This window comes from Tinamus guttatus, unplaced genomic scaffold (genome assembly GCF_059628265.1).
Source record: "Tinamus guttatus ecotype Peru unplaced genomic scaffold, ASM5962826v1 Tinamus_guttatus_pri_ptg000115l, whole genome shotgun sequence".
NCBI lineage: Eukaryota > Metazoa > Chordata > Aves > Tinamiformes > Tinamidae > Tinamus > Tinamus guttatus.
This window is the reverse complement of record NW_028288649.1, coordinates 4,593,259-4,663,437: the sequence shown is the minus strand read 5'-3', so window position 1 is coordinate 4,663,437 and position 70,179 is coordinate 4,593,259. Positions and strand designations below refer to the sequence as shown.

At 47.4% G+C, this 70,179-nt stretch overlaps 3 protein-coding genes and 1 non-coding gene across 4 annotated transcripts; 1 reads left to right on the top strand and 3 right to left on the bottom strand.

Annotated features, from left to right (window-relative positions):
- Window positions 1-2,003: 2,003 nt before the first annotated feature.
- On the bottom strand, window positions 2,004-11,020 carry GASK1A (golgi associated kinase 1A). Its single transcript, XM_010214316.2, has 4 exons — window positions 10,478-11,020; window positions 3,424-3,546; window positions 2,792-2,895; window positions 2,004-2,217 (listed from the first exon to the last, which is right to left on the bottom strand). Exons 1-4 carry the CDS (start codon window positions 10,970-10,972, stop codon window positions 2,004-2,006), a joined length of 936 nt encoding a protein of 311 aa, XP_010212618.2. The 5' UTR covers window positions 10,973-11,020.
- A 19,970-nt stretch (window positions 11,021-30,990) lies between these two features.
- Window positions 30,991-33,966, bottom strand: RPL14 (ribosomal protein L14). The gene is made up of 6 exons (XM_088521133.1): window positions 33,869-33,966; window positions 33,525-33,626; window positions 32,819-32,913; window positions 32,050-32,149; window positions 31,635-31,688; window positions 30,991-31,102 (listed from the first exon to the last, which is right to left on the bottom strand). The coding sequence occupies exons 1-6, from the start codon at window positions 33,869-33,871 to the stop codon at window positions 31,016-31,018; spliced, it is 441 nt and encodes a 146-aa protein (XP_088377259.1). The 5' UTR covers window positions 33,872-33,966; the 3' UTR covers window positions 30,991-31,015.
- Window positions 33,967-39,320: 5,354 nt separating this feature from the next.
- On the bottom strand, window positions 39,321-53,562 carry ENTPD3 (ectonucleoside triphosphate diphosphohydrolase 3). The gene is made up of 9 exons (XM_088521052.1): window positions 53,434-53,562; window positions 49,093-49,210; window positions 47,325-47,475; window positions 46,376-46,535; window positions 43,839-44,069; window positions 43,154-43,426; window positions 42,957-43,067; window positions 40,017-40,154; window positions 39,321-39,584 (listed from the first exon to the last, which is right to left on the bottom strand). Exons 1-9 carry the CDS (start codon window positions 53,551-53,553, stop codon window positions 39,339-39,341), a joined length of 1,548 nt encoding a protein of 515 aa, XP_088377178.1. The 5' UTR covers window positions 53,554-53,562; the 3' UTR covers window positions 39,321-39,338.
- An 8,998-nt stretch (window positions 53,563-62,560) lies between these two features.
- TRNAK-UUU (transfer RNA lysine (anticodon UUU)) lies at window positions 62,561-62,633 on the top strand. Its single transcript has one exon. It is a non-coding gene; the product is annotated as a tRNA-Lys (tRNA).
- Window positions 62,634-70,179: the final 7,546 nt, after the last annotated feature.

Genomic DNA, 70,179 nt, shown 5'->3' with positions numbered 1-70,179 from the left:
GGATTTTCTTCTTTCTTTCATGGCATAAATATTTAAACAAGTACCAAAAGCATAAATAAATTGCTTTCTAAATGCCAGATTATCCTCCTATCCAGCGATTTAGCAATAAATGTGGATTTACTTGCTAGCTCTTGTACTTTGGATGGTAGTTGGCCCTTTTGGCCTTTCACCCCAGCGTATCTCCATACATGACTCCTCGTTAATTCAACAGCGATTTTTTTATTATTTAAGTGCATAAATGTTCACAGATGTTCCCACATGTGTGTTCAGCCAGCAAACTCACAAGGTACAAATAAGAAAATGCACAAACAAATTCAGCGAGCTCCCCAGCGCGAGGAGCGTGCAACGTCGGGGCCGAGCGGATGCCGGCGGCGGCAGCGCCCGGGCTGCACGCGGAGGCTGTGCCCCGAGCTGTGCCCCGGCGCCTGGAGCTGCAGGATGGTCTGGAGTGCCCCCGTGCAGGCTCCAAGCCCGAGGAGATGCTGAGAGGGACGGAGCTGGGAATCACTGCCTTGCTGCCTGCACGGATGCCCGTGTCCCCGGAGCCAAGGCCACGGGTCCCCTCGGGCTCCTCAGGACGTTCACAGGTGACGAGTGACTCCAGGTGGCTCCAGGCTCTCCCAGCCAGTCCTTGGGGAGACGAAGGGCTGCTCTCAGGTGGAGAAGCTGGTGCAGACACAGCATCGCCCTGCAGTCAAGCACCAGTGGGCCCAGCTCTCCGGCTGGGGTGACTCTGCCCGTCCCGGCTCCAGCACGCGGCTGCTGAGCAGGGACACGGCTCCCGGCAGAGACCCGCAGCCCACCGAGGGCCGCTCCTGGGACCAAGTGTTGACTGCATGGGCAAAACGCTGGAGAGGGACAGAGACGTCCTGAACTAGCCAAGCCCTCTTATCTTTCTCTCCTGTTGGCTTTGCGTCTGAGGTTTCTTTCAGCCTTGCACTTCGAGAACATATTTAGCGGGGACTTGTCGGTGCCCTATCACAGCGGCTCTCGCTGCCTGAGCTGCTGGGCAGAACGTAGCGAGATGACAAGGACAGGCTGGGTTTTGCCAGAGATGTCAGCCTGCTCTGGAAGCATTTTGCACTTGAGATTGTCTCCTTTTGTTGGAGTATTTTTGCATTTTCCTTAAAAGATATTTCTGCAAGCTGTAGAAGAAGTTTCATGCAGACAAGCCTAGGAGAGCAGTCAGAGGCATTTATAGCAGAAAGCAGGGCTTGGCATTGGCTTGTGTTCTAATCCTCTCACAGCTTAAAAAAAAAGAGAGAGAGAGAGAAAAAGATTTAAACTTTGAAATCCCACATTCAAAAATAAAATGCACCTTGGCGGCAGACCAGGCTACCAGGCTTGTCTAATTTGGGGAGCGCGGGCCAGCTCTGCAGGGCTGCTGCTGCCGGGTGCGCGGCACCCACTTGCCCAAGGACGACAGAGCTCGGCCCATGTCGCTTGTCCTCGCTGAAGTCACCTCGGAAGCACCTCTCTGGCAAGCCCCATGGCAAGCCAACGTCTCTGCTTTGCTTGTTTTGGAAACTGGAGAAATTATTAAAAAAAAAAAAAAAAAAAAAGGAAAAACTTGTAGTGACTTCCCTGAGCCCTGACCAATGCCGCTTGGTCAATCTCTCCTCAGGTTCTCCGGCACCTTCCCAGGAACTGTTCAAGCCCACAGGCTTCAAAGCTGATGGGGGAAAAATGCATCCAAAATCTCACTGAAATGCAGCTCCTTTGCAAATTCCATGTGGAGACTGTTGTTTAACGAATACTGGTTAACGTTTTGGCCAACCACTGGTGGGGTATTTCAGGAGCAGTGTCCGCCTCCTCTTTCCTACCTCCTGGGCTCCCTTGTCTAGGGTGCCCTGGAAAAGGGCATCCTACCAAAGGGGGAGGAAAAAAATTCTGAAGAAGCAATGCTCCAATGCTCCCATGCTCCATTTCAGATCATAAAAACCGAGGGGTGCGAGGTATATCCGTGGCTGCAAGGTGTACGTTCGCCTCGGGGCGAGGGTGGTTTAGAGTGATGATGTCTCCCTGAACACGGTCAGCTTGTGCTCCTGGATGTGGCGCAGTAAGATCTGCCCGCGCCTCTCCAGCGTTTGCAGCCAAGGTCGCAGGCCTTCGGAGCCGCCCTGGCTCTCCCAGAACTCCCGATCCACGTACAGAGACTTCAGGAGCGCCTTCTGCAAACAGCCCGACCTGAGCATGGCCACGGCCGTCTCTGGGAAGCTGGAAGAGAAAATGAGGAAAGAGAGAAAGAGAAGGGTGAAGTCTGGCAGGGAGGAGAGCATTGCCCTTTCCCCATGTTCGGGCTTGGGTTCCTTTCCTCTCTGCATGGTATGGGAATCGTGCTGCAAATGGGCATTTTGCTTGGACATGCAGGTGTGAGGAGCAATATGCAAAGCTGTCTGGTGCCCAAGCAAAGTGCCTCACGCACCAACCCCACTTGCAGCACGGCCGCAGGACAGATTAATTAGAAATGGATCCAAACGAGCACCAAGTCAATGGGCCGATAATGCATCAAATACGCGCCAGGCAAGAAATGGTGCAAGAAATGCCAAAATGTCTGATTATTTGTTGTTTTTGCACAGCTGCCAATGAGCAGGAACAAAACCAGGTGCGGGGCCTTGGAGCGCGCTGGCCGCCGGGCTGGTGCACGGCAGGCACATCCACTGGCAGCACACACGAGCACGCACAGCCTCACTCCTCCCTTGTCCCAATTTTTTCCACACTAGGACCTCCGTTTGCTCCGTCCTCGCCGCAGTGTCAGCCCCGGTCTGTGGGACGCAGCAGCTCCGCTCACCTATCGATGCCTTGCAGCAGCCTGAAGTTGAGCTTCGCCTCCGGGTGCTGCGGGCGGCCCGCGTTGTCGATGAACACCAGGCGCGACGGCGAGCTCCTCCGCACCTGGAGCCGAGGGGACGAAACGTCCTCATATCACAGGTGCCTTTTCAGGAGATTGGTGGGTTGTTTTTTGGGGTTTTTTGGGGGGCACACAGGAGTGTTCTGAGCGCGCCTGGGGCTTGGCATCGCCGTTTGGAAGGGCAGGCAGTGGCCTCCCAGTGGGGGAGCACCAGCATCCCGCAGTGCCGGCGCTTAGGCCCGTAAGCCAATGGCCACATTACCCTCCATGCAGGCCTCCACGCCACGTGCCCGGTTACTGCATATAGCGCTCAGCTTTGCACCTCTGTGACTCAGCTGCCACACACCTTTCCCCTCGTGTTCCCCATTTTATGGGGTTTGTTGCTGTCTAGGGACAACACTCCCTGGCAGCCCCCCGCTCGCTCTCGCAGTAGGAGAAAGCTCCCACCGCTGGGGTGAGGAGCTGGTGCTCCTCACAGCACGATGCCGTAGGCGCAGCGGCTCCAGCTGGCCCCTCCGTCACACGCAACCCCTGGGACGTCACCCGAGGGAGACAGGGAAGGGGCGCCCTACCAGGATGTGGACCAAGGCGAGCTCCGCGGGGTTCCGGCACTTGGCGTGGAGCATCTCCTCCACGCAGGGCTCCCCCGGCTCCGGCTGAAAGCCGCAGCAGTAGCGGTCCAGGCGGTCGTGCACCTGCGGGAGACACGCGGGCTCCTTAGCGGGCGAGGGGCTCCCGTCGCCTTTTGTGCGTTTCAGCGGCGTTTCTGCACTCGGTACTGGTGCAGATGGAGCCTGCTTCCAGCTGACACCAAGGGGAGAGGTACACAGCAGGGAATGAAAACGAACAAATAAATAAAATCAAAAGGAGGATCTAATATTTGAAACCAGAAAAAGAGATTTTCTTCCTCAGGCTGAGTCTTGCTTCACCAGGTGATGGTTTCAGCTGGCTCCCTTTTCATGTATGCAGTTTAATCCATCCTTACCAGTAACCTAACAGCTCTCAGTGAACAGAAGAGGAATGGAAAAGGATCAGTAACAGAAAAAGCAATTTATGCTTTACACAGAGCATGCATGGTGCCTAAGTTAGGCCATGAAAACTTGCATTAACTATATTTGCATTTAATTTTTTGCAGGCACTGTTAAACCTCCCTGTCGCTGAGGCTGTCAAGCAAAATGCAAGCGCCTGCCTGTCCCTGCTCCTTCCCTTACGGCAGCCGGCAGCCGTCACCAGCAACTCTTTCATTTGCAAATCTCTGAATTTACTGACTGAAAGGCTGTGATGTGTTTAGACTCAGAGTTATCGACATCCCTGCTAGCAACAACCCTGAACCAGCAAAACAGGCATTCACCGCTGGAAGGAACATGAGGCAGAGACATCTGGCAGTAATTAAATTATTGGACATTGATATCCAAAGCCAAAGGGCTGCCTCCCCTCTGAGGAGACCTGTAGAAGAAGTTCGGCCCTGAGATTGCTATGGATTTCCAGCCCCTTGCACAGCACTTCCACCCGTGCCCTTGGGGGAAAGGAGGGGAGCCCACCTTAAAACAAGGCTCATCCAGCTTTAATGATCCTGCCTTGATAGCCATTTAGCTTTGTTAGTTTAATAGCTCTGATGGCCTATAAAAATAGGTATCTATATATGTGCATATATATTACATTATGTTGTATTTATTATATGTATAGTAATATATATATGCATGTATTATATGTGTATTATATGCATGCATCCATACATATATTTGTGTGCGCGTATGTCCTGCAGACACACGACACTTCCCTGCACAAGTCCGGGAGGGAGAAGGGGGCAACTCGGGCTGTTCGGGGTGAGGGCGCCGAAGGGCCCGGCTGCGGTGCCGAGGCCTGCGGCCTACTCGCTTCCTTGGGCTCTTCCTGCTCCGCCGGGAAGGGCTGGGGCTCGTCCCAGGCAAGCCTGGGGTCATCGGTCCACAGGTGACAAATGGCCGCAGCCAAGAGGCCCATGGAAGGGGCCTGTGTTCTTCTCAGCCTGGTAATGAGCAGGATTTGGCAATTACAGCAGGGCTGCGCTTTGCGCGGGTTCAGCCTTGGTCCCCAGCATTGAGCAGGCACTGGGGAAGGGGTGCGTGAAGCACAAAGTTTGATTTCCCTGCCTGTTGTGTTCATAACTCTTTTGGAAGTGAGATTAGTCCCCTGCCAGAATTCCTTAACAACTCCCTGTATTTCCTGACATATAATGAAGCACTCAGGGTTAATATTTCTCCTCCGGTAGACTCACCAGTTAAAGCACTACCGTCTTTTGACAGGAAAAAACATTGAAATGAAAGAAAACACAACATTTCTTCTCTGCATTTCCTTTGCTTTGGTACTGGAAAGCACAGCACACCAATTTCTCTCACCTACCATGTTGTTTTCCATCATAGAAGAATTACTAGACTGTACAGAGCATAAAGAAAATCTGAGATGATTTATGGAGACCTCATATGTGCTCACGCAGCAGAAAGATGGAAACTCTGTGTATTCATGGACGGAATGTGCAGAAAGCTGTTATGGGATGTTGTTATGGGATGTCTCCACCTTTTGGCACTGATAGCCACATGTGCTGCAAAAACGATGCCCTGCTTCCCTTACTATACATTAACATAACCACACGCATGGGCTGCTTTTTTTTCGGCCCTTTCTCTTCTTTTCTGAAGGTGGAACTCCACTTTGACCATGTGTCCGTCAAAAACCAACCACCCTGCCCGGCTGGTTCTTGTGTGCCCAGCTGGATACGCAATGCCGCTCCTTCCCACGCGCTGGGATGTGGGTGTTTTCCCACTGCTGGGGGCTCTTTGAGGAAACCAAGGGAAGCGCCTGTCAGACCAGCACAGGTATGAGCTGGAGGCTGAATCCAGCTTGGACGTGTCCAAGACGTGTCCCCAGAAGATGGACTATCTAATTGTTGAGATGTTGAGAGCATCTCTGATGTGGTGACTGACTCATTGACTCTCCTTGTGTCACTTATACTCATTCACACTCATCAGAGCCAAAATGGCCTTAATGAGTGGCACAATAGATCCTCCTGGCATAAAACAAAGATATGTGGAAGTCATTTTCCAACCAATGAGTTCAAAGCCCATTATAAGCACCGCCTATTTAGGCCCTTCCTTATGCAGTGAAATAGGGCAATATCCTACAGATAGGGAACTCAAAGACCTGAGACAAGGTCCCGGAGCATAGCCAGGACTAGAACCAGTTCTCCAAGTGCTGACAACTACTTCTCCCAACTTCCTGCTTGAAAGGAAACACTGGAAATCACAATACAAAACCACATTAAAGTATTTTGCCATACTCAGGATGCAGTTGGATCCGCCGGGACCATTAAATCCTGAAGACTGAGGACTGAAAGTAGTTAAGGAGTCAAAAAGGTAATGAAACTCCAGACATTTGTTTTGGTCTTTCTGCCAGACATAAAGAGAAAGACAGGAAGGATGAGGCTTGTACTTGCGCAGGGCTGACAAGAAAGGGTATCATTCTTCATTACTGAAGTTCCCAAACAAGACACCAAAGTGTGTGTCTAACTCTTGCATCACTGAAAAGATGTGGGAGCTGGGGAGAAAGCCATGCAAGCCCAGGCTGGGTGGCGAGACGCCAAGTATCGGAGAGCAAGACTGAACTGTGGGAGACAGGGCTCATCCAGGAGCCAGAAGGGCAGAAAATCCTATAGCCATTAAATCAGGCTTTGGATCGTCTTCTGCATTCCTTGTCTGTCAGCAAAGAGCTCTGAAAGGCACTGGAAGGAAGAGAAGGGCTTGTATATTCATCCTATGGGAAAGCAGAGAAAATAATTATGTGACTATTGAATTAAAGGCTTCATCACAATGCACAGCAGCAGGTTTCCTGAGCAGCCTCTGTTTGGGGATTTGGATCCTCCTGGGGCCTCAGTTCAGGCTACTTTCAGGGCAAGGATGCTTGGAAGAAAAGCGCTGAGAGGACACCAGGCTCCGGCCTGAATCGCGCTTGGCTCTGCGAAACCATGCAGCAAACTTTGGGTCAAAAAGCTTTTAGTCTCCAAGGCAGGATCTGAAGGACAGGAGAGTCACACGAGCAGGTCACAGTGGGGAGAGGATGGCAGCGCTATCAGAACCCGCACGAAGCTCTGCCTGGCTGGGAGCCTCCAAGCACTCACTTGGCCTGGGGCAGTTTTCACAAGGAAAACTTTGCTTCCATGGGATGCAGGAGGGAAGTTATGGGAAGAGTGGCGAACCAGACAAGGCATCTTCATACTCCCTCTTCACTTGGCTAGGACAGGCTTTGCCGGGCCGCCTTGAAAGGCATTTTGGAAGCTTTCTGCTTATTCTTTGCCTGTATCTGTTGAAGGATGGCAAGTCAAGGGTGTCTGTGTGGTGGGAGGACAGGGTTCTGCGCTTTCTTTTAGTATTGGATTAGTCCTTTATTTTGTCCGGATGGTTTTCACAGGCAATTAGTTTTGTGGCTGATTCTCATTTCTACTGAAGAAATGGAATTTCCACTGTGAAGACCCTGCACAGCCGTCTGGAAAGAGGCTGTAATGTAAAGGGTGTCCCAGAAGAGGACATAACACTGCTGAAGGACTTCAGAGTCAACATGCCAATATTTTTGGTCCTTTTTAGAGACAAAATCAGCAGCTGCTTCTTTTTGACAGGCTGCTTCTGAGTTTTTCCTGTGGTAAAGCCTTGTAATGAGAGGTTTGCCTCTATAGACAAACTCAGACATGCCAGATTCAGTCTTGGCTGGACATAAATCAGCTGCCCTGCAACGTAATGGGAATTTTGCGCTCAGCAACAGTAGGAGCAGGACTGGGACCAAATTATTTTAACCTCTTATGTTTTAATGGGATTCCAGCACATTTACCACAGATTCAGGCTGGGCTCCCGGCCAGCAGAGCAAGGAAAAGAACAAGCAAGAGCATGTTGTCAAGCCAAATCAAAGGCAGCAGCGCTGTTCAAAACCACTGACCGACCCAAAGTTAAGATCAGTACCAAGCAGGCAAATGCCACCACCGCTGCCCGACAGGAGCTAAGCCACATTTTCGGGTCCTGCTGAGCGAATAGCCATACCCATAGTGAGCCATGTGCTCTTTCTGAGAAATTATTCTTGGCAGCATTTTTTTCTGCCTGTGCTGAAGGGCTGAGTTTAAGACAAGAGGAGCCAAATTTGTGTCAAGGGGATGGAGGGTCACAGTCTGTGCCATTGGCAGGCACAGGGAAGGGAAGGCATCTGCACCCCTGTGTGCTCAGGAACCTACCAATAATGGGGGTATTTCCTATGGAAAAGGCTGTGAGAAATTAGTAAAAAACAAGCCAAAATTGAGGGGCCTTTAGTAGAAAACAATAAAGATTTCAATGCCTCGCTCTGAGCTATGCAGGAGAGTTCAAAATTCACAGCTGCTCATTCTCCACTAAGTACTGTGGGATGCTAAAGCTATTTCGGAAAGATGGCATTTCATTTCTAAAATAACCTGCTGACTTTGTGCCTTTTTACCTTTATGTGACTTTTCCACATGGGAAGAATCCCACTGGAGTTACTGCGAAATCCCGCGGACTGCTCTTTCATTTATCATTTCACTGTTTCAACACTCTGGAGAAAAAAAAAGCCTCATAAAACCCATTTTTTTTCCCTGGGGACTCAGTCTTTCTGTCGCACTCGATGGGATTTTGCCTGGGGGAGGAGAGAAAGGGGTGGTTAATCTGATTTGCTAGTTGGTGCTGAGCTGCTGCTTGGCCAAGCTGCGTCAGCACAACAGTCTCATGCTCCATGTAGCACTAAGGGAGAACAAAACCTCCATCTCCACAACCAAGGCAGCAATTATTAAACCCGAAGCCTCCAGAAAATTAGCATCTAGGAGTGGGAAATGGAAGATATTTTCGTTTCGAGACAACCTACTTCAGAAAAAAAAATGGACTTGTGCCTTCTTGTGCTGTGCTGAGAGATAGAGGAAAGCGTTCAAATGGTAACGCTTTTATTATTATTATAATAATAATAATAATTATTATTATTATTATTATTATTATTATAAAGATTTTGCCTGTGCTTGAAGCCTGGAGAACTTGTGAAACGGTGACATCCCGCAGGCTGGGATAGCAGAGCCGAAAAATGGCATTGCTCCAAGCCACCCTTCTCTGCCGTGTTTTTGTCTAGCAGAGAGCGGACAAGGGAGGCACAAGCCCCTGCCTGCCGGCCCATGGCGCTGAGACCTGGCGGGTCCCGCTCCAGGCTCCCTGGTGCTCCTCACCTTCTCCTGGCGTGGAGGACTGGCTGTTGAATCAGCTGCCTAAAACGCTGCTGGAAACGCAGCAGTGGGGCACACCGGTGTAAATATCTACCCGAGGTGCATGGCGAGGCACCCTTGCCCTGCCTGCTTTCCACAGTGAACCCAAGCAGCACTTCGGAGAAGGACTTTCCAGTTCTGTCTGTTCTGCTGGATCCCTGGAGAGAGGCCAGCGTGCCATGGAGAAATGCGTTGTACAAACACAAGCTTCCCTGGGGCGACACACCTGGAGAGGCTCCGGATAGCACGCGGGCCAGGGTGCCGCGCGGGGTGGTGCGTGCAGATTTCCTGGACCCCCTGCCCAGGTGTGCCGAGGGCTTTTGTGGTGGTGCCACTGGGTGAAGGTGGCGGTGGTGAGGAGAAGAAACCAAACCGCTCCCCAGCATCCGCTGCCAGCGATTCCTGAGGATGCATTGCAGGCTCCCAGTGCCTCTGGCAGACCAGAGGTTGCTTGTTTTCTGGTCACCAACTGTGGATTGACTAGTCAAAAAACAGAATTAAGGAACCTGTCAGGCTGAAAAGCCAACAAGATCGGCAGGAGCCCCAGCCTGCGGGCACGCTCAGCTTTCCCGGGAAATTGAATTATCCGGAGGGCTTTCACTAATGATCTTGGCAGGTAGCGGGATGGACATTAGGCTGGCATAAATCACAGCGGTGCCTTTGGCTTTGATGGATCACCGCTGCTTAGACGAAGGATCTGGCACTGAAATCTGCTTTTTGCTGCCCTGCGGGGCCTCACTGCAGCAGGAGCTTGGAGCCCCAGAGAGAAGGTGCAACCGCCCACCAAAACCAGCAACCTCCAAATCCTGCTCTGGCGCAGGGTTGCTGAGGGTTGCTCTCACTGCAGGTAGCACCAATACCCCTGCGAGGGGCAAGCCTGTTCTGGCCCCCATCAGCAGCACGTCGGCCTCCACGAACGCCTCAGGGAGCCAGCTAAAATGCGAGCATGGCTCTGACCGCAGAAGTGGGTGATTCTCCCCGAGTCCTGCCATGGAGCAGGGCTCCCCAGGCAAACACAGCTCAAGCAATGCTGCTGTGTCCGTGCTTGGGGCCACCCGCTGCCTGGGCCCCCACTGGGACCTGCTGGGAGGCCTCTGGGCTGTGGTTGACGTGGGGTAGGGAGCTCATCAGCATTAAGCTCCCATGAGCTAGGGAAAGGGAGGGGATCAGGTAAAGAGAGAAGGACCCAAAGGCAGGAAGCCTAGAGTGAAAGCACTTATGAGGGACACCTTGTTGGACGTCCTCTCAAGACACCTTGGTGCAACTCGCTCATGGAGCGAGTTGCCGCCAGCCCCGGCCTCTCCGGGGGAGCATGGGCAGGCAGTGAGGCCGAGCCCTTGCCACAGGGGCCCTACCTGCAGGAGGAAGTCGAAGAGCGCCAGGCGGCTCCACTCGGCGTGCGCGACGCCGACGCATGGCGCTCGCCCCGGCGCCATGGGGGAGCCGTCGGCGCCGCAGCGCTGCCGCAGCAGCGCCTGGTACTGCAGCCAGCCCAGGGCGAAGGAGTTCTGGTCGTTGTCGGCGTCCTCCAGGTGCCGCACGTCCGGCGCCCACCACACGACGGGCCGCGGCGCGCCGTCCGTGTAGCGGTAGGGCAGGAGGCGGCTGCCGAGGCGGCGCGCCACGGCGGGCAGGCTCCTGTTGAGCCCCAGCACCCTGTCCAGGTGGAACGCCAGCACTTCGTAGAGGTCGCTGGGACGCTTGATGAGGCCGCAGAGCCCCGCGAGGCAGTCTCCGTCCGGGCCGGCCCCGGCAGCGCCTGGGGCTGCCCGAAAGCCCACGCGCAGCACTTGGCCGTGCGCGGGGATGCGGGCTTTGGACACCACCTCGCCGTCCGCCAGCAGCCTCATCTTCTGCACGTCGTCGGCAGAAAACCAAGGCGGGATCTCCTCGCCGAACCGCAGGCTGCCTTCCTGCGGGGCATCGGGGACGTGGCCCAGTGTTTCTGGACACCTCCCCGTGGCCACTGACCCTCTTCCCACACGCAGTTCCATAGGATGCAGCGAGGTAGCATCGTTGCCTGCCCCCAGGAGCAGTGCTCCAGGCTCATGTGAAGGAGGCCGCCCAGGCTGGACGCCAGGTCTGCAGGGTGCAGAAGCGTTGGAAAGGGGCCCGCTGACCACCCCTGAGCATCCCTCCTTCCTGGGAAGCCGCCTGGAAGAGGAAGGGGCCGCCAGCGGCTGCTGGAGCCCGTGGAGGCGACCACCGTCCTCTGTGTCCCGCCGGCGGACATGGCCACGATGCTCCTCTCCCATCTCAGCGCGGAGCAGGATGTTCCCGTGCCGCCTCCTCCTGCGGGGCGGCCGCTGGCTCGGCCCACGCCGGCTGCTCAGCTCCTCCGCATTACCATGGGGCCAGGGGAGCTGCCGGCCCATGGCGAAGCCCCCTGGATGCGGGGCCGCCGCATCCCGACGGAGCCGAGGCCGCGGCGATGTCCCCTCCGGGGAGGCGGCCTGGCTGCCGCTGCTGGGAGGCCGTGGGGGCAAGCGGGCGAGCGCCAGCAGGGCCAGGGCCAGCAGGAGGGCGAGCGCTGCTGCCGGCGGGTGTTTGAGTCCCGTCCTCCGCCACGGTCGCTGGGCCTGCGGGGCAAGAGAGGCAAAGCTTCACCGCGGCGTACGGACACACCGGCTCGATCCCCACCTTCCCCGTGCCTGCAGCTGCAGCCACGCTCGCCCCACGTGTCCTGCCCCACGCCGCTCCGGCCAGAGCTCCACCGCGAGCCCACGGACGGGTGTGCAGCCAGCTCGGAGCCCAGTGCTGCTAAATGCCTGGCACGGCTGGGGCTGGACAGAGCAGCACGGCTCAGCAACCCGGCATCCAAAGCACCTCCTGCCAAAAGCAACCTTGCTCTGCCGCCAAACGCGGAGGATTCCTCCTCAAAGTAGCGCCACGGGTGCTCTCCACCCTGCAACCCCCTCCTGCACCCATGGCAGAGCCCCCAGCAGCTCTCACTTCATCCCCGCTGGCACCGCGTTGTCACCATGGCCAGTCCCAAATATAGTCTCCTTGTGGGCACTGCTTATCAGAGCGCCTTGAATGTTTTTACGTTCAAACATTTTGCTTTAAAAACATAAAGAGTTTGCTTGGGAGAGCAATAACACCACTCAAAATCAAAACGCACAGAACCAGAAACGGAAAATACTCTGGTTTTATCGCACTGGAAAAAAATAAAAATAAAGAGAGAAAACAGTCCCTCTGCTCTTTCTTTTGCCATGGGCTCTGGTTTGCTACATGCTTTACCAAACCAGCCAGCTCTGCAGCATCTGCCCATTCCCATCCTCAGATGTGGGAGGGAAATCTAAGGGTCTCTTATGGCACTGTTGTGGTGCAAATCCATTTCTGCCACTCAGTGGGAATGAGGGAAGGAAATCTACCCAAATTGGTGCACCTGCTGGAAGCTACTCTACAGATCTACTGCTCAAGCCCTATAAACAAGCCTGGGGCTGAACTAAAGTGCTGCCTTCCACTTCTCCTGCAACAGGATCCTCGTTAGGCTGGGGATTTATAGAGCTGAATAAGCTTTAAGGAAATAAGGAAACAGAAACGGGGAGCAAGGTGAATCACAATTTCAGATTTTTTTCACATGGAGGCATGGCACAGGGCACATTTACACTCTGTCTTCAGCAGAAATAGAGCAAAACGAGCCAAATCCCTGGGTGTGAGTGCCCTCCAGCTCTGAGAGGGGTTTATCCGCAGGCCCAGACCCACGCGTGGCGGTGATCCCTGTCGGCTGCAGACGCAGCTATCCACCCCATCCCGCACCGTCACACCCGGACAAAGCCCGAAGGAGGCCGAGATGCGGCTGGGGGAGGTCAGCCTGTCGCCACTCCAGCTGCCAGTACTGTTATGAACGCAGATTTAAATCCATTTTTTACCCCTCTGCATCCTTTTGGCCTTATTTTCTGCTCTAAAGGGACTTCTAAAAGCAGTAGTCTGGAAACACAGCTATGACCAAATCCTGCACAAGCTTCCCTGCGTTGCTCAGCCGACGTATCTCGGCTTTGGCCGGCAGTGATCCCTTGCCTTGCAGCGCCGTCACGAGCTGGGCTTTGGGGTGCAGCATCAGGAAGGACCACGAGGGACTCACTCTGGCCACAGCTACGCAGGCCCTGGGGCTGCTTTTCCTCATCACTAACAGCCGATGCATCTCATAAGCCTCTGCCTTCATTTATCCCGGAGCCTCTGCCCTCTCGGCGAAGGCAGGTCTCACTGCCATGTGTTGGAAAGCAGCCTGTGTGTAGCACGGGGAGCAGAGCTTCCCGCTAAACTGCAGCCCCCAAGCACAAGTGACACAGGGGGAAGCCGAGGAGATCCCTCTGGTGCACCCTAAAGCCCGGAGCTGCTTCACCAATTGCACGTTTGTTTCGAGAAAGGGCTGGAGCACCGGCCCAGGCTCAGCCGCTCTCCTGCTCAGCCAAGGCCTGAGTTTCACGTGATCTGGGCTATGACCACGGGCAGAGAAAACACAAACCGCGAGGGTTTGCACGGGCACCAGGGAAAACTGAGCTGCAAGGAGAGGAGGTGAGTCCAAACGGGCTCACGTGGTGCCTGCGAGACCCTCCATGAAACGCGGCGTTCACAGAGAAACGTGGATCCCTACTGCCACAACACTGAGTAGCCACAGCAGCGGGCAAGGAGCAGCCCCCAGGAATGCAGCATCCAAGGCACTCGCTCCTCCCGTCCTGCAGGTAGAGAGGGCGCTGAGCAGGGGAAGGAGGGGAGGGAGCTCACGGCAAGGAACACGCTTGCCACATAGCAAACAGCAAGGGGGGGCCAGTTCCTCTTTGCTTTGCAGTTATTTATTTTGGAAGCACAAACAGATCCAAGGCAGACATATAGTATGAAAGAAAGGATAAGAAATTGTTTATAAGAGGAAAAACTTGGAAATAATAGTAATAAAAAAAGCTCTGGTTGTGAAAGCCAGCAGCCAGAGTCGCTTCCAGAAGACTCCTCTGCATGAAGAAACATTTCCATTAAAGGGGTTTTTGAAGCAGAAGTGTCCTACCAGCTCCAGGGAAACACCACAGGCAACACAGGCCCCTAAGGCTGGGTGACCCCGGCGTATGAACTGATTTAAGGCACTTGATAAGAGCGGGCATGGCGCGCCTTTGGAGGGCGATTATGGGCAGGACTGCTAAAGCTGGGTGTTAATTGCCCATAGCACCACGGCCACAGGGCTTAATTATTGCCTTAGGCACACATGCAAGGAGCAGAGCTGAAAAAAGATATGCGTGCAAGAGTCGTGGAAGGATGGAAAAATGGCAGGAAAATCCCTCTTGAGCCACAGAGTGGACGGCAACGCCAGCCATGGAGAGCCAAATGGGCGCAATGATTGCCATTTCTTTTAATGTCAAGTCTGTTTACAGAGCAAGTGGCTGAAGCATCACGAGTGTCCAAGAGCACTTTGTCTCTCTGTCAGCGCGCTCTGCTCTGGGCACCAGGAGTCCCAGGCATTTCTTTCCCACACCGAGCTGAAAACCACATGCTGTGGAGCTGGGCGAGAGCCCTTCCAGCCTCCCCTCCTCAGCGTTTTTTTTCAAGCAATCGAGTTTTCCCTGCCACATCGACAATAAAAAGAAAAAAAAAAAACAAGTGCAAGTGCAATCGTTATGTTATTCCTGGCACCCAATCGTGCAAGTTTAATAACAATCTAGGTGATATAACGTTGCAGAAGTAGTGTTGTATTTACATGCCCAGGGTAAATACTCTTCCAGAGAGATTTTCTTTGAGCCCATGCTGTAAAAAATGCCCCGGTTTAAGCTATGGCTTCAATTCAGCCTGAAATGAAAGCCGTACGTACCGCTCGGCTTTGCCAGTTTGACAGCCTGACAGTACAGCATGTCTTCTCTGGAAATTAGGTACATTTCCCAGCAGGCAAGCTACGAGCCAAGCCCATAGCGCACTTTGAGAGAGGCATTGCTTTTTTTTTCCCAAACTGCCAATGAGTGAGCAATATTCCTTCTCACTGGATGGAAATACGGCAGAGCCCGGCTCCCGGAGGCAGCGTGAGGAGCCCGTGCAGCCCGGCCGCTCGGGGATAAAGCTTCCCAAGTGCAGTTCGGGGCATGTGTTCCTTGACATTTTGTTACCGAGGAGCTCGAAACTTGGCAGAATTTGCAGCAGAGAAGTCTGGCTGCAATTTCTTCCCAAAGCGCACCAAACTGGCTGGGTTGATCTTGAAGGAGAGAAAAAAAAAACCCAATTATTCAGAAGTGTAAGGAACAACCTTAAAGCTAAAGGGCTATGATGGAAACAAGCAGGACCCGTCTCCCCTGGCCAGCGAGGGTGCAGGAAGGAGGTTAAAAGCAGATGCTGCACGAGGCAGCACTGGCCTCCTGGGCTTCGTGTCGGTTGCTCCGTTGAACGCACACTTTGGATCAGGGAGACAAGGAAACAAAATCATTTCTCTCCCAGAGCACTTGTGCGAGCAGACGAGGCATGGAAACCTTGGCAGAGCCTGTCGCCTGCGAGTCAAGCGCTTAAGTGCCTTCCTATATCATTCTGCTCCCGAAAGATGGATGGCTCACAGAGAGGGAATTTACTTAAGACAGCAGTTAAATTAAGGCTGCCAGGAGCAAAGGTAGCCCCGGCTGGAGAGCCGAGCGCGGGGCTGGCAAAGCCTGGGGTGACACACGAGCGCCAGCCCTGCCTCCCCGGCCGGCGGGCACAGAGCCGGGCACCATGAACCATGTCCAGGCAACGGCACCGCTGCTCCGTGGGCACTGCGGGACAGCCCCTCATGCTGTCTGTGCCTGCTTCAAATGGCCACAGCTCCAAGCAGCCCTTGGACAGGCCTCGCTGCCCAGTTTGCTGCGGGCTGACGCCGAGCCAGCAGACATCCTCCAGGTGCCCACCTAAAGCTCTCTGGTGGCTTGGGAGCCTCCAGTCCACGGGGGCACATCTGCAGTGCGGACGCTGCCCCCTCACCACCACCCGAGACAGAGAAAACCTACAAACCCCATAAAAGGGACCCTCAGCAAACAGCATCTGTGGAAACCTGGCAGAGGGAAAACCAAGGTTCAGTCACACACTGTTGGTTCTTCCCTCACACAACGCGCAAAGCACCTCCTAGCGGGCCCACGAGTCTTCATGAATTTTGCCCCAGACCAAAGCAGAAAGCAACAGAGTTAGTCAAAGTGACTGGGCTGAAACTTTAAAACATCTGGAGAGGCTGCAAGGCCTAGAGGAGCCAGCTGTTGTAACACAGCACTCCAGCAGCAGCGTGAAAACAGTGGTGACCCTGACCACAGTCAGCGTAGACTTTAAAAGGATAGTGCCAAAGCACTTCTTTTAACTTCTAAAATAATGTTGCCTGCACTTTTTTTTCACCTTTATCCTTCTCTGTTATTGCTGCAACATCAGGGCAGAAAAAAAGAAAATAACAAAAAAGCTGAAATCCTTGAGCTTCAGACTTTCTCTAATAATAATTTAGCATGACATTAAGTCCCCATGTCTTGCTTCTGTCACCTTAAGCATTTTGCTTCTTAGTGATGAGAATCCCATTTCTTGTTCTCCAGACTCAGAACTGCTGTTTTTTTTGGGGAGGCCTCTCACAGTCAAGGCACTTCTATGCCTAGCCACAGGCTGTGCACTGGCTCTTCTCACATACTTCTTTGTCCAAAATGGCATTTCAAGTAAAATCTTCAGCTGGTGTTGGAAATAGCTCTGTGTAAGCAAGAAAACCAAAGCAAATGTACACAACAGTGCCATTGCTGTTGCAGGGACTAATTCCAGTAGCCTTGTAGATCAAACATACATTGTCTGTTTGTGCCCCTAGAACTAAGATTTTAATACGAAGAAGCAATTCATGTGGTGTTGAAACACCCAGTGATCAGCCTTCAGGAGTGACTGCACTAGCCCGAGCCACCTGCCCAAGGAGGATGGGGATGACACGGCCTAGCCGAGTGCTCCACAAGGGAGCTGGGCAGCCCTGTCTTTGCAGAAGGCTGAAAGCTGGGCCTGTTCCGCCTCGAGAAGAGAAGGCTGAGGGGGAATATTGTCAATGTGTGTTTGAAAGAAGTGGGTAGAGAGATGAGGCCTCTTCTTGGTGAGAGACTCTTATCAGTGGTGCCGAGTAACAGCACAAGAGGCAACAGACACAAAATGAAAGAGAAGAAGCTCTGTCTGAACTTCAGGAAACACTTCCTGTCTGTGAAGGTCACAGAGATAGTCAAAAACCACCTGGACGCAATCCCGGGCAGTGTGCTGTAGGCGACTCTGCTTGAGCAGGAGGCTGAGCAAGATGCTCCAGAGGTCCCTTCCAACCTCAAACATTCTGTGATTTCTTGATATAGACACAGCTTGGACTCAGCAGTCCCCCCAAATCCAGCGAAGAATTGGACAGATGTTTATGTGTGACTTAGAATAAAGGGTTTAAGCACATACATGGAGAAACATGGGCAAGTCATGCTGTAATACATCCCAAATGTCCTGTTTAGTATATTTATCAAGGATGAGCGTACTGCCTTCATGTCCATGGGTGACACCAAGCTGTGGGGCGCAGCTGATGATACTCTCAAAGGCAAATTTGCTACTCAGAGAGACCGGGAGTGGAAAAGCGCAATGTCCTACCCCCAGGACACACTAATCCTGGGACTTGCTCTTCTTATGCTGATAGTGTCCTTGCCCATAAATGGTGTGATTTTTGCTGGGAAGAAAATGAAAGATTCATAATTCTCCTCACCTCTACTGCATAAATCTTTCAGCCAGCAGAAAGTTAATATTCAGATCGGTGATTGATGGAATTCATCTCAATGCTATGTGTGTCGTAACTCAAAACCCATAGATTTAATCCCAGAAGCCAGCACGCTGCACTACAAAAATAAACAGTCTTCTGGACACCATACTGATTTGGCTTAAAGTAAGAAAGTTAAAAGCTTTCAGATGCCTCAAACTTCTCCTACCCACATTCAGAATCAACATCTTTACTATGGGCTCTTGCGCTTATTAAGAGCAGAAGAAATGACATGTCCTACTGTCATGGGCACAGACCGAGACGGATCAAGGGGCACAGGCTGCTCCGTGGAGTTGAACCCAAGCCCTAGTACCCTGCGACTGGGCTGGTGACTGTATCTGCCCGCACGACAGCAGGGCCACGCAGAGACCGGTCTGCAGGGGCCGCCTCTTCTCCTTCCCGTGCTGCTCCCCTTGTCCTGCAGGTCCCCAGGAGGTTTCTCTTTCCCGCTCCCCTCTGCCAGGCTGTTGCACTGGAGTCAGGATGTTTTCAGACCACCGTTGGTGTCCGTGAGGGCGCAGAAGCGGCGCGGGGCCCCTTCGGCAGCGCGGCGCTCGCGGCTTCCCCCCGTGCAACATCTGCGTCCCGGGCGGCCGCGCGGCCTGCACAGCGTGGCCTTTGTTTGCCGGGAGCTTCGGAGGAGGGCAGCAGCCGCGGATCTCATGCTGGAGTCGTTTGCCTCCACTTGCCTGCACGCACGCAGCCTCAAAAAATGTCTGGTTTTCTTTCGGTGAAAAACAACAGGCTTTTTTCCTCCCCAAGACTCTCAGGAATCAAAAGGCCTGGTCCTCAGTGGTGCATTTCAAACTGTGACAAGTGACATCATTGCACCATTTCTTCAGGATGCCCCAAACGTGGTAAAGTACCAAGCAATGAGGAACGTGGGGGCCACGACAGATTCCCTTCCTTGCAAAGTCCCTGGTCCTGAATAGTTTCTTTGTGCTTCCCCGGGATTGCCCACCAGCATCTGCAGTGGGGCTGCATCGGTTCGACCCCTTTTTGCTCAACAGCAGCAAGGAGCAGAAGTGCCAGAAAACTGCTGCTTTTTCCTGCAAAGCCTTTTGGGCTGTATGTAGCGTATGTAATAATACATTAAAATAAAATCAAATTTTATTTCTTTGTTTGCTCTTGATGAGTTTGCTAATCCTCCCAATGAATGCCTGAGAAACTGCTAAGACTTTCCTAAACAGTTTGGCACCTGATCCAGTAAAGCAGTGGTTGTATTTATTTTATTGGGGGGGTGGGGGGTGCATTTTTTGTGTAGTTTGGGGAGGAGGGATTTTGATCTGCCTGTGCTCAGTTTTCACTTCTCACCCACGGATTAGCACCAGAAAACAGGAGCATTTGTTTGGTGTCCAGCAGGGCTTTGCAGAACTCGCTCCAGTCCAGCCACTACCCGCGGCTGAGGGGCAGCCTGCGATTCCCGGGAATGCATTTCAGCAGATCGCACACGTTGGCTGATTCAGTTTCCCCTAAGTTGCTCCAGGGTTTTTTTTTTTTTTCTTCCTGGAGAGCAAGAAAGCACATTCATGGGATTCCAAAGTGCTCCAGCTGGGACGGGAGGCCAGCAGGACAGCAGTGCCTTTCATCATTGGAGGTTTTATTGAAAACAGGCAGAATTGTCTGTACTTGCTCTACACTAGATTTCGGAGACGCAACTCCATCTTCCTCAGCTTAAACCATCCCTCTGCTCCTTGAAAAGGGAAGGAAATCTGCACGCCTCCTGGCTTTGACTGCCTCCTGTGTCCCTCAGCCCCCATCCCGGGCAGAGCTTCGCGGGAGCAACCCTGGATCCCACCTTTCCTTCTCTTAATGAATCCTGCTGGGCAAATGAACAGAGCAAGCACAGTGACAACACCAGTGTGACCCTGCCTGAGGGGCCTTTTTCTTCCAGGCAAGGCAAATAGCTGCAGGCAAACCAGAATTATTCAATATTTGAAGCAGAAGGGGTAATTAAAGCACTGGGTATCCATGCCTGGGCACTAATAAAGCGCAACATGACCCTCTTCTTTTTAGCACCTCATACTAAGGGAATGACAGAAGAACAGGATATCTGCAGCTGGTAAAGTTTAAAACCAGAAGAAAGAAGATGTTTCTTTAATGCAGTCATCCCACAGCACTCGCTGCTCCAGGAGATCGTAGCAGCGTAAAGAGCATCTGCGTCGTAAAAGCAGCGGGCTGTAGCTGCGGGATCAGTACTAACATTTGTGCATTTATATGGGGAGCTGGGGGCAGCGATCTCATCAGATGGCAAAGTCAGCCCCAAGTCCCGGCCCCAGCCTCCCCAGAATCCACGGCAGGGCTCAGCTCCCTTTCCCGAGCACCCCAGTCGCCCGCGCCGCCAAGGCAAAGCCCGCGCTCCCGGCGGCTCTGCCAGCCCGCTCCTCGCCAGCTCGCAAGCCAAACCGCAGAAAATAAACACTTCTTGGATGCTGAGAGAAACTGGACGGCGGAGAGCTTCCAGCTCGCTGCCCCGTGACAGCAACTGCCGCAAAGCGCGGCCCTCCCCAAGGGAGCCAGACCTTCCCTGGTGCAGGAAGAATGGAAATCCAGGTGACAAATACGTAGCCTGCTCGTTTTGAGCCACCAAACTCAAAATAGCCCCTGCAAATTGTAGGCAGGAGGCAGCACACAGAAACATCAACATGTCCCATCCCTGCTCTCCCGAGGCTGGTGAGGTCCAATTGCCCATTTGTGTGAGGAGCCCGGCCTGAGGGAGGGGTCGCTTCGGCCACGGGAGCCACGTGGGCTCATGGCCACGTGCCTGGGGACTCGGGGATGCCCACGGAGCGCCCGCTCTGGCAGTGGCACTGGCACCTCCTGAGCTGATGTTTTAAATCTCCCCTTAGACAGACAGGCGCCCCCCTGGTCCCCTGCCCCAAGAGCACCCCAGGCCAGGGCTTCCTTCCAAGGGACGCAACGGGACAGGGCTCTCTGCTAGGTGTCCTCCTGCCCAGTAATCCCTGCAATATGAGCTAGCCCCTGATTTTGAGAGGCTGAAAAACCCTAGATTGAAGGGGTTGCATCTATGTGGTGTGAGGGCCCTCAGCTTGATCCCTCCCTAAGGCTATGGATGCTCCCTGCAGACCCTGGGGGTTGGTCTGCACTAGCTCCAGTTTTACATGAAAAAACATTGCCCAAGCCAGAGTGCCAAAACTAAATGACTTCAGAGAGCCATGGATGGAGGGGAGCAAGCTAACGGTGGGAAAACTCACCATTTCCCCAAGGGGGGGACACTTGCCAAACCGTCACCTTTGTCACGTTTTGGCCCAATCGCCACCTCTCGCACTGCCTATGCGCCTCTCTGCTCCACTGCCCTGGCTCTTCGCTTGCCCCAAGTTATAATTAACTCTCACAAAATAGTTAAATATGTTTCCTCCGCTTAAACCCTCCTTGCTCCAGAGGAGTTCTGCCAGGCAGAAAGTCACGGGCTCTCTCCCCTCACCGGCAGAACTGCCTTGGTCTGGCTCAGGAACCAGGTCTCGAGGGGCTTTCTGGAGCTCTTTGCCCACCCCAGGAGCCTGGGCCTGCCCAGGTGGACGGGAAAGGAGCAGACCCGCGTCTTGCCAGCTCTTCCCACCACGGACTCGGCAGTGAATCCCCTAAATCCTACCATGCTGGGGCCGCCGCTCGTGCCTTGCAGCCACTCACGGGGTGCACCTCCTGCGCGGGATGCGGCGCGCGGTCCTCTCCTCTCGCCGCCGGGAGCCACCTGTGGGGCTCCAGTGCAGAACCGGGTCCTCTTACTAAACACAGGATGGGGAAAGCCCAAAATCCTGCCGCGAGCAGAGGAGGCGCCTCCCCTCGCCGTGCTCTCCACCGCAGTCAGTCGCGGTCATGCCGGGACCACCGCCACCGCCTCCGCCGGCTCCGCGTGCCCCAGCGGCGTTCCCGGTGCTCCGGCTCGCTCGGATGGAGGACGCGCTGCCGGCCCGGGCGCCTCTCGTTTTCCTGCAGCGCCCGGGCCCACCTCCCCGTGGGGAGGGGAGAGCAGAGGAGAGGAGAGGAGAGCAGAGGAGAGGCGGCCAAGGGGGGAACGGCCCTTCCAGGAGTCCCGTTTTCACAATAAGAGCCCTTGGCGCCGCGTTCTCCCGGAGCGCCAGGGGCTGCCTCCGGCCCCGCACGCAGGTAGAGGGTCTCGTCCCGAGCCCCCGGAGCGGTGCTGCAAACCTGCACGAGCAGGGGCAAAAATGGGGCTTTTTTGCACGCCACTGTCACCCGAACGGGTTGTTTCCCACCCATGCGAATACGCATAAGGTTTGGCATCCGCAAGAACAGCCTGATCCACCTCAGCTTTGGGCCACCTTCCATAACCAGCTGTTGTCCATGCGACTGAATGGGGACGTTCACGGGGACGAGGCGCTACCGCCAGTGTTTGCGAAGATGAACTATGGGCATGTGCGTCATGATTCATTGGTGCCGGCTCATTTGGGGAGCGTTTGCTTTCATCTCCTTTCCTTAATTTTGCAATGATTCGATTTATATGCAACGCTCTGTCAAAGTGATTCCTGTTGGTGCAATGGCATTGCGAGTGCCTTGAGGCCAGGCGCTCTGGCTTGTCTCTCTGGGTTGCATCTCCTTACAAATATCCATTTAAAATGCACGCCTGACATTTGAGGGATTTGCTACGCGAAACAGGCCTGCCTGGCTGCAGTAGGGATCAGACTTAAAGGATCAGTGGCCAAACTAGCACGATGAATCCACACAGCCTGCAGCCAAATGCTCCAGTCTCAGCGTTTTGAAATTTTGATTTGATCCTTTCCTGCTCCTGGAGGGTTTTGTTTTTTTTTTTTGAATGATATTGCAGCTCAAAAATCAGATTAAAAATGTAGCAAGACCTGAGAACAGAGTGAACTGCAACCACTCTTCCTGAGGAAGCTCAGGAAATCTGCTCTAATATCAGGGACCCTGTCGATATTGCCCTGCCAATCCCGGAAACTGTGGGAGCCACACGCCTCCCTCATTGAAATCATTTCTGCTTTCCAAGGAGCAGACAGGGTTTGGTTGGGCATCTCATCTCATCTCCATCCTGAGAGATGGGATCAGCCATGCAGAGACGGCCCCACAGAAGCCCCGTGTTGCAGCCCCCCCGAGTGTCCAGGACTGGCTCCTTGCAGCCTTTCGCACGTCTTTTTCCCCCAGAGCAGCAGGGTCACCCCAAAGCAGCTCTGCTTTGCTCTTTCTCACTGCAGGGACATTTCTCTCCGCAGAGATTTTCCTGTGCGGAACTGGCTCTTTTCACCTACAACCCTCTCCCAACTTTGTCGTTCACCCCCACCAGCTCCAGCCCCTGTGTGCTGGTTTACCTGGTTTGCTCACGTCTTTCTCCTCCTATGGCCTGTTTTTAGTGGGAGAAGCAGAAGAAAGTACCTCACTCTCATCTCCCAGGGACCGATTTTCCCAGGGGCAGGTTTTCCGTGGCTCTAAGATACGCCTGCATGGTGGAAACAACCCAGAGAGAAAGAGGGGAGCAGCAAAGCAGGCTGAGCCCAGCATGCGGGCAAAGAGGGGTGTCCAGAAAAGTAAGGGCTGATGCTGTGGTCTCAGGCAAGACGACCTGCAATTCCCTGGGCCAAGGGTTTCCCGAGCCTGTTTTCTCTGCATCCAGTTTGCATAAGAGGGAATGCTGCTTTGCTCCCCTCTTTGGGATTGTGTAAAAAGCTGCACAGGGCACAGAGCAACAGAGAAAGGGGCTCTTATCACTAGGCCACATAGATATTTTGTCAATTTGCTGGTATCGCTGCGCAGATCAAATAAACATACGGAGAATAAAGCACAGAAAAGAATATAGATGCTGCTATGACCACAACAGCACAAGGACTTCTGTGCTCTTAGAAATGCGGCCAGTTTCTGGTCCACAACCTGTCTCTGCTTCATAGCCTGACTTACTCTCCTGTTCCTTGTCCTCATGAGGAAATACCCGATGCAAAGGGATGGAAGCAACTGGGCTGCTTTGCTTACGGAAATATCTTCTCTTAATCTTTCTGTCCCAGCAGACTAGCGTTCATTTTTACTTTGGGAGCCGCAGACAGTCAGCAGGGAGAGAACAGATTTCAAAAGAGTCTGCAAGGAACAGAAAGCTGTTCTGCCTCTGAGAAAGTAAAGTTGAAGGGTTGGGTTTTTTTTGCCATTTAGAGCCGTGTGAGGCTCTAATGGGTTTGAGGGACGATGAATACTGCTTTCTACATATGCCAAGATAATTATAAGCTTGAATGGATTTCTGAGACCCAAACCCTACCCAGATAAATCACTGCCTATCAAGCACTGGTTACAAATGAGCTGCTCAGAAAGGCTTTGAATTTCTCTCTTTTCTTTTTTTTTCTTTTTTTTTTTCTTTTAAGTTATCTCTTATATCTGTTGGTAATGGGCCTTGACACTTTTATTAAGAAATAAGCTTTAAGATGACCCTGATACTTCAGCAGCTGTGAAAAAGGTGGCAAATTCAGGCTAGAAGGACCATGAGGGAAGACAGACCAGGAGGACAGAGGGGCTCCTGCTGGAGCGCGCGGTTCTGGTTGTGGTTCGGGTGCTGTGGTCGCACACGTTCACACCCGGAGGTTGGGCTGCTGTGGAGAAGCAAATCCACTGCGGAGCTGGGCTTGTGCTCCGGTATCCGAGCGGGAAACCATCCCCACGCTCCTCCTCCTGCCACCGGCCTCAAGGAGGACAAGACTCGAGGCCCTAACGGGAAAAAAAGAGACGGGATGGGGACAATTTCTTTAAACCTGCTATGTGTGGGAACAGACGCTTTTCCCTGAGGTTTTCTTTAATGCTGATGGGGAAGTGGAGCCCGCCCAGGTCACCTCCAGAACGCGCTGTGTTTTCATGAAAACGCTGCAGAATTTGCACACCGGCATTGAGATCATTAGAGTGAATTAAGGCTCCCAGGGTGCTCTGTCCCCATCTGCCTGACTCAAGACAGAGGGCAGGGGGGCACATCCTGAAGGAGAGAATTCCTTCATAAACAGCATTTAAAATGCCAGAGAGCACAGTGGCACCTGCAGAGAAACCCCACGCTCTCCAAAGGCGCCTGCTTTATGCCTCCCATAAATATCTGTTGTATCCTGCTTGCTGTCATGACTCAGATGCAAGAATACGGAGGAAGGGACAAAGTTATTGAGTCTTTCAGAGGTGCTTATTCATTCTTTTGGCTTGCTTACACTTTGGGTAAGTGCTAGAAACACTTTAGGAAAGTGCTAGAAACTTTTTGGAGGGCAGCATTGTTTTTGTAGGAACTGTGCTGATTCAAATGAGTTTGGGCTTTTTTTCTTTTTTTTTTTTTCTTCTTTCTTTTTTAATAATAAGCTATTTAATCTCTCAAATGTTATTGTAGTAAGCTGTCTTGAAAGCTCTCCTCTCTTATGCCGAAAATCACTCGTATCACCCAAGATGTGTCCCTATCTGTCCCCAAACTACCGAAGGTGGCACAGCAGGGTGAGGGCTCTCCCAGCACTCGAGCTTGCTCCTCCTCTTTTTCCCTTCTAGATATAAAACCCAGCAGTTGTGTGAATCAGAACACTGTTTCCTTGGATTGTGACCATTTAAATCAAGGGATTCAAACACTGTTGTTTACGACCCCACTAATCCTGCACCATATGCAAACTTTCCTAGCAAGTATACGTGTGTGTGTGTCTGCATGTACCCTTAGCTTGCTCATTGTTTCAAAATACTGGATGATGTTGGATGAAGAACAACCCCGCTCACCACTCTAGAAAAAGCCTCAATCACTGGTATCCCCCAGTAACATCCTGAGCTCTGGTTTTGAGCCAACTGCTAATCTAATATGCAAATCAGCCGCTCTAAATGACTCAACTTTGACAATCCACATGGCATATGGTACCCAGGCAGTTGCCTTGGAGACATCCAAGCCAGCGCAGATGCCTTGGTCTTGTCAGAATGATAACGAACGTCCGACCTGCCCTCTCTTGCATGAAACCACGTTAATTGGCAATAGTTACACATTTTGGCTCCTAATTCTTCCATCCATCCATTCTTTCAGAGTCCTAAAAGGTGACTGTGAAAATTCAAAGACAAGCCCACAAAGTATTTTTAAAGTCTGCAAAACTGCACTGGGATCCGTGCGTAGCTCCGCATTTTTATATTTATACACACGCAAACATAATATATGAAGCCTAACAGATGAAAATTACTGCTCGGATTCCTTAGGTTCTACATGAGTAGCTAAGAATTAATATTACCTTTTCAGAGAGCTCCTCAGCTATTTTCCTCAGTCTCGTGGGCACAGGTCACTCAAGCTTATCTTGCCCGATAGGCACTTTGGGAGAGGCGAAGAGCCGAGGCAGAGGAACGGGCTCTCTCCATGCCCTGCAGGCAGGGCCGTTGCTAAAGCAGGACTTTTTCCTGCACTCTCCACGTATCGTCTCGTGTGACCGCTCTGCCACCAGCTTTCAGGAAGCCGGTGCCTAAGGGGCAGTGTGGATGTGCCTGGGGGGAGAAGCACACGGCATTACCTGTGATTCGTGCTCTTCACCTGGACGGTGGAGGCGCGGGGTTCGAGCAGCTCACAAAGAGCTTTTCAGAGACATAAAACTGGCTGCTCCTACGTGCGGGAGGCGAGTTCAGGAGCCACGAGCAGAGCCTGTCCCTGCAGGGCGAGAGCATGAGGACACGGCGGCCCCCCATGCCCACAGGGCATCCTGCTGGAATACTGCTGTCCGTGCGTCCAAAACCTCTCCAGCTCCGACCTGTGGGACTAGGCAGAACTGAGCGAAAAATGAGCACTGCTGGATGCACAGAGCATTTTCTCCCACCCAAAAAAAGAGACAGAAAGAGAAAGGAGAAAACAGAAACAATCTGTTTCTTTTCCTGGGGGAAAGCTATTGGCATATGTTTGAATTGGGTCCATAAAGACATTGTGTTTGCCACTTATGTACCTTTGCAATAGGGAAAGCGCTTTGTCACCATAGCAGTTGGACAGAAGAAAATATAGGCACTAAAACATGGAGTAGTCGGGCACTGCAGCAGCTTTTAATCCCAAAACTTTGACTTGTGGCTGCTGAAAAAGAGACCTGACCGACAACATATGGGCTCATGAATCTTTCCTGACAGCCCTGCAGTTAGAGAAGCAAGGAGCAGAGCCTGCTGGCTGTAAATTGGTCATGAATAAATGCAGGCAAGTAATTAAGAAGTTTCTAATAACTGAAGGAATTAGGTTCTGAAAACTGCAAAGGGAGAGTGACCTGGGATCCTGTATTGCACCCAGATGGAGCTACGCAGCATGGGACGAGGGCGGATCTTGGAGTTAAGAGCTTGATGATGCAATGCATGGCTTGGGAAATTTGCTTTGTTGGCATCCCCAGGGAAGGAAATGGGAGCAGACGTGGCTGAGGTTTGACCAAGTTTCCATTGGGTTTGTCCTGCGTTTTAGGGCTGGTTGCCACTGAGGTCTGGAGGGAATTGGTCTTCCCACTTCCCTGCTCGCTAAAACAAGGGCCCATGTTTCCTTAGTCAGCAAGTCCTTCACTCCTAATGGTTGAGGCGATAGCCCTGGAGCCTGGATGCTCCCAAGTAGAAGCAACCCTGACTTGGAGTAGAAGGAATCCCTCTTTTCCATCTGATCAACGCGAGCCTCTTTGGACTCCCCTATGACATAACATTTTCTCACCATCAATCATCCGAAGCTCCCCACCGGTACCCTCAGCACCATGGGGCTGATGAGTAGCTTCTGTCTCAAGCACGAGACAATCCTCATAGTAGGAGACTGTTTTAAAACACTGCGGAGAGCACTTTTCTCCACAACAGGCTTCTGGAACATGTTATCACAACACTGAGGAGGCAGTTAGCACAAGCAGCGTCAAAAGACTAAACAGACTCAGTGCGCAGGGCTGGGAGACCACAAAAAGCACCGTTCTGTGACCAGGAGCATGTCCCACTCCATAAACGCAGCGCTGGAGACAACTACAGCCCCCTCCCTGCAATTCCCTGCTTTCCATCCCTTGCTTCCCACTATCCGCCTCCCAGGAGAACAAAACTGTGGCCTTATCAGCAGGCGGCACACGTACTCGTGGAGTGAACATTCCTCCTCCTCCACGGCCATGCCCAGGCGCTGGGAGCCAAGGCGCTGGTTCTCCACGGGCACGAGGACTGGACACATCCTGCAGGGCAGCAGCTTCCCCAGGCAGCCTCTCCCCGGCCCTGGGCCCTGCTTTGAGCAGCCAGAGCAAGAACGATGCCGCTTGCCAGGCTTCATCCACTTCGTTGTGCTAAAACCCCACCGATTTTCTTCCGTTATCTATAGAGACATGAAGCGTGAGCTAAGACTCACGCGTGCACTGCGACTGAGACAGGAAGTAGAAATAAAAAATAAAAATAGAAAAAAAAAAAGAGCAAAAAGTCCCTTTAAAGCTATTCTGGGGCTCTGGGGAGGAAGATGTCGGAGCAAAGGCAGTGTGGGGGAATCTACAAGCCTATTTTCCATCTTTTTAGATCGCCTCAATACAGCACCTGACTACGACAGCACCAGCAACGGCCAACTCTGCTTGACGGCTTCTGCAAACTGTGACTCCAAAACGTCTTGCCCGTTGAGGCACTGTGCAAGCACTCACTACTGGGGGTTAATATATACCTTACTCACCCGTGCCCCAAAACATCGGCTTTCTGCCCCCCGTTTGCACCTAAAGCGGACGGCAGCGGAGCGCAGCCCCACCAAGCGCCCAGGCCGAGGACGGGATGGGAGCGCAGTGCCGCCGAGGGCACCTCTCCTCACCCAGCGCAGGCTGCCTGCTCCCAAATAACAAGGCAGCAACAAAGAAAGATAGCCTGAAAAATACCTTCCTGGCAGAAGGCCCCTGGGTACATGTTAAACGATACTTCTAACATGTCCTCCTCTACGTGAGGACTGGGTCAAGGCATCCTATGGAGGAGGGGGGTCTGCATGGGTCCAAAGTCGTGGCTCCAAGGCTGCGCTGGAGTCGTCTTTGGATCTTCCAACAAGGAAGCAGGCTCTCTCGTTCCTCTGTTCCTTTAAGGGGAAGGCTGGAGACATCAACAACCCTGATTTCTCCAGCCAAAGACAGCAGTTAACATGTAGGTAGTTACAAGACCATATGATTTGAAAACATCACGGTAATCACCCAGGCAAACCTGGGCTAGAGGGTAACAGCATGCATTACTTTCGGTCAGGATATAAATATCAGTAAATCAGAAGCATTTGCTGCCCTTGTCCAACAAAATGCCTCGTAGCCAACTCTAAGAACAAGATCTTCCTAAATAAACTGACTGGTCTCGAATGTTTGTGCCTCGGTCTTTGTTTGGTGCTGCTGCTTTACACAGAAGTGCAGCAGAGTTGTCCTACCTGCACAAGCCTCAACAGCAACTGCAAGAGATGAACATTGCCATCACGTGGCAAGCTACGGAAGTGGAATCAGTCCTGTGCTTTGGGAGTGATTCCTATGTCCCTGCGGATTTGAAAACTGACCAACTAGCCACCTACAGAACCAGGAACCACTCCTTCCAGCACAGGCAGCACAAGGTATCTGGGAGAAAGGCAGCTACTGACATGACACAAAGCTGCAGTAGCTGCAAAAGGCTTCAGAGGGGTTTCTTGTGTCAGGAAAAAAGAGCACCAGATGCTGCTCCTGGGCAACATGTTGTTAGAAAGACACGGTGTACTTACCAAACAAGAAATGTATTTTTAAAAAGATTATTTTTTGTCTAATGCACGAAGAGCCTCCTTACCATATGGGTGCCTTAAACTTTAACGCCACTACTGCCCAGAACATCCCTTCCCGTAACACAGAGCCACAGTGAAGCCACCAGTACTTGGCCCTCCCTGTGGACATTTTGTAGTTAACTTGCACAAAGACTAAACAAAATATTTCAGACCGCAGCTCCCTCTGCTGACTCCTACCCCCTGCCCAGGTCTCACCAGGCCTCCGAAAGCACCAAGATAAACAAGGACATGACATTCGCTTTCAAAATCCAGCAAGAGCTCTTGGAAAAGTTACAAGCCACTATCCCAAATTCAAGCACAGCTGCACCTGAAGAGATTCAGGCTCCTGTTCAGAACAACAGGAACTTTACAGGTTATAAAGCACCTAATATCTGGAAAGATGTTTCAAAGGCACCTGAACAGCTGCCAGGCGCCACTGGTGCGAATGAAAACACTGAACAAACTGCTGTAGTTGTAAATAAAATTATTCTCCAGGAATCAAATACCTTTATAAAAGGCCAAACAATATAGAAAAAGCCTTTATGAACTCGTAACAATCAACTGGATAATCAAGAACACACCAGTTTTCCCTATAGACACCCTTATCAGATTTTTCCATATTTCATGTAACTGAACCTACAACACAGGAGAAAACATACGGAAGAGAGGGATGAGAGAGAATTATTTAGAGAAATACCAAATAGTATTTGCACTGTCAGATAGTATTTGATGCTAAGTGCATCACTTCAGTATTTCAGATGGATTTTGATTCATTTTTTAGGTCGCATCCCCTTTTACTTAATGGTTTTGTTTAAAAAGAAGTGTAATTAGGCTTAGGCACTGATACAGGCTATTAAATTCTAAACATTCTGAAAATAACCCTTATTCTTGAGTAAAGTCATCAGCTCTAATCTTACAGGACAGCTGTGTTATCAGAAACCTACAACACTGAAGCTCTACAAGTCACTTGGTACAGAGAAACAAGTTTAAAGAATACAGAATACTTGAGACTTTGAACAGCACCAGGTCAGACTAGGTGTCTGAATATATAGGAAATAAAAAAAAAAAAGATGTTTAACTGATGATTTATGTTTCGCAAAGACTGCAAATAGTTTTACTCGTTCCTAAACCTCTCCCTAGCAGACTGCTTGAAGATGCCTGAGGATCCAGACTGCTCCTTTTTGCAACTGGGTGAGCAAATACTGCTAAGCAATATTGGGAATTGGTATTAAGCACAGTCCACATGGGCATCTTAGCGACAAAAACACGTTTTCCTGTGTACCAGAGAAACACGGGGAACCCAACACTGACATTAGGAAATGAAACAGACAACAACTCTTTGCCAGAAGCAAAAATAAACATATGTTACCCTTGCAGTTAGCCTAAATCATATATTTAAGCATTCATCAATTTAGGGGAAAAAAAAAAAAAAAAAAAAAAGAACAGACACAAAAGTGACACAGTGAAACACAAAGCTAGAAGTTTATTCTATTTCTGTGCCTTCTGTAACTTCTTGCCTTTTTTAGAAGCTTGTTTCAGGAGCTTCTTCATTTCATGCTTGATGATCCTGTTTCTCTGTTAAAAAAAAAAAAAGGTATTATTACTCAGAATGAAACAACAACTCTTCATGTTATTCCTTTATTCCACTTCCAAGCTTTCCACTTCTCCCCTTTTGGATAATCATCCCTTGCCAGCCCGATTATGTTTTACTAAGTCAGAGAGTTTATCACGTATTACACATAAAATAACAAATTCTACCTAAACTATTTTGATGACCTACCAAGTCATCAGCATCATTCCAGCTGGTAACTTGAGCATATCATAATTTGAGCGATGTTTAATAAAGAATGAAAGAGTAACAGCAACCCATCAATAAGGTCTGATTTCAGCTGCATGCAATTCCTTCCTTCTTTAGCTCTAAGTTACAAGATGAATACACAAAACATGTTTGACCAACGGCTTAAGAAAAAGGGATGGGTAAAGAATCATCAAAAATTCCAGGCATTCATACACTTTGGGTCATTCCATAACCCCAGCCAAATTTAAAGGAAAGGTTTTTAAGATAAAGAATTAAGATTTGAATTTGCAGTAAAAGCAGAACACTTACCATTTTCTTCGCTTTCATGACCTTGTAGCGATCAAAGTCAGTCATTTTGGCTTTCTGTTTGAAAAGAATTAATCATGAAGTTTTGATGTCTATGTAAAGAAGTAGTAACGACTTCAGTGTCTTAAAACATTTTACATTTTGTATCTCCAAATGAAGGCTAACTACACATCAGGAACTGATTTAATTGTTTAATGCTTTTCCTGGGAAGCAGTGGTGGAGAAGAGGTAAGTTATAGAAGTGATTGAACAAAATTTGCTGTAAAAGCATAAGGCTGGAAGTCGCAAAAGAGCATAAAAAGCTGACGGCAGCTTCAAATAATCCATACCTTAATCTCCACAAATACACAGCGCATTAGACTGCCACTAGTTTTAATGAGCCTAGCTGGCACTATGTGTATTACAATCAAAAATCATACCTTTTCTCTGGCTTCAATCTTCTTTGCCCACCTCGTGGCTGCCCATTTTTCATTAATATTTTCCTTCTCCCAGGCAACTCTCACATGCTTCTGACGAGCACTGCATTTGAACAGGCAGATATTCATATTTAAACAGCAGGCACATTTTTTCACTGATAGCAGCCCTCAAAGTTTAGTGCAAGAGAAGATCTTTTTTCCACACCGTACATACATTATTTAATGGCTACGTTTCACCACACGCTAGGTCAGCGACACATGCACTTCTATGGACTAACCTAACATTTTGTTGTGCAAATGCTTGGCTAGGACAAACAGATGAGCCACCCCAAAAGGAATTCCCACACAATACGATATCTAAAACCACAGAAAATCTTATATTAACAAAGCTAAGGAAGAGAATGAGTTCAGGCTCCTACCCTTCCAGCACAGCTCTATAGGAAAGGAACATATGCAATGCCTGAAGCTCATCTAAGCAGAAGCTTAAAACACCATGGACACAGAAGCAAAGTTACACAGTGTCAGTGTAACCACTGCTGTAAGTTGCCTAGGGCAGCCCGTTGGTTTCTTCCACCTTCCTGAGCAGTGGTTATCAGTCAATATTCAGCAAAAACTTTTGATGTATGCAACTGGTAACACAATCTGACAAGTTCCAACTCCACACAGATTTATCAATTCAATTAACATTATACTAACTTTCTACATTTAGCCAGCATCAAATCACGTAATTCAGGCATCAAGGGACACATCAGGTTTTACAGAGGCCACTCACCTGTGTGGGAACTTGAGAACAAAGTCAGTGAGCTGCATGCACTTGAAAGGCATAGCCTGCCTTCTGACACCACTACAGGGGCCATCAACTAGTGCCTGAAATGAGACAACACACATTTAGTAGCAGTTTTCTCAACACGTTTGATTTAGACATTTGCTTCCTAACAATTCCTGAAATGCAACTTGCCAAAAGCAATCTGAAATGGAAACAAGTTTTGTGCCACGAAACCAAGAAGTCAGCAAGTTTTGCACACAAAACCCAACTGTACAGCAAGGATTCTAAAAGCCCATATTTGTCTTTGGAAAAAGCAGCTGACTTATGAGGACTACACAGAAATAAGATCATTTATTTCATCCTTGTCTTGTCTTTTTCAGAAATATTAATTGAAAAACTTCCTAGCCCAAGCATCTACCTTAAACATAATGGCACCACTCCATTCATAACGTTTAGACACCATCTAAGACGTGCTTGACTGCAAGGACAACAGTTCCAAGACCTCACGCCTCTAGTCATAATAAATATATCAGAAATAACATAAGCCTACATCTCACTGCTCGAGAAGTGCCTGAAATTAGTTTTTAGGGCACGTACAGCAATAAGAGAAAAAAACAAAAGAGCAAAGAGATGTTATGACTTGCCCACTAAAAAGAAAATAAATAAATAAATAAAATAAAGAGGAAAAAGGCCCGGGCCGCCCTCCGCTCACCCTGTTCTGGTCAATGACATCCACGATGGCCACGAGCTTGCCGGCGTGCGGCCCGAAGGAGACGAAGGCCACCCTGCCGATCTCCACGAAGCGCTTGAACACCTGAAAGGCGCGCGGAGCGACGCGCGTGACGCCAGAAGGCACCGGCCACCACGCGGGGCCGAGGCCGCGCGCGCACCGCTCCCCTCCCCCCGCCGCGCGCGTCCCAGCGGCCGCTCCCAGCCCAGTCCCCCGCCCTCCCCGCGCGCTCCCGCCGCGGAGACGGAGCCTCGCGAGGCCCCGGGGCTGGCGGCGGCGGCCGGGAGCGCCGGGCGGGCGCAGAGGCCGCGGCCCCGCGCACGCACCATGATGGCGGCCGGCGAGCAGAGAGGGGGGCGCGGCCTCGGCGGCGCCCGGAAGTGGCCGGCGGGCGGGCACTGCGCGTGCGCGGGGGCCGTGCCGGGGCGCCACGGCCGCGAGCGCGCTTGCGCAGAACGGAGAGGGCAAGGCAGCGCCTCTCCGCGCGCATGCGCCCTGCGCAGAGTGCCAGTCCGCTGTTCTATGCGCATGCGTGGCGGCACCGTGCGGTGTGGGGGGGGTCTGGCAGCGGTGGTGCCGCGGCGCGCATGCGCGGCGGTGCCTGGCGCGGGGAGCCGCTGTCGCCTCCTTGGTGGTCCTGGTGGCCCTGGTGGCGCGTGCGGGGACGTGGCGGTTCCGCCGGGCTAAACGTGGTGTTCCCGACCGTGTGTGCGCGTCTGCCTCTGCAATAACACAGCGCAGACGTAAAGCGCACCTCGGCGGTTTTAATTTATCCCGATGTTTTGTGCAAGTGCTCAGGGTACTAAAGCTCTCTCAGGATGGACATGCACACCTGCATGTATCACCCTGGGCTTCTGCCACGGAGCAGAAGCTCTGCTTTGTGTGTATGACAACGAAGTATAAGAACAAGGCTTTAAAACATTTTCTTCCAGGTACATAAAAACAAACCCACCATGCAGCAGGCCTGCACACTCCTACTGGAGCGAGTCCAGAGAAGGGCCACCAAGATGGAGAGGAGCATCTGGAGCATCTCTCCTGTGAGGAAATGCTGGGAGCTGGGCCTGTTCAGCCTGGAGAAGAGAGGCTGAGTGTGATTTCATTATAAATATGCATGAAGTAAAATAGGGGCTTGTTTTTAAGTCAGCAGGGTTGTTTTGTGGAAAATAGCGATTCTGGCAGTTTCAAAACCTCCCCGGATTAGTTTTCAGAGCTTGCAAATTTCCATCACACACAAAAAAAAAAAAATCAAAATTTGTACCTTCTATCACGAATAACTTGCCTACTAGGATGAAAATATCAGCATTGGGCAAAAGATGAAAGAAATACACTTGACTTGGTTTTTCATATTTTATTTGTTTTCATAAGCAAGCATTAAAGAGTATAAAAAGATAAATGAGCTAGAGTTTATTCCCAAACTCTCTACCCTCTCCTGACTTTCCCAACGGATTGTTCCGTTCTGGATGTCAGGACAATATTACACGTGTTCACGAGGTTCCGCCTCTGGAAGAAGCAGGAGGCTGAGGTGGTGCAGAGGCTGGGGGAAGCCAAACAGCGTCAGCCTTTGTGCCTCAAACAGGCAGGAGGCCTAAGGCCGAGCTCTAAGCCAGGACGGGTATCATGGTAACACCACGCGAGGAGAGGATATAAATCATAAGAAGAGGGAACTAGTGGAAAAGGAAATCAGGAGGTGATGCACAAAGGCAGAGCTTTATTTGAACAGATGATGGCTCTATCCCAACATATCTGCAAGTCCAAAATTTGAACAACTTTACTTGTTCTTTAGCTGCCAACTCAGACAAGTCTAACAAGGCTGTCTCTAAGCATAAACCTTTCGTTTTACAAAACCATGCCTGAACAGCATTGACATTTTCAAACAAAACAAAGGTTTTGTAGAACAGATAAATATCCCAGAATATCATTATCAGCAGACACTGGCAGCTGAAGAAAACATTTTAGTGCTCACATCCACTTCTTCCTGTAACTGCCTATCAGGTCTCCTCTTACCCTTTAATTACAGTTCCAGAGCCAGCACACAGATGATAAGGCTTTTATTTTATACCAACCTCTCGTGTCCTGTGCACTGTGAACTAAATTTTTATATTTTATCAGATGTAGCCTGGGCACCACAGAGCACTTCAGTGCCTTGTGATACCTTCTGCCTTGCTTTAAGTGCTGCTGCTCCATGAGAATGGCAGGTCACAGTAGTGTCCTGACAGGGAAGGAACAGAGGTCTCACTGCCAGCCCTCTGCAAAGCCTATTTAGTTCCTTTCAAATCATTTACCAGCTTGTGAAAAGGAAATGGAAGCAGTACATAACCCAGAAAGAAAAGACACAAATTGAAAGTATTATTCACTAGTAAAAATAATCATAGAATAATAGAATGCTTAAGGTTGGAAGGGACATTTAGAGATCATCTAGTCTGACCTCCCTGCACATGCAGGGTCACCTAGAGCATGTGAGGGTAGCATCTAAGCAAGTTTGGAAGACCTCCAGAGAAGGAGACTCCACAACCTCCTTTGGCAACCTGTTCCAGTGCTCTGTCACCCTCACTTTTAAGAATTTTTTCCTTATGTTCCTGTGGAACTTCTGGTGTTTCAGTTTGTGGCCATTACCTCTAGTTCTATTGGTGGCCACCATCCTCCTCACTGCCTCCCTTGAGGTACTTATAGACACTGATCCCCTCTCAGCCTTCTCTTCTCCAGGCTGAACAGGCCCAGCTCCCTCAGCCTCTCCTCACAGGGCAGATGTTCCAGGCCCCTGATCATCCTTGTAGCCCTGCGCTGGACTCTCTGCAGCAGCTCCACATCCCTCTTGTACTGTGGGGCCCAGAACTGGACACAATACTCCAGATGCGGCCTCTCCAGGGCTGAGTAGAGGGGCAGGATCACCTCCCTCGACCTGCTGGAGATGCTCTTCTTAATGCACCCCAGGATCCCATTGGCCTTCTTGGCCACAAGAGCACACTGCTGCCTCATGGTCAACTTATCACCCACCATGATGCCCAGGTCCCTCTCTGCAGAGCTGCTCTCCACAAGGTCGGTCCCCAGCCTGTACTGGTGTCTGGGGTTATTCCTCCCCAGCTGCAGGAACTTGCACTTGGCCTTGTTGAATTGCATGAGGTTTTTCACCGCCCAGTTGTCCAGTCTGCTCAGGTCCCTCTGGATGGCAGCGCAGCCCCCTGGGGTATCAGCTACTCCTCCCAGTTTGGTATCATCAGCAAACTTGCTGAGGGAGCACTCTGTGCCTTCATCCAGGTCATTGATGAATAAATTGAACAGGACTGGACCAAGGACTGACCCCTGGGGGACACCGGTAGCTACAGGTCTCCAACTGGACCCTGTTGTTCTCTGATCTCATAACCTGATCAATTTGTAGAATAGGTGAAGCAGGGACAAAAAGCACATGTGAAATACGAATTCATAATCCAAGGTCAGCTTGAATTTTGCATGTATGAATGAGCAAGTACATCCCTTATATGCAACAAACCTGCATGAAGCCTCACAAGCTGTAGGGAGTGGGCAGTATCCTGATTATGGCAATCTACTTTTTAGTTTATACTTCCTCATATGGAAAAGCTCATTGCAATGTCACAGGGGACCTCAGAGAGCAAGGGTACAAGGCAAGGGAACCTGCACATGGCGGGAAACAATCCTGAGAGGATAAAGAGGGAGAAATGTATTTGAGTGATTTCCAGAACCTGCTCGTAGGAAGTTTGAGGAAATACATTGTGCGAACAGAGGGCTGTGTAGGCGCTCAAGTTGAGCAAGAGGAGATGGTAGAAGGTGGGAAGTGAAGCAGAAATGCTCATTTCTCCTCTTGCAGGTCTTGAACAACACAATCCTCCCTTCTCTCTGTTGACTCCAAAGATGTGTTCCTCTCACAGCCTTTTGGACTATATCAAGGCAATAACAGGAGAAATTAACGGAAGTTCTGTGCAAGAGCAAAAAATGGTAGTTGACAGGGCAGGAGGCTTTTTCAAGGTTTGGTTCAAATCAAAACTTTTATTCTTAAAGCAGACTACTACTTTGCTTGCTGCCCAAAGAGCCCTTCAGGATCAGTACCCCTTTTACCTGCATGTGTTTTGTATAGCTTCTGAACTAAACGTTTTGGTACAGAATGCCTGGGCTTTGAAGGAGGTCAGCTCTTTAGGTCATGAAAGCTGCAGTACTGACAGGAAAGCTTTGGAGCTAATGTCCTTGACAAGCATTTGCCTGGTAGACCTCAATGATGCAGAAGCAATGTCAAGGCTGGGGCAGTAGAAAGGCTAGTTGGAGCACTACACCTTAGGACAGTGGCTGTGGGTCTGGATCACTGTTGTGGATTCCTGAACCCACTACACAGAGTGCTTGGCTGGCCCCACCTTTGCCTGCAGTTGTGATCCAGATCCTCTGGACCTCGAGTGAAGTGCTTAATTTAAGTTTTGGCAGACTCATGTTAATGCTTCAGAAGGTCCCATGTCCAAGACTCTAACCAAATAGTCAAAATAACATGTACAAGATATGTCCATACCGACTATATGAGATCAGCAAAACACAGGGAATAGAGGTGTTTCCTTATGAGACGTTACAGAAGGTTCCTGTGAAAGTTAATTTTAAAAAAGAAAAAAACCCCACAAACAAACACTGTTGCATGCTGGAGGTAACTATGGCATCTTTACAATAAGGTTGTGCTATTGAAGTGTGAAAGGATTTTGTTTTATATTCAAAGCACATCTTTGGTTACATAACAGAGATTGAGAACACCTGAGGGGTGTCAGGACTTTATGTAGTGGGCCTCAATCCACTTGGAACAGCAATGAGAATTCTTTCCCAGCTGTTCTCTGTTTGTTTGCTTAGTGTCAGCACTACAGATGAGAATAGCTACTACGTTCCCTTCTTCCACAAATCAGACTGACTTTTTTCTTTAATTTATCCTTGATCAACATCGACCAAATCCATCACCACTAGAACTGGCTAGTTAACCCAGAGTTCATGGATAGAAATCTACACCTAACCTGTCAGGAGAAGGCAAATTATCCTTTATCCTTTAAGAGAAGCCTGGAGAGAGGAAGACTCGCCCTGGGTAGAGGAAGATTGGGTCAGAGAGCACCTAAGGAAACTCAATACCCACAAATCCATGGGCCCTGATGGGATGCACCCCAGAGTTCTGCATGAGCTGGCGGATGTCATAGCTAAGCCGCTCTCCATCATCTTTGAAAGATCCTGGAGAACGGGGAAGGTGCCGGAGGACTGGAAGAAGGCCAATGTCACGCCAGTCTTCAAAAAAGGCAAGAAGGAGGACCCAGGCAACTACAGGCCAGTCAGCCTCACCTCCGTCCCCGGAAAGGTGATGGAACGGCTCATACTGGCCATTGTCTCCAGGCACTTAGAGGACAACAAGGTGCTCAAGAGTAGTCAGCATGGATTCACCAAGGGGAAATCTTGCCTGACTAACCTGATAGCCTTCTATGATGGAATGACCGGCTGAATAGATGAGGGGAGAGCGGTGGATGTCATCTATCTCGACTTCACCAAGGCTTTTTTTATTGAGCAAAGTAGACTATCTGCCCACGTTTTCTGTGCTGAACTCTGGAAAAAGTAGTTTTATATCTACAGTTTTTACAATTGCCACATTCTTTCAAAAGCACTCCAGGTCACCATATCACAGGTGCCTTCATGTCTGTTGTCTCCTGTATTTATGTTTCTGGTCCCCAAGATCTTTTGTTTGTCTTTATTTCTCCCTCAGCTTTCAAAAAAAAAAAAAGTCCTACATAACTTAGTAGCATTACAAAGATTTTTGTTTGGTCTTTAGAAAGTTCATTCAGGAGTAAATTCTGGAGTAAATACTTGTTCAACATGACTGATGTTCTTCCGGTTACATGATACAACACACAAATAAACAAGGAAGAGAAGGCATAACAGTGCCATGCTTGTGAAGAGGAGGAGGAGCCCAGTGAACAAAGAAGGTTTCAGAGGTAGCTGGATCAGCTTCCTTTCTGCTGGAATCATGTTGGTGAGGCTTAGCATGTAACCAAGGGACCATGCTATGCTGCTGTTGCCAACCTGAAATACAAATAAAAGTGTCCTGCTCCCACGAAATTTGGAGTCATGGCCTATTCATTTGTTATTCTTACACACAAGCACTAAAGCACTGCCAAGTTCTGTATGGAGATTACAATGTGGGAGAGTGGTTTACAATAAGACTCCGTACAGTAGCAGAGAAGAAAGGACAGCCACACAGAACACTGTAGCACACTTCTGATGTAGCAGCCAAGATCATGTAGTGGGTCACCAAGTAATGCTGCAACCCCAGGAATCAGCCTGGAAGTGGTATTGAAGCTTGAAAAATGGCTTTGTTTTATGTAAGATATTTGTCAGTCATCTACAAAGGCTGTCTACAACCATTATGTTTTTGTAGGCTACTGCATCTTCCATCTCTTTCTAAACTTCTTTGGATTAAAATAGTAACAGCAAGAAGAAATAATAATTACTCACCTCTTTTTGGAAATGTATCTGGGGCCAAGTTTCTGCATCAAATTTATAGCCATGTACAAGCAAGTAATAAATGAAATTTGCTGAAAAACAGTAGGATCTAGCATATGTTTCTTCAAATTTAGGCAGCATAAACTGGAGCTGAAAACAAAAGGTTTCTGTAAAACATGTAAATTATGGTAACCATTTTTTTATACAGCTATGGGTAATAATACTTTGTATTCTAATTAGAATTTATCAGCATTTCTCAGAAACACCAAGTAAAACTGTAGACAACTAGATTTACAGTGAAAACACTCTGACAGTGATATAATTCATGTGGTAAAAAGTGATAATAAATATAAAACTGCACATAAAATGTTGCGAATGTTATGGCTCCTAAATTTTCTATGTTATCTTCACAGCATGGTTAAAACTGTGATAGTAAATTGCAGCCACCAATCTCTTTAAGAGGATCATAGACAGACTGAACCTTGCATACGGCAACGAGATATCAAGTTTCATGATGGTGAGTTACAATAGGAAATAGGAAATGCACTAGCAACTAATGAATACAAACAGGGAACAAGTCTGCTGATTTGAGGTGTCTCCCTGCAAATTTAAAACAGGTCAATTTACTCAAGGTTCCCACTAACATAGATGATACCAGCACAGGGCATGAGGAATATTACTGGTGTACAAAAATACATTGTTAAGAAATAGCTATTAAATAAAGATGCCTGCAAATTACATAGCATATGTTACATCACAGGACTGCTCATATGAAGGCAATTTTGGCCTGAGATGCCCATTTGGATGAGGTTCACTCCCTATTGAGTGGGTGGAAATGCTGGCATTGAGTCTGCCCTGAAGGGGATCAGGTAACTACTTAGTACAATGAAAAGTCTGAGTCCTTCTAGTCTTAACCACAACCAAAACAACACTGATTTTCCACGGCAACTTTCTCCCTTTAAAACAAGAAGGATCTTGACCATTAAAGTTGTCTCACGCACCTTAAGCAGAACCATGATGACAATAAGCAGTCCCTCACGCATAAATGCATGAGAAATGTCCAGTGAGGTGGCTATCTTGATTAGTGCAGCAGTGTTTAGAGAACTGAATCATAGAATCATAGAATGCTTAAGGTTGGAAGGGACCTCTAGAGATCATCTAGTCCAACCCCCCCTGCACACACAGGGTCACCCAGAGCACATGGCACCCAAGCCACCAAGGGTGGCATCCAAGCGGGTTTTGAAGATCTCCAGAGAAGAAGACTCCACAACCTCTCTTGGCAACCTGTTACAGTGCTCTGTCACCCTCACGGTTAAGAAATTTTTCCTTAAGTTCCTGTGGAACTTCTGGCTGTTTCCTCTAGTTCTATCAGTGGCCACCACTGAAAAGAGGCCAGCACTATCCTCCTCACTGCCTCCCATGAGGTACTTATAGACACTGATCAGGTCTTCTCTCAGCCTTCTCTTCTCCAGGCTGAACAGGCCCAGCTCCCTCAGCCTCTCCTCATAGGGCAGATGTTCCAGGCCCCTGATCATCCTTGTGGCCCTGCGCTGGACTCTCTCCAGCAGCTTCATATCCCGCTTGTACTGTGGAGCCCAGAACTGGACACAATACTCCAGATGTGGCCTCACCAGGGCTGAGTAGAGGGGCAGGATCACCTCCCTCAACCTGCTGGAGATGTTCTTCTTAGTGCACTCCAGGATCCCATTGGCCTTCTTGGCCACGAGGGCACACTGCTGCCTCAGGTGAACTTGGTGTCCACCATGACGCCCAGGTACCTCTCTGCAGAGCTGCTCTCCAGGATCCACAGCTTCTTTAAGAGTGCTCTTCTTTATAGTGCAATGTATATGTGCTTCTGTATCAAACCACTAAGAACATGCCTTGTGCTAACTGGGCAAGATCCCTGTCACGGCCTGGAAGCCTCTCGTCAGTTTGTGTGGACTTGTTGTGTGAATGAGAGCTTGTTACCTGGGGTCTCTTGTTGTGATGTACAGTTTAAAAACAGGTTGAAAACAGAAGAAGTGTAAATAACTCACTAGTGCTTACGTACTGGTCCCTGTAGCAGCCTAACCATGATTGCTGGGACTGGAGTGCTTTGGCTTCAAGAAGCAGTGAAGCAAGGGAAAAAACAGCAGAGAAACAGGATAAGGCACCTGCTACGGCCTGTGGAACTACAGCCCATGCCTGGAACAGGGTGTAACCCAGGAGGAGTCCAAGAGCTGGGCATTGCCTAAAAATTCAACTGTTTTATAAAAGGATGAGATCCCAAATTTAGGGGGCAGAGGAAGATGCTCATTTCAGTTCCCACTTCCCTCTTCGATGATCACATCAGCAACTAAGTCTACCTAAGGACCTCAGGCATCTGTGCTAACTACACTGCCATCACCTCCAGGGAATGGCATATACTCACTGCTAAAACAGGATACAGTCGTTAAGTACTAACTGCTTCAAATACACAGTGTAATGTTGATAATGGGTGTGATTGATGTGTGATTGTTAATGAATGTCAGCCTAGCAAACGTGTGTTTTAAAGTTTAAATTGACCTGATTTATCAGTCTTCTAAGCACTTTTAGCATAGCAATCTGTTATTTGCCAGGATACATACATGTACACCCAGGGGTATTCAGTGGGCAACACCCATCCCTTAATTTCTCTATCACATTCCAGCTGTACAAAGCTCAGAAACCTAAGAAGGGAAATGCACACACTGCTTGGTCACATTTCACTACAGGCTGGAAAGCCAGTTTAGAATTATGGGGAATGTTTCTTCAAATCTATTTCAAGGGATAAGTATCACAGAAATACTGCATGGCTTAAAGCACAGCAAAGGTAAAGGTTGATACAGTCATTTAAAAAGTTTTGAATACTTCTTCATGTCGTGTTCTTTTCATATCTCACTTTGACAGATACAAAAAAAAAAAAAAAAACAGAAAAAAAACCCACAACCTCACCTGAACCCAACTCCGTGAACAGAAGAGCCACATGCTGGAATTGAAGTCTGATAGGGAAAAGTGCCCAGATAAATTCAAAGCATTAATTGTATAGTAGAATCCTGAGAAAGCCTATAGGAGAGGATGAAAGGCCTGTTAACTTTCAGAACCAGGAAATCAAAAGCAAAAAAGATATGCTCAAAGGTTCGCAAACCTACCACAAAAGTCCCTTTAACTTTTGGCTGATGGATCCCATTGAACGGGCACTCCTCTCTGTCTCTGCAAGCAGTGACATTAAAGAGTAGAGACACCATCTCTTGGCACAGAGCTGGGTCTCCTGTGCCATGGAATTTCACAAGCTGGTTTGGGTAGTAATTTCCTGGTCTCAGAGACTGTGTGCAAAGGCTGCCAAAGAAGGACTTCATGGTGAATGCAGTCTCATAATTCCGAGGGTAACATGGATTATCCACGTTGGAACTGGCTCTAGATTTCTGAGGACAGTCAATAAAGGGTATTCAGAAAAAGTTAATCTGACATTTACTACAGGAATTTTGTTTTTAAAGCCACACACGCATATATTCTTGTTACATTACTGATCACTGTCATTCACAGACATTCCTTTCACAAAAAAAAAGCTGACAAGATCAGCAAAATATTTATAGCACTCATTGGACCATACAAAACTCATTTGTCAAGTCACACAAAACTCAACCCAGATCTCAAGATTTTTTTAGCAAAGATCAAGATCTTCACGTGAAATCCAGGTGCACTTTTCTACAACTATGCACAACAGAGCACTCTTTGGGTGCTCTAAACTCCACCAAAGCACAGAATAGAAGCCCAAGAACCTTCTCAGAGAGTGAATACCTGCAAAAGCAGCCCAGCAGAGGGTCTTAAACTTACATGGAGCAGCAATGCTAACAGCCTTTTCTCAGCTTCGTCTCGCCCATAACACTGGAAGCTGTGAGTGTAGACATTGTATTCATAACCATACAGCTTCACCTGCAAGGTGCTGTTGGAGTAATCCTGAAAGTGCTCTGGAATAAATGAAATTTGAGTGGAAGCTCCTCCAAGATCCAGTGCACCCATGGTCTCTTTTCTGTAAGGACGGACCCATGTTCTCCAAAGTTTTCTCTACAAATGAAAGAAAAAAAAGAGAGAGAGAAAAAAAAAGACTAATTAGAAATGTCATCTGCTTGTCCTTCTTTCAAGCTCTTCTACCTTTTACTTAATTTTAAAAATATTTTTCCCTCTTTCTCATTCACCCTTCCCAAAAAAAATCCTTGCACTGAGAAAAAACATGCAGAAGCTTTTTTAAATAAGAAAGACGAAATTTTACAGAGTAAAATAAGCTTGAAAGATGAAGGAAGGAATGCAGTAAAACTTTGAACTCAGAGAAAAGGACAGCACAGTGATCAAAGCACTGAACTAGCCAAATCGAGATTTGCTTTAGATTACAGGGAACTGAAGTCTAGGTCCTTGTGAGGTTGTGAACAAATCTTTTAACTTCTCTGTCCATAAAATGAAGACAGCAGTCATGAAGACAGCAGTCACTTATCCCCTGGACAAAATTAGTATGAACATTTGCTCATTTGAACATTTCAAGGGAGGAAGAATTATTAAAGGAATAGAATATTAAAGGATCACACAGGATAAAGAATAAGAACAGAACTAAATGTCAAATAAGACCTCCATCAAAGTCAAAGGCTCTCTACCAACTTCAACCAGCAAGACTCTATCCAAAACCTCCACGAAGGGCTTTTTATTTGCAACAATAATCATCAACAATAATCCCAAACCACCTTCAGTTGTAAAAGGACTTCTGTGTATTTCCTTCACTGAAACCACAGTAGCAATAAGCCTGGTCCACTTAACTAGCATTCTTCCCTATTATCCCATAACATCCTCCTCAAATCTGTATTTGATCTACTCGCTCACAGTGCCGAGTATATTATTGTAAGATTATTTTGTATGATTATCCATCTCCATATTTATTGTAGCATCATTTACTGAGAACGATGATATGAATGTAAATGATATGAGTGTCTATGGCTGGAGAAGAAACTTCACGGGCTAGCAAACATACTCCTAAGAAAAACCTACAGGGAAAGGTAGGTTAAGGCCCCATTAACAGTCCTCTGGCACAATTTCCCTCTTAACCCAGGGTCACAAGAAGGGTTAAAAGTTTCTCTCTCCCACTTGAGATATTCAATACCCAGTTCTTCACACAGTTCTGAAAACTAAACCAGCTTTACAACATCTTGCAGTCCCTTCAAGAGTCTTTATGAATCTGTCATAGGGGATTTGAGGTTTTGATCATTAAAATTCATATGGCAGAAGACTGTTTGACACCACTCTGAAGTTCATGAAGTTGTCTTTGTTGCATGAAATGCATACAGTGGGAAAAGCTCTCCCAGAACGTGTTGTCATTTTTCTTAACTTTATGAGAGTCAGCAACACGTTCTCTATGAGCTGTCACTCAGATCACCAGCATCCAAATCCTGCTTATAAATTGCCATAATCAAGCAGCAACTGCTCAACCAGGACTTCTTGCAATACTCAAGTGTCTGGTGAATTTTCTTTCAACATAGCAAGGCTACCTGGAAGAAATGCAGTAAACACTAAAGACAACACACCGCTGCCGTGAATGCAGATGAGCAGTTGCTGATGTCCTGGTACTGTTTTTACCGCAAATTAAGTTATACTGAGCATCTACGTATAAAACAGGTATCTTTTTTGAACACATTTTATTCCCCCTCCAGTAGGAAGTATCTGTATGATACTACTGTGAGCTCTTGAGCAGCAGATCTTTCTGTTGGTATAGTTTTGTCCACACAAACAGGAGGACCCATTAACCAACATCCTCTCTCAGGTCTAGACCATGCACAATCTGCAGTTTTTCAGCAGTTCTGGAACAGAGTGAGTGAGTGATTTCTGACTCAGTTGAGGCACATTTGGCCAACGACTTGCACTGGCTGCTTAAGATAAATAAGCCAACTTTGTCTAATGGTTTGGAGACCCCTACACAACACAGTCCCTGCATCAGTAGGGCTACAGAAACAGCAACCATGTGCAAATGCAACCGAAAAAGTGGGTGAGAGTATCTTTAATTGGCATCACTCCAAACAAAGTCAACAGTTCTCTAATTCTACCATGACATTTAAGAGCAACGTAACTGCTGTTTCTCTGGAAGGATTTGTCATTTAGGGAAGAGTTCTTCTCCGTGGATCAATAGTTTTACTTTTGTTATATCACATTCCTGTCACATTGTATTCTTTGATCCATTTGCTTTTTTCCATTACTATCACAAAAAAAAAGTTCTATACTTCAATAGGAACTGGAAGTTACAGCTATGATGTTTTAAGAGGTATCTCCTCTTAAACTTTTCATTTATAACAAAATAAGAGCAAAAAGAAAAGCATGCAGGTTTTTCCACACACCTCTAAGAAATTGCCCATTAAATAGTTGGCTGTTATCCATCCATACACCCCTTCCTCTGGCCCAGTTATGATTTGTGCACCCCTAAATTCAAAGGGCTGTGCTCTGAAGTAGCTTTGAATGCTTGCAAGGACTTCACTGGCTGCCGTTTCATTTTGCAACCTAAGCAATTCACAAAACATGAGACACTGAGCATCTGGAAAGGCAATGGCAGGTTTAGTGCTCACCAACTAGCAAGTCAGGAGAATTCTTTCAATCACCTAATAAAAATGTAACATTGTTCTAAGCTAAAAGGGAAGATTACTATAGGGAACAGTTCAGCCAAGTATGCTGTATCATTTCCTCCAAGCAACTTTCTCATAGCAAACAATCTGCATTCTTTACTGTGCAATTTCTTGGATATTTTGTTTCTCTTACATATATTTGTTTTTGGTGAACTGAGTGCTTAGATGATAACTCCTGCCTAAGGCAGTCTGGAGTCTTCCTTCCCTCTTTGTTTAGCCACAGAACAAACAAAAACACCTAGCTTGCGCCAGGTCTAAAGCCACAGAGAGGCCTCAAAAGCCACATTACACACATTTACACTCAGAAAACTCTGTGGTGTCTAGCTTTAATGTGCTTTTGCTACCCTCAGATATGGGCAAATATTGTCTGTTTACCTAATGCTGGATTTAAACACAGATACAGAAAGAAGAATTCTTGCTATCAAAACTCTACAGAGAAGAATTCTACAGTGTAAAGCAAATACTTCTCAACAGAGCACAAGAGGAGGTTCTTATACAGCCCTGCTTTCCCTCCCAAAAACTCCACTAATTTGGCTGGGCTCCATTTTCATTTGAGATGATCAATTCCCATGAATAGAAAAGTGTCCAATTCATATTTTCACATTCTAATTTCACAAGCTTCTATTCTAGTACATGTACACTTGAGCTCAATGCATTTCCACTCTACCTCAGTAGTCGCATGCCAGCTGTAGCCCCCAGATAAGCAGAAGTATTTTTATGCAGGTGAACTGGGATTCTCTCCTTGACTTTATTCAAACAGTCATCAAAAGGTTTGGCAAGGGCTCCAGGGTTATTCTCATAGCTGGATATGCCAGGACCTATAAGAGAACAGGCAGATTTGATTTCACTGTGCTTTGCCAACTACAAATTAGTCCAAATTAGCAAACAGGTGTTAAGAGAAAGCGCTTCCCTCTTTCCTTGTGTAATTGCAAACAAGGACAGAATGGTTGAAAAGTTTAATTGCTTAAGGCATAAAATATGCAGTGACACAGCTGTGCAAGTTCCTGAGAAGTTATTTCCAGACTGCTCTCCTGCTTCTGAATGTGTGTGTATACATACATACCTATAGCACCTACGTATCGTAACATACATACAGGATAGTTATATAACAACACAATGACAGCAGTGCTGCATTCACGAGGAAAATAGGCTTGCTCCTGACAGACACTATAGAAACTAAGATGTCTGATGGATGTAAAATTTCTCTGGCCTGCAAAATTATACAGCACCCCGCCTTCTATAACCTAGTTTGCTTTACCACCGCTGATGTGGGTACCATAGCACCTCCGCGGCTCACTCTCTTCAGCTGGAATTATAATAAAGAATCTTCTGCAAGGAATCTCTAGTGAAACCTTAGATGAAGCAGGAAGCTTTTGAAGTCACAGACATCCATGTCAAGGTTGGTGTGTGAGCTACTAAGAATATCAGAAGTTTCCTTGCCTCCATATACTACACGAGAGTCACACTTTGCTGCATATGGTATATTTGGACAATTAACATCAAAGTCTTTTCTCTCTTGCTCAACAATCCAAGGAAGAGCAGGAGTTAAAACAAACAAAATATTCCTGTAGCATTTTTGGAGGAGGAGAATAAGTTAGCTTCTTTGAGCATTTTTCTCACACCAGCAGCTCTCACGCCAGAAGCTCTCACACGAGAAGGTCAAGGGCTTTTGGTTCAAACCATGAGCAAGAACAGTATGCTCCCTACTTCAGCAGGTAGGCTGCCACTCCTGCAGCCTGTAAGGATACCCCATCAGGCACATGCCAGTCTGTTCCTGCTGTGCACATGTAAGTTTCTATTTCTTTCCTGATTGTTTTGTTTTAAAACTGACTTTTTCCTTTTTATAGACCCTTGCTAAAATTTGGAGGTGGCATAGCTCAAAACTGGCTTACTAAAGAAACGCTGCAATGAGGCCTTTTCCTAAACACTGAACTACACAGTGAAAATTAAACAAGTAGCCCTTCTGAAATCAGTATCTTAGAGGATGATCTAAAACTCATTTTAATCAGAGTAGCAGAAGTTCTGAAGCTTGGCTTCCTGCAGAAATCCCTTATGGTGCAGCTAATGTTTAATAACATGAATTTCTCTCCCCTGCCTGGCCACCTGTCTTCATGAAATCTGTGAGATTTTGGTAACATTGAAAGCTTAGGCAAATGTCACTGAATTTGACTGAGGGATTCAGAAGTTATTATAGAGCAATCCACAACATAGTAGTAAAACATATAATCAAACGTACCAGAGCCTGAACAAAAGTCAGTCTCATTGAGCATCCTCTCTTCACAAGGAATCAATACAAAACCTCAGAGGCAAGGCAAGTAGCCTGGGGTACTTCTCCTGAGACATCCCCTAGCAGTGCATAACGACAGTTCTTCCTGAGTCAACGGCCAGTCCTACATATTCAGATTTAACATAACTACCATCCCAGTTGAGCTCACCTTCCACGCTACACTCGAAGATTTGGCTTACTACTCCCGTGTCATTTTCTTTTTCTGCTGGCCATTCATATACATAAATAGTAGTCCGAGATGATCCAGCATCAAGCACTATTCCATACTGGGGAGAAAGAATAATACATTATATAAAGGAATAAAGAGTGAAAGCTTACAGGTGCACATGCAGTTGTATTTCTTTGCTTTTCTTCCTTTAGAAAGGAGATGCATAGTACATTTGCAAGAGACATTAATCCTAGTACTGGCATTAGATCGAAGGGTGCACAAGGATTGTTAAAGCCACAGTGAGGTAAAATGTATATTAATCTGCAAGTAGAATGATGAAACAAGCCTGATTCCGTTCTAATTTTCCCATAAAATCTCCTTCTGAGTGACTTAGGCAGTCCGTCTACGAGCCTGCCACTGAAATTAGGCTGTGCCAGAGTGCAAGTCAGCACTGAGGAAAAGAAAATCTGTATTATCCCAGGTTTATTGAAATAAGAAATATTTAAGTGAGCTGCCCAAGATCACAGACGTCTCCATGGGATTGAAACACAGGTTTCTCCATCTCAGTCTACTCCCCGCTTTCCTGTCTTTTGCAGCAGCAGTGCACTCAGGCAATTGGGAAGGCAAAATGCCTGAAGCGTTTTGAGAGCAGTAATTTTCCTTATCTTTGTATTCCCTTCCTCTGCCTTTCTCTGCTCTGCTCATCTTACTAGTAGGAAACACACTTAAAAAAAAAAATAAAGACAGATGTCCAGAAAAAAGTATGAGCCTGACAATGCTGAAAAATGGATCTCCACCTGGCTATGAAGCAGTGAGAGCAGCTGCAGCAGGCTTATGAATTCCATCATACTGCCTCCCTATTGAGCCTCAAATCTGACTGAGAAGGATCCCTGCTTCAGCTTCCACACCTCATTAGTTCCCATCTTCCCACTGCAATCCCCCAAGGCCCTGTCCCCCTAAGAATTACCAGCATCTCTAATCTATTTCCCTGAGGACTGTTTGATAATATAAATTTCCTTCATACTTATCTAGACCATACTTAACATGATCACCTGACAAGTGAAGGGCTCCACAGATAGTATCAACCCACTAAACCATCAAGTTCAATTCAAGGCAGTGTTTTAGCAAAGATGCTTTAAGGGTGCTCCCTGTCCTGGAAAGATATTGCATCACATTGGCTTTACATAGATGAGCACTCTGGAAATACATAACATAGCAATGGTATATCTACTCAAAGGCTTTTAATTAAAACTAGGCTCAGTCAGCTCAAAGTGCCAAGCATAAGCTTTTAAAATTGGCTATTTCTAGTGCTAAGTATCATCCCTATGTAGACCTGGAAGATTATGGAAATATGCCACCAAAATATTCCTCTCAGCTAAACTGTGGGGGTTTTTGACCCATTCCCAGCCTCCCTCCCAATAAGTAACAGAGTTCCAAGCTAAAGAGCAGTGATATGTTTATCTGAATCACTGTATAACTAACAACTTCAGTTTCGCTCGTTTTTCCTGTAGCCTCTTGCTCCCTTTAAAAAAGACGAGTCTTTAATAAAAAAAATAAGAAAAATGATAAAGACGCAGCATTTCAAGATGGGAGACAGAATTCTATCATCTGCCTTGTCTTAGGTGCTACCTAATAAAAACTGGTTGAACCAGAATGTTCTGGTGACCTCCACATTTCAGTCCAAACTGCAAGTCAGATCACCTTTGACTGCCCTTAAAGGTTCAACCATGCTCTCCTGCTTTAAAATTCAATGAGTGGGATAGAGAGCAGAGGAAAACACTTACCTTGGGCCAGCAGTTACTAAAGAACAAATTTTTTTTTCCCTCCTTTCCCCTCTGTTTCAATTTTTCCACTACACATCTCCATCATCTCTAGTCAATCACCATTAGAGAGACCAAGGCCTAGGGATTTCCTAATACCAAATTGCATTGACTAGTCAAAGGATTAAGTCAGAAAGGACAGGGAAGCAAAATTAATCCAGAAAAAGATTAAGAATTCTGTTTCTTGACACTAAAAATAAGCTGTAAAAAAAAGTGACTTTAAGTAAAATACTGCTTTTTTGCCCCCCCCCCCTTTTTTTTTTTACTGTTGCCCGGGGTTTCTCCATCCCTGAAGTGAACATATTGCCTGCAGCACAAAGTAAGTATACCACTTTGCTTCTTGGCAGACTATTGTGATTACTGTACACACTTATTAGAAGCTAAAGAAAGAGCAAGGCAAGGATAAACCAGACTCTGTGTCTCTAAATGTGAACGACATTCACACATCATTTCCTGGCTGGGCTGACTGCCTAAACAGCTGGACCCCACCAACTCTATCTCCTTTCCCTGCAGGAACATCCCCTTCCATCTAGTTATACAACTGCTTGTGGAAGCACTACTAAACTCTTTCAGGCGAAGATTTTTGCTGCTCAACACAACCAATCTAGCTGTGGCCAAAGTGGGTACGAGATGTTCACATGAACAGGTGTGTAAGTAAGTGCACCTTGAAGAGCAGTAATCTCAACAGGGAAGCATGAACAAGTCCCAGAAGTAACGACCTCTTTGGCTTGAATGCCATAGCCATAGGAGGACATACAGGTACAAACCCTTAAAGCAGGCACAGTCTGCCTTGCAATCACCTGCCTTGCAATCACCTTGGAAAACTGCCAGAGGAAGCTAACCAGCTCTACCAGTTAGAGCAAGGATGTACAACCAAAGTACATCTGTGCTAGAAGCATACTCAAGGTCAACTATATAAGTTTGTAATGCTTTTAATCAAGTCAACATCGGTCAGCAAGGAAAACACTTCCTGAGAGCAAAATGAAATGTGATCCTTTGTATGTGCTAAGTTTAAGTGTAGAAAACTGTGGCATCTGTTAAAAGAGACAGGTTAAAGAAACACAAAAATGTGTTTCTGTTTCTTCTCTAGGGTTTCCAGTATTCCAATGAGTCGCAAGTTCTTTCAGTGCCTCAGCCTCATTTACATGGATGCATGGAAGGAAATTACTAGTTGAATCTTCAGATAACACAACTGCCAAGGAACCAAACTATTTAATTTAGCAAGAAAACATACAAACATCAGTGGCATTGCAGAAAATGAATCTCTTGTGCCACAGCAGAATGAATCTGGATACTTTCAACCTGTGTCCTAGAAAGAGCTATTATGCCACAGCTAATACAAACTCTAGCTATCCTACAATTTTAGTTTCATGAGGAATAGCTAGAAGCAGAAGGACAAGGCCACTTTAAGAAGAGGAGGCTGCTTTTACCATGTCATTGTCATTTTTATTTTATTTTTAACCAAACACACACTTCAGGCCTTAGCCTGCACAGTCCAGTCTTGCCTTGCATCAAGGCTGGCAGGATGTAAGGCTGCTGTAAGCAGAGATTACAGCACACATCCTGGCACATAACACACACCCTGCCACATAAGCACACAGAATGATTATCAGAATACAGCTGTTTGCCCGTTGCACAATAAATAATCTAGACAAAGACAAGTTATTCATAATTTCATGAAGAGCAATGAGACACCAGCCTATCACTGTCAACTTGTGAATGATGCAGTTAAATACATACAAGGAGGGAAACGTAGAAATGATTTTAAAGAAGAATCTGACGAGATTTATATGCTGGCATCTATACGAGGCAAAACACAGCAGTCAGAATGCCAGACTGCACATCTCCTCTAAAAGGCTCATTTCTATAGCCTTGTCTTCAGTTATATATATCTCTCACTGTATAATCCACACACGTACTCTAGCGGCACAAAACAAAGCCTGAACCTGTTTCCCAAAATAAGTTGGTTTATCTTTTTCAGTTTGTTCTGCCCCTCCTAACGAAGCTCCTTTGCTTCTGCTAACATGTAGCAAGTCCAAACATGTGGTAGATGAGAAAGTGCATGCTTGCAACCCAAATGCTTTATGATTCCCAGGGTAGTTTGCAAAGATTACAGAATAAACCTCCTATCTGTGTTTGGGAGTAGAATTTCAACTCCTGCTTCAAAAATGATTTTAAAATTACTTCCAATCCCTGGCCAAAACCAAAACAAAATAAAAACAAACAAAAACATTGGCATTTTCTTTTTGTTTGGCCTTTCAGTCTTGGAGAATATGGTGTCTAACAGCCATCGCAGGCAGGAAAGCAATAGACACTTTTCCAGTTTTGCCACTGACTTACTCTGTGATTTTGGCTAGTTCTCTTTTTCTGTTACCTTCAGTTTTCCCCATGACAAAGATATGATATTAATTTTTGACCGTAAACTCTTTTGAATCACCACATAAAATACAGCTCAGGAAAGATTATTATTAAATATCAGTTCAAAACATTGTTCTCCTTCCTAATGTGCTTTAAGACTTACCTTAAATCCTGGTGAGAGGCTCTTTTGATGGTTTATCTGAATCACAGCAATAGAGATGACAAGAACTACACTTAGAAGAAGGAATACCTGTGCAACAACACCTGGCGTTTTGGTGAGCATCCTGAAACAACAAAGGAAATGTTTAAACAATGTGGAAGGATTCAGTAATTCTATCTCAAAAGGCTCGGCCTTAAGCCCTGAATCAACTGAGACTCATAAAATCAATTTTCATCAACCAGATAATGCCACAAGAAAATTCTGTGCTCTCTGCAAGAACTGCCTGGTGTTTTGCCATCACTGCCTTGTCCGTATCCAGAAGGGGTGCGTCTATATTGTCATGCTAATGACAGGCAGATCTCACCCCATGCCACTCTGCTCATTTTCCCCACTGTTGCATGTAGAGGCACGCTCAGCATCGCCCTTTGTTTCAGGAAACAAGGCAGGCTGGGGCCAGTGCACATTTACCATCCCATACACACACAGCGCACTGGCAAAGCCACGCTCATACAGACCCGATGCTGGCAGCTGCTTAGCACAGCTGGGTGTTCCTGCCAGAGATGTAAGGTCAGTGTCTATAATGAATACAGGTGGCTTTAAAAGGAGCAAAAGTTGTTCTGAAAACCATAAAGTGGGCATTTTTCTTCTAACTTCTAGTGTTCATGAAACATATATATATGTATGTGTACATACTAATACTGAGCCTATTATTACAACTGTGCGCTACTCAAAATATACAGTGTACACAGTTTAATCCACAGATTTTGCCATGAGCAGTATTAAATCTAAATAAACCTAAAGGGTAGTTATGCTAGACAAACCTAAAGGTAACATGAAGCGTGCAAAGATAAGGATATGTATATCATCCTCTGAAAAGATTTGCTAGACTTCAAGTGCTTTAGGTTTCTCGTAATTTGTATTAATCCTTTACTTTAGCTTGTCCCTGGCCAGACAACTCTTCACTCCAAAAGGCATTTCAGTATCTCTGAGTCAGAAAATTCCCATATCGAATATTCTTATGCTCCACAAGGAAGAAGTGGCTGGTGAGAGATGGAAGCTCAAAAGGTTGACACACACAAGAGAACTTTGCTACCTTTCTCATTTGCAGAAAACAGTAATGTTGGCATAGAAATAGCAGGACAGATCATGCAAAGCTAACCTAATTCTCATCTCCTAATTCTTATGTGCTGCTGATGAAATATGCAGGTGGTTGTTCAGGGTTACCATGTTGTTCCAGCAATTGCCAGTGCCAACCTGTTCTAAGCACAATAAGAGGCAGTCTGCTCTCTTTGACAGGAGCGTAAGCCAGCCCTGCTGTACCTGCAACGCATGGTCAGCATCCTTAGGCTTCAACCTGAGCAGGAGTGCAGAGGAAACAGGCAGAACGAATGCTTCTAAACACAATTCCCATATTCTAACCTCCCTCCCCCTGCCCCCAAGTACTTCGGCCTTCGTAACCCTGGTCCAATATCTAGGCGCACGTTCAAAAGCACCAAGTGACTTGGTGTTTCTCTCTTTTCTAATTTCCATTGTAAAGTCTAGCTCTGAGCTTTTGGAAACCCACTTCAGCCTGACACACCTCATAACCAGAATGTGATTTTTAATGCTAATTAACCCAATCCCAATCCATATCGGCTCCTTGTTTCCTGACAATCTGCTCTTTCATCACTGTCTTTTCCATGCTTGGTATTGCCTTCATTATCTTAATCATCAGACATCTGTGAGATGATTATCAGGCTGCTGCCCAGCTACAGTGATGATTAATATCCTGCTGTCCATCGCTTTACTCTCCTGGGGCATTCATACACAGTGTACACAGTACATGAAAGATGGTAAAAATAAATTGAATTAAATTTATTAGAAAAATGTGTTAACATCTAAAAAGGATTCTCACTGGAATCTGAGGATGATGTCAGAGCACACTAATCAAAAGAATTCACACAGATCAAGTCATTTTCAAAAAGAAACACCAGATTTTAACTATACATCCAAGAATAACCATTTTGATAAAGTACTTGTGTTTGGGTGAAAAAAGAAAAACCATCATTCTTCTTTAGCTTGCAAATCTGTACACCCTTTCCATGATTACGGGATAATCTATAATTGGGAGGCAACTGAAAAAGTATACACACATAACCTAATATATACCGTTCAGTCCTGGATCAAAGCACTGACTTCCAGCACAGGAAAAGTCATTTTCAAAGAGCAAAAGCTCAGGGCAAATTAGTCTTTGAAAAACTAAAGCTTTACTAAACAGCATAGCAATAATTGATATTATACGCTTAGCACTTAAAAACAGAATGCTAGCCAGCTGAAATATTTTCTGCTACATCCTTTTACCAGGGCAAACTGAGAGATTGTTTTCTTGAAGTTCTTATCTGCTTCTCTGGTGCTGGGATTTGGCTTCTTCAGCAAGGCTTCACTTTTCAAGAATCTGTTTGGCAGGGAAGACATTCTTCATACAATCTTGGCAAACAACAACATTTCAACAGAGAATAATCCGTAAATCCTGATTTAAGTAGCTGCTGTTGTGTCAGGACACCTTTCACTCCATGCCCTCCTGAAGTCATCGCACCGCTGACATCCAGGCTGTCTGCATTGTGCAAGATGCTCCAAGACTTTACGTAATTGCATCGGAAGCACAGGGCTGTATTTTACCTTTGGCTCCGCTCGCTTAAGTCTCATACATATGCCAGGGAACATGGGTAATAAGAAAAATGGCTAATAGCGAACACAGACAAGGAATACTTACCATTCACTGAAATCTGCAGAGATACGGAGAAGTTTGTTCAACCAGTGACTTACAGAGACGCAGGATTATAAATAATATACTCTTAGGCTGTTGCATTTGTCAACAAAAAGTCAACAAAAACTTTAAAAAGAAGTTTTTAATGAATAAAATCGAAAAAGCAGCTGCATTATAGGCAACATTATTAAAGCAACATCATCCTGAAGCAAGAAACAGCACAAATACATGCAGTTTTCACAGCCACTCCAACTAAGTACAGTGGACCACACAGGAATATACTGGAGGATCATTTTCTACACCTTCAAGCCAAAAGAATGCCAATAAACAAAGGAAAACTGAAAACTGAAGGAAAAACGTCTCCACATTATCAGCATTTAGAGTTTGTCTAAGCTAAATATACATCTGTATCAGCACCAGTGCCCATTATATGCTGAGATTCCTTTTTCCAAGTTCCTTCAAACACCAGACCCGCTTATTTTAGGTACTAACCTGGTTGTTCCTGCAGCAGATGGGCAAGCACCATGAGCATCTCCCTTCCAACTATAACCGGAGAGGTGTAAATACATCAACCTTTTTTTTTAGCAGTGCGGTCTGTAGATGGCGAATGCCTTTCAAGTGCTGCCAGAAAAAAAAAGAAAAAAAAAAGTTTTAAAAAGTCTCAATTAAAAAAAAAAAAAAAACTGTGAGAAAGTTCCACAGGGCTGTTCCACTTGGAGGGGACCGTCGGAGAGGAGTAAAAAATGTAAATGAATAAATGAGTAAGTTCCCCTCACAGTGCTAAAATTAACGGTTGAACTGCTGATTTTTTTCCCCCCCTTGTTCACCTTCGCGGCTGAAAAGAGCGAAAAAACAATAATAACAAAGCGCTGGACTCGTCTCCACACACCTCCCGCCCCTGCAGCCGGGCACACACGGGCGCTGGCGCCCGCAAACTGCTCCCCGGCGGCCGTTGGGCGGCCGTTGGGCGGCCGTTTTGGGCGGCCGTTGGGCCGGGAGCCGCCCTCCCGAGCGGTCGCAGCGCGCCCGCCCCGTGAGACGCGGCTCCCCTTCGGCCCCGGGTAGCGGCAGTGCGAGTGCCTGTCGCCTTGCAGCGGAGTCATGAAGCCCTTGAAAGTGAAAAATGTGGACGCTAAAATGAGGGTGGATTGGTGCGAAGGGAAAGGTCTGTGGGGAGGGGACACTTCGGAAGGGCTAAAGCGGTTGGAGAGGTGGAGGGCGTCCAAGGGGAGCTGGTGGGGGGCAGCGGTGGTGCCCAGCAAGGGGGGAGCGCTGAGGGGTCTCCCAGGCTTGGGCATTGCCGTCGTTGGACAAGTCTGCAGTGTGGATGGCGACTCATACTTGAACACAGTCACATCTGCCCCCTTTCCCCTGCGCCTGCTGCTTTCCGGTCCTTCAGGGAATGCAGATCTGGCTTTCCCTGCAACTGATAGAGCACATCGCTGGCTATCCCTAAATCATATCCTTCACTCCCACAGCAAATGGGGTTTTGCCCAGAGGTGACCCTGTGCATGAAGGAATAGTAGGTCCCTGCCTCTTCAAAGGGAACAAATACTTTCTTGGGTAGATACCCCTCACGATCGGGACCTCTCTAATCCCGGGGCTGCCTCTCCACCCAGATTCACCACCTGGTCTCTGGTCTCTGGTCTTGCTACAGTCCCTGCCCAGCCCAGACAGCCCCATGGGAGGAGCTATGCCCAGATGCACAGATAAGAGCACTGTCATCCAGCCGCCACCACTTGCCCAACCTGTGTGATCAGCTACAGCAAAGGACCATCCCACAGCCTCTAGGAAGGATTTGCCAGAGGCGTGAGTGCAGTCGCAGTGCGGCACTTGAACCACTTTGCCAGCACGTGCTTATTGTTGTAAGGTTAGGATTCACATACTGTACAAAGCTTAATGCACCACAGTTTCCTTGTGTCATTATTATCTTGATGAATTGCAATATCTTTGGTCTTTGAATGACGAAGGGAGAACAAGGAATTAGCTTCAACCTTGTGGCCATGTATAAGGTTCCTTAGCCTTCCTCAGGCTGCCCTTTTGACAGCATTTGTGCTAGTATTAGGAGAGGAGTTCATTTCTCCTTTTTGATGATGACACATCATTAAATTGGTTTAACAATGATCTTGGTTCAGCTCCTTCCAGTATTTAGACACCTAGCATCCCATCCCTCCTGATTCCCTGGCTGGTGCATGTAATTCCTTCCTTTTCTTCTCTGTCATTTCCTTTCACAGAATCACAAAATACTTAGGGTTGGCAGGGACCTGTGGAGATCAGCTGGGTCCAGCCCTGTGCTCAAGCAGGGTCCACTTAGCAGGTTGCTCAGGACGACGTTCAGTTGGGTTTTGGATGTTGCAAGGTATGACCACAGAAGTCTATGGATATGCTTTTTGAGTGTCAAAAACAAGAAGTCATTCTAGTTTAGAAGATACCATTCTTACAAAAGGAAGTGACCAAATAGTTTGACTCTTTGTGGGTTAAAACCAATCTTTCTTTGTCTAACTCCTGTGAGAAAACAAGCAAAAAAAGCTTACATCAGAGTATAAACTGAAGGTATGGATGCTCAATGCAGTTTGAATTGTAAATGACCTCTAATATTCTCTTGGCACATTTACCTGGAAATTGCTTTGTTCCTCCTCTCGCACTTCAGTTCTACTGTGTCTGACCAGATCTTTCTGCAAGAGGACTTCAACTTGTTCCACAAGCATTCATACTTGGAGCCTTGCCCAACTTTTAAGAAGTATTGTAGAGAAATGCTGTGCTGAGAATCTGCACTGTGCTGGGAATCTGCACTGTGCTGAGAATCTGCACCACCTGCGCCTTGCTGATAATGTACTGGGGAGTGTTAGTGAGTTGTCCTTGGCCGGCTGGGAATGGGGAGCTATGTGGGAAAGAGTAGTTAGCTGTCTCTGGTAAACAACTTTGCAGAGCTGGGAAAGAGCCTATGCGGCCGGGACATAGCAACCTCCCTAGCAACCAATCGTAGCTAACCTGGATATCCCTCAGATGCTTGTAGGTATAAATATATGTGCACTTCCGCTAATAAATGGAGCAAGATCTAAACTCATATTGGGATCGTGTCTTGTAATCCGGCTCGGCTCCCGTAAAGGCCTGTGCAGTTGTCCTGCGCCTGGTTCCAACAAAGTATAAAATGCAGATTTAAAGGTGATTGCTCCAGCTGTACTGAACTGGATGAGAAACTTTTTAGCAGAGCAAATGCCCCGATGAAGGCCCATAAAAACTACATACTGTCTCTTTTTGGTATTTTAACTCCCAGGCAGCATCTCACACCCTGAGAGGCCCTGCTGATTCACATAGAAATCAGAAATGTTATGCTTTAGAATGAAGTTTTGGGATCACCTCATACCTCAAATAATGTGTGTGACTACATTGCCTTTTCCAGCATCATTATGTCTATTAGCTGTGAAAGTTTGATCAAGGGCTTGTTTAAATAACTGTAAACACTGGGATCTTGACTGCAGCAATGTAAAAGCTTCGTACTCTAACTATCTTTAAGGACTAGCACTTTTCTTCCTTTTTTTAATTAAACATGCTTCCTTCAGAAGCTTCCTTGATGCAGAATACTAAAAGCAGCACCAAAGGGAGCACAAAGATTGAAGTACAAGCATCAGATCCTTTATTATTCTGATCCATAAAGCTATATACCTTTCCCACATAAAAACAGCTCTGCCCGTAATGACCAGTCACTTCCACTCTTGAGCCTCTCCCTCATAAAATGAAGAGAAAAGCAACCCGGACAGAGCCTTGTGCTCTGAAAGAAAATGGTGCCAAGGATTCCCCAGGACACTCTAGGGCTTCCCTACGGTGTTGACTTTTAGAAAGAGCACTGCTGAATAACCCGAGAGGGACCTCCCACAGAAATTAAAGACCTTGCATAACAGATATCCTCTCTGTCAGGGTGCTGCAGGGCTGGTGGCTCTCTGGGGACCAACAGCGACAGGGATTCCTGTTGGTGACAGGGCCAGGCTTTGCCACCAGGACCCTTCCCACCAGCTGTGAAGGAGCATCACAGCCGGGGACATTGGGCACCGCTGTAGGGATGGGGCTGAACCGAGCCCAGGGTCAGGCCTGCGGGTCAGGGTTGGGCTTGCTGAGCCCCATGGCCAAGCAAGGGCAGGGACACAATGGGGCTGGAGGCCAGCACCACTGCAGCACTGGGGGGCAGGGACTGGTGGCCCCAAACTGGGCTAAGATGAGGCCTGGGGCTGAGCAGCGTTGAGGAGGCCCTTCAGGCCCTGGCACTGTGTGCTGTTGGTTGTTGTGATGTCACCATGTAACAAAGCTTACTTCTGGGTGTGCTAAAATAATTGTATGCGTGCTGGGCTTGAGAAATGCTGTTTTGATCTGTGGTAAATCAGCTGTGTCTCCTGGTGCTGCACAGAAGGAAGATGGAGATGAGAAGTCATTTTCACTCCAAACATATGAATTTGTAAAAGACAAGCTACTCACCCATGCAAGGAAACATTTTACATACCCTGTCTTTAGCACATCTCCCCTTCCTGGCCTCCCAGCTTGATCTTGGAGCTTAGAAATGCTAGCGTGCCTTTGGTTTTCTCAATGCCAAATTAAAAACTATCATTAAAAGTATTATGTTGCTTAAAGGTTGTGATGGAAAAATACTCGTTACATGTGAATAAGAAGATCTAAAATCGTTCAAACCAACGTTTTTAATTTGTAAGCTTATAAATTATGGAGTCACTGTAAGCACCTCAAAACGCGAATACCTGGAAATAAAGAATTTGACAGGTAGTTGTGTAAGTAGCATAGCTTGTAGTAGTCAAAGTATTCTCTTCAGTCAGAAAAAAAATGTAGGCTTCCAGTCTCAGAAGATATTACACCTGTTTTAATTACAGATTTTGTGGAAGTTGTAATGATCATAATTGTTTCCTACTCTTGCTCCTGGGTTTGCATTTCAGAGAGGGCTGCTCTGAGGATAGCGGAGGGAGCTTTTAGGCACTGAGAGGGAAACGTGTGCATCTGCTCATGCAGCAAGGCAGTAAAATAGGCATTAATATTTCCCCAGTGATCTCTTCTGTCTTTATCTTCCCCCAAAGGGCTTTTTCCCCCCATTCCTTTTTTTTTTTAATCAAAGATTAAAATCAATTTTATTCATTGGTGGTCTTTTTTTTTTTTTTCTCCAGAGTTTGCCTGTCTCCATGGATCTGTTTTTTGCCAGTAACATTTTTCACTAGGTTTGTCTCCCAGAGCCATTATTTGTTCCAGCTGGGCTGCTCTTTTTGCAGCCTGTAGAATTGCCTGGAAATAGGTATTTCTTTGAAGGAATGACTAGGGTCCAAGTGAAGTATGACTGTATAGAGTTGGCTTTGCATGAAGACTGAGAGTTGCCCAACCTCTTGCACAAGGTGACTCCCACCTCATTTTTGACTCAGCTGACACAAAGTAATTTTGGCTTCTGTGAGCTAATTATCTCAGCACACATCTTCCATTTGCTCTCCTGGAAAATTCCTTTGTTGTTGAAGGAGTGGGGAAGTGTGATGTGATGAGATGAGAATGGGGAACCGTAGCACGAGATGAAATTGCTGACAAGTCCTGGCTGGTCAGCTGGCTAGTACAGGATTTGAGTTGTTCAAGAGAATATTTCTGCTGTTTTGCAGTATCCTTTTTCTTCAGCCTTTCCCCTGCTCTCCTTGCTAGCCTTTCCAACCATGGTTTCATTACCAACTCATTTTATGAGTTACGCTGCATGACAGCCACCGCCGTTGAATTTAAAGCTTGATGTCTTAGAGGACCTCCAGAAACCATCTTTGTGCATCAGTCAGTGGAAAGCAAGTCACTTGCTGTGTGAATATGCTTGACCTAAATGCTTGTATTGTAAACTATGCAAGGGGACCTGCCTAGAAAGGGTACAGGTAATAGCAAGCTGTTGAGAAAGATGATGCAGGCGACGGCTGAGCCTGCGCTGGGCTAGAAATGGAGCACGTCACTCATCCTCCTTGCCACCCTGGGCATCTTCCCCAGGATGGACAGACATTGTGCAGGGTCACAAACACAGACAGAAAGCCTGTCCTTTTTAGTAGGGAAAGCAGAAAGATAATTTTTTTCTTTGTTCTTTATCCCTTTCCTTGTGGGTTAGTGGTTTGTTAACAGCCACCTGACTCCAGGTTTTGCTTTGAAGGAGCCACGGTGCTGAGAGGGGAGTGGGATTCCTCCTGAGGCAGCGGGCCTGATGTCCAGCCTGGCAGCAAGGACCTGCATGTGAACAAAAATGCAAAACAGAAGCCTTATCCAAGTCAGCTTTCCGAGGTATTAATTCATTGCTGAGTCGAGGATTTCATTTTCTCGCTGTAGATCTGCTAATCAGTGCTGGGCTCCTGAGCTAGGCTCTATTTTCCTCTCCAGAGAGCCTGGATAGCTCAGTTGGAAGAGCATCAGACTTTTAATCTGAGGGTCCAGGGTTCAAGCCCCTGTTCAGGCAACAACCTTCATATTATACTCAAGGCACTCCTCTTTGCAGGGGAGATGGCACTTCTCACAGCTGTGGGAGCGCTCAGATCCACAAGTAAGCTCTTTGCATCAGACTCCTGCATCCCACAAAAGAGGAAATCTCTCTGTTTGCCCCCTCCTGATACTGCCTGACAGACAAGCATATTGCTTGTCACCATGTCCCAGCAGGGACTAAGGGCTCCTCAAAATTAGAGGGCAACTGCATCCCGGAGGCGGCAGAGACCCAGGCATGTTTGCAGGGTGTCTTTTTCTTAAGTTGTTCTGCTCAAATCAGCTCTGGGCATCTGTGTTTCTGAGGACAGTCTGTTTTGGAGCAATGCCACTCTCAGGGATCCAGCACCAGGCTCGCTGCTGGCCCAGTCCCTGCCAGGTAGCGCTGAAGTTGGTAGGAAAGGCAGAAAGATGTTGCCCCCATTTCAACACTGATCAAAAGCATCCATCAGATATTGTTCTAGCCACAGAGCAACTGGCTTTGTGCTCTCAGAAAACGCTTCCCAGGAGGTCAGTATGTCTCTGTGTGCACATTGCACTCACAAAGCCCTTACTGCACTCCTGACTCCTGCAAAGGGAGAGCAGCTACTGCACAATGTGCTACTAGAAATCAAAGAATCATAATTCAGATTGGGAGATCATCTAGGCCAACCCCTCGTGCAAAGCAGGTCTAATTACAGGAGGTTAACTGGAGCCATGTCCAGCTGAACCTTGACCATCTCCAAGGGCAGAGATCTGTTCTCCTCTACTCGTCAAAGCAAAGTCCACAGCTCTTCTGGCTTCAGCTCCCAGGATGTTATTCCCTCTTTCCCTGTCTGGGCCCACACAGTGTCCCTGGTGCTGGCAAGGACAGAGGGATGCAGATGAGTCACTCACCAAGGCCTGGCCTTAGTTAGAAAGGTGTCTGAAAAGTGTTGGCTACATGTGGAGAGAGCAGAAGCCCACTGCTCCCACCCCCAAAACCAGACCCCAGAGAAGGGCTAGGGAAGAAACAGGTCAGAAAATAGGTCAGCCAGCCCAGCTGTTCCCAGAGCATCATTGAGTAAAGCTGCTGCCTCTGCCACCCGGCTGCACATCCTCTCGTGTGAGCCTGGGGGAGGTTCTGGGAGCCCCCGAGCCTCTCCTTGCCAGCACAGCTCAGTGGATCCCTGTCCCTGGGCCACTTTCCTGGATTCCCTCTGCCAACAGCCAGGCAACAGTGCCATCTCCAGCAGTCTGCAGGGCTGCAGACCTGTGCAACCAGCGAATCCCGCAATTCAGACCTCCAGGAGACACAGCCAAGAAGGGAGACCCTCCCATGGTTCCTTGACTGTGCGGAGAAACCCTCCATTCCCTAGGGCTCTGTTTGCTTCACAGCCCCTCACCTCTGCCTGCCAGTCCCGCTCCCAAATGGCCTCCTCCTCCCTCCTCCTCCCTTGGCCTCCTCCTTGATGATCCAGGGACTGGGAGGTCTCAGAAATGTGCCAAATCTTTAAAGAGAAGACATCAGAAGTGCTTTGAGAAGGACAGAGGATGATTCCAGGTCATGGCTTCTCACAAGGCACCTATTTACTCCAGGTGTGGCCTGCAGAGTGTCCCCACAGGGCAGCGGGAGAGGCAGCAGGGCCGAGCTCTCGCTGCATGCAGCAGATCCACAGCTAGGCTGCTCTTGACCACCCAGGTCCTTAACAAAGACCAGAGAACACTCACTGTTTCCTCCACCCCACACAGAAAGGAGGCCAAGGAAATGCAGACTGAGACATGCAAATGTCTGGAAAGCAGCCCGGATGCCTGTTTTGGAAATTCCTCATCCATGAAGGTATCCAAAAGGCACCTCCTCACAGCCTGTCCCGTGCCTCACCTGTGCCTCAGTGTCTCTCCACACTGTGCACTTCTCACAGGCCGTGGCCAGCGCTGTGAGCCCCGCAAATGCCCTGCTAGTACAGGCCTCCCTACCCACGACATCCATAGGCACAACAGACTGTCAGTTCAGATGTGAGTGTTCCTGCCTTCAGAGACACTTCTGGAATTTCTAGGACCCAAGTGTGCTGCTTAGGTAATATTTTAGGGCTAGCTTCCAGCAGCTCCAGCTGCTTTTAAAGTCCAGAACATTGATCCTGAATCAAGTGGAGCAGAAACAAGATTCCCATCCAGACCTGCTCAGTGTCTGTGGCCTGGTAACTGGTTTCCTCATCAGTCCTTCTGCTTCTTCCCAGGCTGCCTTCTTAGATCCACTACTTTATTCTCTTTTTCCCCTAAGCCAACATCTTCGGTTCTTCTCCAGCACTATTTTTTCATTTTCTAGCTTTTTCCTTCCTCCTTTCTAAGGAGTAACTTAAGCTTGCTGCCATTTTCCCTAGCCTCTACCATGCTAACCATTCCTTCCATGCCTCCCAATTCCTTGCCTGTAGCAGCCATACCTCTTCTATCACTTCCTTTCCTGCAGCTCATTTTTCTTCATCCCCTTCAAGTACCCTTTAGTGCATGCAGTGTAGCTGACTGTATTGCTTTGCTTGGCTCTGACAGAATCTGTCTCAGGTGTCCACTTAAAAATGACAAATGAGCTGGACTGCTGACAGCTCCAAGAAAAGTTTATTGCTTTTTCTACCATTGAACAAAAATATTTGGAGTCAAAAGAAAAATATTGGCAGATTCATGCGGAATAGCAGTTGCTGTAGTCAATAGCAAATCTCTAGAAACTAAAATATCATTGACATGAATAAAGTGTTCATTACAGACACGTTTCTGCAGTGTGTTTATCATATCCCATCTACACAGGATACACAGTGCTCCATCTCCTTTTACAGTCCCAGAGGCAATGTGAGCAGTGGAGCTGGAGGACTGTGCAGCCCGTGTAGTGCTCAAGCAGTTCTTGGTGCAGCAAAGTAAGGATGTGTAGGTAGTTCTGCCATGACTCTGCTTTCTTGCACGGTACTTTGCCAGCTCATGGGGAAACAGGGTGTCCCCAGTTTCTGTGCATGCTTTGCAAGGTCCAGGAGGCAAAGGGTTTCTCCCATTCCTCAGAGCTTTTCACTGCCTTTTGCACCATTTCTGTTGATGTCAGCACAAGGAGTGAGATGCCCTTCAGTTTATCATTTATATTAATCTTCCTGGAGACTTTTTTTCCCAGGACTTTCCATCAAAGCTGACAGAGACACTTCATTCACTAGGCTTCTGCTCCCAAAAGACCTCACTCCCCACCTCAGGATCCCCTGTGAGAAGTGGCAATGTAGGTAGAGCTGTCCTAAGAATTTAAGACCCTTCTGGGGGCAGTGAGGTCAGAACATTGGCTCCACCATAGAAAATTAAATGCAGTTTCTGAGCTGTTTTTGCATCCAGTATTTTACTGCAAATCAAAAAGCATTTGTTTGATCTTTTCATGTGAACACAGCATATATCATATCAGCAAGCCTCATTATTTGGCTAGGTTAAGAAGATAGCTCCCTGGCTTTTCAGACAGGGTGGGTCATGAGCCAGATCTGCAATGTGCTTTCTAAAGAATGTCACACGTGGTCCTCCTCAGGCTTCATGGCTACTTTTTTGTTGTTTTTAACACGCATTTGTGAAGCTTATATTTAATCAGCTTTAAAAGTATCGGTTGCCCACAGTTTGCTATCATCATGAACAAGAAAACACTTAAAGTAAGCTCACGGCTAAGGAATGCAAAATTCATTTTATCTCTCTCTGTTTTAAATAATGGCTTGATAGGCATTGCATTTTCTGTTTCAGAGTGTTATTGGCAGCTCCTTCAAAATGCACCAGACTCTTTGGTTTAAGTGCTCATTGCCTTTACTGCATCCCGAAAGCTGTTGCTGTGTCTCAGATTGATTTTCTTTGAATCGTCTCCCTTGTATACACAACACCATGATAACCTGGTTCTCAGGTCCACCTCTTCTTGAGGGGATTGTAAGCGGATAAGAATTTAAGATGAACCAAACTGATGTTTCTAATCTATTTATTTCCCTTCCTGAGACCTAAAGCCTTATACCTTGCATCTCTTGTCCAAAGAATCAAGAGCTGCTTTAATCACTTTAAAACCCTCAGGGACAGCCTTGATCACATGCTTATGAGCCAGGACAAGTTCTAGGCACAGGCAGAATAAACACATAATTAGGGCAGCAGATTGCTGGGGCAGCAGAAAAACGCAGCCTTTTGTCTGTTTTGCTTATGCCCTAGTATCAGCCTGACAAAATAGCTGCTGATGTAGGAGAGGGTGTGGGACAGGCACGCTGCTGGAAGGAGAGGAGCTCTGGAGCTCTCCAGGAATTACAGTCACAGTTCCCATCCTTCTCGCTCCGTGCCCTCAGCAACAAGCCGAGCGCGCAGAGCTCTCCTCCCTCTGCCTTCTCTCCTCACTGCAGCTTGGCAAAGCTCAGCTTTGCTTGTCCTGACACGGTTTTGTAATTCAGACCTAGAGAACAAGCTGGTTCATTCCAGAGATGATTAGGTACTTGAACACAATGAAAATACAGCACTTTCATCCTGCATCCTGCAGCGTTTACCCTCATGAAGCTTAAGGAATAGATTTACCTAACTACTCTACACAGAAAACTCAATCATTTTTTTCAGCCATGCCTGCAAATATGTTACACCCTGACATATATATTGCATTGTAATACAACTGGCCACAGAAATGAGATTAAAAAAAAAACATAGTCTTGCAAGAATTGCACTGTTATACTCAAAGATATTCACCATTCCCTCTTCTCCAGTAAATGGAGTTAAATTCCTGGAACTACTCATTGGGATTTAATCAATACAAATTGCTTTTGTAAAAAAATGCTCACCATGGAATATGTCTGTGAGGCTGACCACTCTAAAGGAATCATGTTTCCCATTTCTTCGTTCAGAAATAATCACAGACAAAATATTATCTCATCTCAGGAGAACAGATTTGTTTCAATGTTTTCAAATAAGTATAAAGAAGTCCTTGTAGCAGCACTTGTGTCATTTTATGTGCTCCTCAAGGAGTGGATCAAACTGACTGAGTAACTCCCAAAAAAAATCCCAGATTAAGGCCTCTGCATAATAATTCCATGATCAGATTATCTCCATGAGTGCAAGATCTCTGGATGAAGAAAGTTATATTATAATTCTCTTCAAGCCCACCTGCCAGTATTTTATTCACTGTTGCACTGCTTCACTAACTGAATCAATTTAACAAGATCTTTTTTTGTTGCCTTCTATACTACTAATATTAAACGACAACTGTTTGGGATCAGGCTCAGAAATGCAATTACAATCATTAAAGTCAGTTGTACAGAACAAGAAGGCTGTGGGAGAAAACAACCAGCACACAAAAGGGTAGAATGATCCCTGACAGGGTGATTATAACAACCATTGCTAATTTGCAAACTCACCATCATGTAGTTCCTGCTTGTAAGCAGCCTGCAGTAAATTGCTTGGTTTTTGTTGTTGTTGTTGTTGTTTGCTTTTGTTTTTGTTTTTTCAGCAACTGAATAAACAGAGAGAGATTTACTGAAATCACAGTTTTGATTCTGACAGTTTGAAAAGTCTTTTTTTATCCATCAGGGAGAGTTTCTTGATTGGAGTATAAGGCTGGAGAGTGTGAGATGCATATTGATTGGGATGCTCTGACAATATGCACTGTCTTATTTTCTTCACTCCCCTTTGAAGTCACAAGTGTTTTATCTTTTCTCCAACTAATAGCAGTGCTGGTAATAGTATGCCTGGTTTGACAAATGTATTTGGTTTTGGTGTATCTGTGTTCTTTTGCTTTTCTTCACTGTTTGTATCTTCTTGCTCCATGTTCTTGTATCTTCTTGTATCTCCAGCTCCATGTTTATGCTGCACCATATGCTAGGCCTGGACACACAGTAGATGGACTGGCAACAAGCTACTACCTTTTTACAACCAGATGTGCATATACTCTTTTAAAAGCAAATAATGACAAGGGGCAGCCCCTCATGTGCAGCATATCAGTTGCACCATTAATGTGATTATATCACAGATAGGTTGCATTTAATCTTATGACAGCTGTTACGATAATCCTATCTGAGTCAACATGGGTGTGTTTTTGTATTTGTGTAATTGCATATTTATTTTGTAATACATCCATATACCCCAACTTCGTGTCTGTCTTCGTTTGGTCCCCTGAACATTTATGATCATAAGGGCACATCACACACACCGTTTGGGTATTAGCTGGTGTGTTTGTGAACCCTCTCAAGACCAGGCCCCTGATGTCAGGCAGGTTTGGGCCATAAGTCAGCCGTGGGTATAAGTATGAGCACCAAAGACAATATAAAACACAAGTGGCAGAGAGGCTGCCTGCAGTTCGAGGCTATTATGTGAGCTGTAAGCAATAGGCCCTGCCAGCCATAGGACCAGTTGTACATGTGCATCAAAGGCTGCCGATGGATGGACCAGTCCTGCCCAGGAGCTGTCTCTCCCACACGCAGCACTGCAGGTGTTTGCTTGATCATCAGCAGCAGGAGCACAGGCTTTGAAGGGGTCTAATGTAATGTGAATACATTGATAACCAGTGTCTGTGGATATCTACACATCAGCATGGCGAGAAAAAAAAAAGACGAAAAAAATAACCACTTTTTGTTGTATTCTGTCAAAGCATGAAGAGACCAGACTCCTTGCAAACATGGAGGTTTGCCGTGGTCTAAGGACATGGGCAGGACAAGTCTGTAGATGGAGGCAGTATCTTGTATTAGACCTATTAAAATACGATGGAGAAATTAGACAAGCCTTTGGAACCACCAGATCTTCTTTAGGACTGAAATATCAGCAGCAGGCTTCAAAGCCAAATACAAGTTGAGAAGCATTGCTTGGGTTTTAATTAGGTGGGTACCATGTGATTGTTTCTGAAGGCATTTCTAGTCCATTCTTTGGAATAAGGCAGACAGCAGGAGGAGGGAGACAGTGTAGTGCAGAGTGTTCATTATGATCCCCGTAAGAAAAGTGTTCAGTCTCCGTGAGGTATGGATTAAAATGCTACTTACTGAAGCTAATGGAAAAGAGGGAAAAGAGGATAGTATAGATGATCACACATCCCTTCGGATGCTGGGAACTGTGAGCAGTGTGGCACTAGACATTGACTGAGGCATGGCATGTGGTGCAGATCCTGTCCATGGAGAGCTTCACCAGCCTTTTGGTTTTTAGGGCTTTTACAGGATTTTCTAAGAAGAAATCAATTCTATTCATGATTCCTACTGTCAAACACAGGATGATTATATGAGAACATGTCAAGAAAGCACAAGAAAAGGTGGAAGGAAAATACACTGTGCCATGAACCCAACATTCCTACTTAGTATCTATTTTTGAAAAATTTTGGTAGACTGTTCAATACCTGGTGACTAACAGCTAAAGCACCTGAGTTCTGGGTTCATTCGAATGGATCCATGATTATCAGTGGGCCTTTGGCCGCACAGGCTAATGAACAGGGATGCAATGCACTCCATCCCCAACAAGCTGCTCCCAGACAGCAGACATGGCACTTTCCCCAAGGTCATTTCCAGTCATCATCTGTCCTTGAGCTCTCTGAGTTGTCTCTGAGGTAGAAGAGGCATGTCGTC

Coding starts and splice junctions, on each gene's coding strand:
- GASK1A (XM_010214316.2), bottom strand. CDS start 10,972: ATGAGGCTGCTGGCGGACGGCGAGGTGGTGTCCAAAGCCCGCATCCCC. Junction 3,547..10,477: donor TCTTCGACTTCCTCCTGCAG/GTAGGGCCCCTG, acceptor TGTCTCCCGCAG/GTGCACGACCGCCTGGACCG. Junction 2,896..3,423: donor TCGCCTTGGTCCACATCCTG/GTAGGGCGCCCC, acceptor CCTCGGCTCCAG/GTGCGGAGGAGCTCGCCGTC.
- RPL14 (XM_088521133.1), bottom strand. Junction 31,689..32,049: donor AGATTGAAGCCAGAGAAAAG/GTATGATTTTTG, acceptor CTTTTCAAACAG/AAAGCCAAAATGACTGACTT. Junction 31,103..31,634: donor TCATGAAAGCGAAGAAAATG/GTAAGTGTTCTG, acceptor TTTTTTTAACAG/AGAAACAGGATCATCAAGCA.
- ENTPD3 (XM_088521052.1), bottom strand. CDS start 53,553: ATGCTCACCAAAACGCCAGGTGTTGTTGCACAGGTATTCCTTCTTCTA. Junction 47,476..49,092: donor CTTCGAGTGTAGCGTGGAAG/GTGAGCTCAACT, acceptor GTTCTCTTATAG/GTCCTGGCATATCCAGCTAT. Junction 40,155..42,956: donor GTTCACGGAGTTGGGTTCAG/GTGAGGTTGTGG, acceptor TTTTGTTTTCAG/CTCCAGTTTATGCTGCCTAA.